This window comes from Cottoperca gobio, chromosome 24 (genome assembly GCF_900634415.1).
Source record: "Cottoperca gobio chromosome 24, fCotGob3.1, whole genome shotgun sequence".
In the NCBI taxonomy this organism is placed as follows: Eukaryota; Metazoa; Chordata; class Actinopteri; order Perciformes; family Bovichtidae; genus Cottoperca; species Cottoperca gobio.
The window spans coordinates 6293247-6363715 of NC_041378.1; the positions used below are offsets into that span (position 1 = coordinate 6293247).

Genomic DNA, 70469 nt, shown 5'->3' on the forward strand with positions numbered 1-70469 from the left:
ACCCTTTAAAGAGTCACAAGATGAATCTGGGGGGGTCGTGAGATGTTTAATTTTTTTTTTTTAAGTTATGCAATGCAAATTTGTCTTCATATTTTGGAATTTTCTCAACTATTTCATATCTATAGTTTTGAGTTTTACACTTATGCCAGTGTCAGAAATAATTGTGAGGCAAAGGTCAAACTTCCTGACCAAATCAGGGTATTTGCCCCATAAAACACAATCAAGGGGGCGGAAGACATCAAGTGATTGTGTTTAAATGCCTCTATGGTTTAATTTTTAGCATTGCATTGTATTTAATGAGCTTATCGTGTGATTTAAAGAAAAACAAATTAAATCTCAATTTGAACCAGTAACCACAGCTCACATAAACTAGTGGTGTAAAACATTTAGTTAAGTATAAAAGTACCTCAAAACTGTACTTAAAGTAAATAGTAAATTACTTTCCAGCATTCATGGCTTTATACTTCTACATTGCTACTTCACTGAAGTAAAATATATTTCTTCCATCACTATTAGAAAGTACCAACTGTCTTTCAGAACTTACATGCTGGATTCAGGGTCCTGAACGGTGGTCGGCCATTGACTCTGGTTTGTGCGTAGCTTTGTGCGGCGATCAGTTGCGGATCCCCCGCACTGAGGTGGTATGTTGCCAGAACATCAGACTAGCAGCAGTGAAGCGCAGGACAAGAGGCTCCAGAGGAAAGACTTCATCATTACCTGCACGCAGAGTCCTCCGGTGGTCTGTCCGGTGTCTGCTCTGTGTCAGAGGGTCCTGCTCAACTCAGCGAGGGTCTGACTGACCGCCTCCACAGATGAGGTGGAGTCTGCCCAATCCAAAGGTGGGACACGACCTCCAGCGGTAAAGACAGTATAGAAAAAGACTAACAATATAATCCACACAATTTGGGGGAGATCTATATCAGTCACAGGTATATAGAATAAAAATCAGCTCATAAATTGCCCAACTTGTTTTATATTTGTTGTCACAGGATGCAAACTACTTAAAAAACATTAAACCCCCAAACGCATTAATTATAACTAATGAAGGTCTGAGCTGCATCCCTGTTTGGGATAAAGGGCTTAAAGGTAATCAGCCGTTGTTGGGTGAGCCTATAATATAGTTCTAGTTTTTTTAGTTCATCATTTAGATCATTAGGTAACACACTTTTGAATTTACTTCAGTATAATAGACATAACAAAAGAGTCATGAAGATATAAAATGTTCTGAAACGTTTATTGAAGTCAAATGTATTTCCACTAGGATAAAATCATATTACCAATAAAGTAATGGGGGAAGTTGTTGATAAGCATGCAAATACTAATGTTCACAAGACCAGCCGTTTGCTCCAGATGACAGGTGAGAAGGAAGCAGAGAAAATGATCCATCATCGGTGCCCTCTGCTCTCTCTCTCGCGCTTCGTCTGTCTTTCAGTCTCAGCTGGGAAACTAATCACTAACTTTGCTAACACATCGGGGCAGCAGAGAGTGATGAAAATGTCAGGGGTGGTGGTGAACTGAGCCACAGCGAAGCTAAATAAATACCAGACGAAAAAAGTGCTACAGACTCCATTCAAGACTGAGATGGAATAGTCTAGGTCTTAATAATTAAAAGGGAAAAAGTAACACAATTCAACAATAAGAGCTATAATAAATGGATTGTCATAATATTTTTTTTTTCTTTTTACACTTCATATCAATCTATAGATAGGATGGTGCTGGATTGATGATAGCATTTCAAGCAATTTCATTTTCACACGTATCCCTTTTACTAAGACATAAAAAAGGCCAGGGGGGTGGGAGGGAGGGCTGGTAGCGTCCGTTGCTTTTTCAAACATCACATTCATTCATTCATTTCACACAGATTTCAGTCTTTCCCATCTTTCTCCTCTCACACCTCCTGGATGCTCTATAGACGCTCTGTAGTAATACAGAGGGTAGGGCTGAACAAATCGTTGTCAGTGGCCTTACACATATACAGTAGGTCAGGGGAGGGGGGGGATAAGGGCGTAATGGTGCTCAGAAAGGGTTAGTGAAGGAAGGTAGGAATGCATATGGTGGTATGGTGGTGTGTGTGTGTGTGCATGTGTGCGTGTGTGTTTTGGCAACAGGGGCTGGTGCTTAAGCAGGCATGTAAGGGGGAGGTGGCTCCTTCTCTGGCATCTTCATTGCCATCTCATAAGTGGGCAGGATGTACTGGAGGAGAAAGAACACAAAACATAAAACATAAAAACAAAGGTTCAACATAATACAGTGATGTTTCTGAGCAAAGAAATCTAGATGACCGTCAGAGTGTGTGGCTGCAGATTAGGGCAGCAACTAACAATTATTTTCATTATTGATTAATCTGCCGATTCGTTTCTTGATTAAATTGTTTGGTCTAGGTTATGTCAGGAAATAGTAATTTATCATCTCCCAGGTGTTTTGCCCAACCAGCAGCCCGAAACCCAAATACATTAAATGTATTATCACAGAAGACAAAGAGAATCTGCAAATATTCACATTTAAGGAGCCGGAAACTGTAGGTTTTTAAAACAATAACCCCACAACAACTTAAATGATGAATCATTTATCAAAATACTTTCAGGTCAACTTTCTATCCATCAATAGTATAATAATTTCAGCTGTAGAACAAATTGATCTTCACATTCATTATTGTAAGATGTGATACAAAGCAGGAACTCAGGAAATGTTTTATGCTTGAACCACTTTTTACACCTTTAAAGCAGTAAATGAAGCTAAAACAACAACATAATGTTCAGAAGTTATTGTTAAGTGTTTTAAAGTGATTTTAGCTTCTCAAATGTGAATGTTTGCAGGTTTATTTTTGTTTTTCTATGATAGTACTGAACACGTGTTGGTTTTGGGCTGTTAGCTAGCTAAACAAGGACATTTAAATACTTTGGAAACATTTGCTGGAGATTTAAAATAAGAATTCTAACATTTTATGCACCAAACAATTGATTGACAAAATAATAAGCAGTAAAATCGATAACAGAGATCATTTTTGGTTTCAACCCTAAGTCTTAGTCAAAGAGAGGACTCCGTTTAGTGTTTACTCTTGCATTAGTAAAGTAAATATTAGATACTTAAATATGAGAAACATTTAAACCGCTTTTAAAAAATATATTCTTTTGGTAAAGATCTGAAAATGATGAGCCTTAAATTGTGTATTATATTATAGACAAAATGTGTTGCTTTTCCCCTGACATGGTAAACTCTTGAACAGACACGCTATAACTGTCCTCTATAGACCGTCCTTGTGTGGACGTCATGCCCCCTTCTGGCTTAACGTAAGCATTACATATTGTCAAGTGTGTTTCTGTGTCAGGAGATACTACTCGTAAAATTCAGTCAGTCAGAGAATCTCACACAGCTTGCGTACCTGGGGAGGGGTCTCAAAGGCCGGGTAAACAGCAATCTCTGGCATGTTCCTGTTGTTGATGTACTTGTAGCAGTTCCACACACAGTTGATCAGGTAAGACTGGAAATCAAAAACAAGATTGTACTTTGACTTTTATGGATTAATCAGGCGTGTGACTCAACAGTCAATAAACACTTTCAATCTCTCATTTTTTTTTTTTTAAATGTAAATACACCAGATGAATTTAAATAGGACAGATCCAGCGTTGTTGATAAACAGCGCTGTGCTAGCTCGGCACGTTAACCTTGTTTTATCCCTTTACTGAATTCACAGACATGAAACTAAAATCAATTTTCTCATCTGACCACATTAGAGATACTTTTATATGAGCTTGCTTTAGAAGGATATGAAGTAAATGAACCAACACACAGAATAAAACAGATTTCACTGGGGATAAATAACCAATCATTTCACCTTGAGGATGATGAGGAAGGCGAAGAAGACGAGCACGAAGAGCAGCAGGCAGCTGGAGTCCAGAGAGAGGAGGTTATCCTTGTATGGGAAATCCGGCTGAGGAAGAAAAGAACAGACGGCAGATAATCAATAAGACCTTTTTATACTCAACTAACGTCACCAACAACGCTGCCACGCAATCTGAAGAAAAGACTTTCTTGATCTTGAGGTTATTCTAACAAGGGGGGGGGGGGGGGGAATCAGGTTTCACAAAATACAATGAAAGCAATTCTGTGCAAACAGACAAGTTTGTCCGTTGACAGTTTTCCTAAAGACTTTGAGGGACTCTGACTTGACAGCAGCAGTCAGCAACTCATTTGCTTTACTCCATTTATTCTCCTCAGTTTTCAATCAGCGTGGAATCATATTCTTGACATTCAAATTAAAATACTTTTACTCCTTAACATAAACCTTGGTAATTGTACGTACAATGAGGCGTAGTTAAAGACACTTTATTCTGTTGTGAAATAAACGTGGCAGCGGTGATTGATTCATAATGTCAACAGGATCAGACTGGAGAGACTGTTGGCACTGACCAGCTGGTCCAGGTAGTCCTTGATCCTGGGGAGGTAGGTGAGAGAACTGATGGCCACCAGGCAGCTCAGAGCAAAGTCAAACAGCTGGTAGCAGAAGAACGGGATGAGCCAGCCGTCACGATGCTGAGGAACACGATTACAGGTGGAGTCAAAGTCATGTTATGGACAAACTCATCAGTTCAGATCCTGTTTGAGGTCATTGTGTACAAAGACCATGTTGCATTTTTTTTCAACCTCATCTCCACACATTCTGACTTATCTGTATCCAGTAAGTAGGCTCTATTGCCCTCTACAAATGCAACAGACGAGGATGCATTCACAGCCTGCGCAGCAAACCAGAAACACTACAGTTCATAATGTTTTAAAGTGTGTTCTATTCTGAACTTGGTTTTTTCTTGGCTTAAATGTTTGATTAGTTTTCCTGGATTGGAAAAAAAGTTTTTTCCTTCGGCTGAGGCTGTGGCTGCATCATCAGATGTGGTTTGGGGTAAATGAAAAGAGCCTGCCTACAGAGACAGGGAGCGCTAACGCTGTAACTTTGTATATTAGTACGTCTTACTGTAACAAATACATAGAGATGGTTGAAAATCAGCAAAGCAGTCCTTTAACTGGGTCAATTTACAAGAATCTACAGGCATTCTGGGAGTTTTTTTCTATGAAAGCACAGTATACTCCTACTTCACTCTCCGTTCCTACATTATGTAGCAAAGTACTGATCTGACTTCATGATAATTAAACATTTAGGGCATTTAATTGGGATACTACAGCAACTGCGGATCTGCACCGCCACACTGTATTGGGAAAAGTGTTTCTACTGTTGTCTGGGAAATGTACTTGCACAGCTAAAGCATGGCTCTTGCACAGACTGTCGGCATGCACAGAGTGCCCAGCCTGCAGATGCGTGTCACCCTTTAACTGTGCAGTCATCCCAATTAGCAGTTTATTGCAGGGCCACGTCAAAAGGCTATCAAACCTGTCAGTCTTGATGCCAATCAGGCAGGCCTGTGAGGTAAAGATGACAGGCAGTGAGATCAAAGCATTGTGCTCTCAACTCCCAATGTGTCTTTTGAACATCCAGCTGAAATGTACTGGAGTTAAAAAAACAAACAGGGGAGGGTGCTCTGGTATTTCATGTAATGTCTTGCTTACCTCTCAAGTCTGGTGCTATTATTATACAACTTGAAAGAAATGTTTAGTTTTATGCATGCACATTCTGGAAGTATATATGTTAGCATAAGAAACCACAACAGCGCTTAAAATTAAGTACATTATGTTAAAAGAGAATTAAAAACAGCACAATATCCACTGTGTAGACTTACAGTAATGGCTCCATACACCATCATGGCGCTGATGGTGAGCATCAGCAGAGAGATGGCAAATCCAACACAGGCATTCTCTGTACAAGAAAAAGTGAGAATAAAAGACATTGAACAAATGCAGGGAGGGATTTACTACAATTTTAGTTTACCGTTCACCTTAATCATTAATGTACATCAGTGGGTGAATGTATATTGGCCTGCTTTCTTTGAAGTGATTTGCATACAGTGTAAGTGAACAGTCTCCAGGGCCTCTCTCTTTTCAGCTAACTCCGTTTTAAAGGCCAGCTCTGGGGAGCATTAAGCCGCTCCCTCTCAGCTGCGTAGTGTCGGTAACTACACAATGAAACTCAGCCTGGGATAATTAAAAGGCCTGCCTTTCATATCCTCTTTTCTTTCCATCACTCAGTCGCTCGCTTCCTCAAAATGTTCTGCCTGTTGCACTGGAGAGACGATGCTGGTGAGAAGCTACTGCAGCAATGCGGCCCGGAGACTTTTCTTTGTTATTCAGTAGCTCAAGCAGAACAACTACAACTTACATCAATGTATGAAACTGTCAGGGGACTATCTGGAGTTAAAATAAGGTTTTGGAAAACTTTTTTAAATATAAAATGTAAGAATATTTAGCCGTGCTAAAATATAGTCTTCATACAAACTCCTCTTCTTTTTCTTCTCAACCAATCTGCTGATTCATTTATTGATTAAGCAAAGTCTGGTCTATCAAAAGTAAGAAGATTGTGAAAGTTGTACCTTTTTACAATTAGTTTTCTTAAGCCACACATGAAATCTTCAAATTGTCAGTTTTGTCCAAATCAACAGTCCAAAACCAAAGATGTTCTGTTCATTTTCACATAAGATAAAAAAAAGAGAGCACAAAATTGGAGATTTGGAGAAGCTGCAACCAGAGAATATTTTTGCCTTTTGTAGTTAGCTATAATAAACTTAACGACAAATACTCTGCTTAATCCAAACTAAAAGCCAGAGAGCATTTTCACATGTTATATCTTATAACTTTTAAACATGGTCTGGAATAAAAATGAGTGCAGTCTGATGAATCTGCACTAATATGCCAACATTGCCTCTGCGGGCTGTGGACAACCTCCACTGCTCCGTGTGCCTGCTGTGGGAAGGTCAACCCACCACGGTTGTTTCCCCTCCTCTCCTGCTGAGTCAACGTTTCAGAAAAATAAAGAAGCCTTCCCCAAGCCAAATCAACAAAACAACCGCCAGCTAGAAAGAAAAGGCACTCTGGAAGTCATGCCAGCCCTGCCACATATAAATACAAACACCTCAGACAAACATAAATCCTTGTGGAAACACAAAGGAACGACACCAGCGACAACGCACCAATAACAACATTTTCAGACAACATGTACACAGCACAGCAGTGTTCTGTTGTCCTTATGAGTTGTTTTGATTTGCAGTCGGTGGGGAGTTATGCTCCCTGTGGAAGATGAAACACATGTTCAACCTCACACAATGGCAGCTCATCTGTTAGTAACTATACGCCTCTAAATCCAGTGCAGAGAATATTTATTCTGTGATGTTTCAGTGGGCAAAACATCTTCACCTGAACACAATGAAATTCAAAGTCCTACAGAATGTGTTTGATGTGGCAACGCTTCATAAACTCGAAACAATTTCCACATGTGTTTCTAAAGCAGTTTGTTAGCCGGTACAGTCATTCTTATGTAGATTTCACTGCTTACCAGACATCCTGTCGGAGGCAAAGTAATGGTCGATGACCTCATACTGCAAGTCAATAGTGGGCACGTTCTCTGGGTGGGTCACAGCTACAGTCAGCAGGATGCCCATCAACAGATTGACAACCTGATGAGAGAAAAGAGGAAAGAGAAAGTTTTAAAAGAACTCCAGCAGTACTTTTGCATGTCTTACGAGATTTCTAACAAATTCTGTATCCTTTACATAATTAACAACATTTAGTAATAACAGTTTGGAATATGCTTTGGATAGACATGGATAAGATAAGCAACATAACAGAATCATTTATCACCCTTTTTTGTCAAGGTTACTTTATCATCATGTGGGAATGCAGTCATGAGGAGGAACCATTTAAGGACTCAAGGACGCTCCAGCATTCAAGCACGCTGTAGAATTTGTTTTTCACAAGACAAACAAGCAATTGTAAATGCTGTGAAAAAGACATTACACATGCTGACATGACCTGAAACTACTGGTTATCTGGAAGAAAGAAAATTAAAGTTCATAAATGCTATGAAAGATAGTTGGCATTTCAATTTCAATTCAATGTGATACACTAAAAATGTGTTTCAACTTCTTTCAATTTAGACACAAGCTTTTTAGAGGTGGAACTTGAAAGCAACAAGCTTTGACAAGAACGTCCGCAACAAATCATTATTGTTTTACACCAACATCAACATCTTATCTACAACTTCAGCAAAGAATGTCTCTCGATGAAGGACGGATTTAACTGCAGAAAAGTGTAGTGCGCAGGCTGCTTGTGTCCAACTGTTTGTGTTCTCTCCGCCGTTCCTGCTTATCTTCAGCTGTACTGTCATTAAAAAGACAAAAAACCCTAAGAAAAAAAACACCTATCATCTTTACAACTCTAAACTAGTACGGACCGACTTGGTTTATAGAGAAATAACCTGACCATCAGATACAATAATTCAAACTGTAATGTTATCTTTCAGCAGTGGTCGCAATTTAAAAAGTCTTAGTGGCAAATGCATTGGATCAAAAGCTTTTGACTCTCTTAACATATATTAACTTTGCGTTATGAACATCTGAGTAGCAAAACGTTATTAATAAAGTGAGTACAAGTGATTAACAGTGTGAATGATTTTGTTTGCTTCCCAGCAATTGTGTTTGTTTTTTGCTTTTTATATTAAATATTGTAACACCTACACAATAACACTTAGAAGCTTAATGTTATAGTGTCTTTAGAGCAACAGACATTTCCCCCTGTATGTTCCATTAAGTTGCTTAAAACCAAAGTAACAAACATGAATGAAAAGAAAAAATATTCAAAAGAATTGCCAATTATTATGTGAAGATATACATTTTAGTTGTTATTCTATTGATCCACTTTACGTCCTTTTACAAAGCAAACCAGAGTACATACTTGGGATTATTTACCTGTTACAATAGCTGGCAAGATGCACCACATTATCAGCTTCTTCGAAAGACACTATCAAGTCTTTACGTTCCCTTAACTGTCACGCTATTTCTAGTTTGATTCAGACTTTCGTTTTCCTTTTGTTGCATCATGTTTGAGAGTGTTAAATATGCGTCAAGTATTGTCCAGCTGGCGAAAAACTCGAAATGCAACCAAAATCATGAACATCTGTTATGTGACGTGGTAAAACGAGAGAGGATTAGTGCAGATGTGAGTTGGATGAGAAATGTGCAGAGGGCAGCAATAGCTGACCTTAGCAAACAGTTTTAGCTACTTCAGCGTGCCAATGAACCACAGTATAACTACAAATATAACCTTAATGACCTTAGACAACATAAATAAGAATTGAAACCTGAGTTCCTTTTAGCAAATTACTGTGGATTCCTTCAGTCAGGCTTGTTATGATTTGACAACCATTACGTTGGCAAGTCAGCGGAATGTCGGCTAGCTTGAGCTAACGAGATTCATAACATTAAGTCAAAAAAACACATATTTCAAACCTTAAGAACACTGACAGGTGATGGCAACTAGCAGGGATATGCTTCTTGTTGTCTTTGTATCAGTTTACTAACCGCATTTTCAAGGTTGGGTGAGTTTTATCGACAGAAACAGTCAAAGCTAGTCAAAGCTGAAATGATAGCAGGCTAACGCTAGCCGTAACATTAAGCGTTAGCTCGACATGTAACGGCTGTTGTAAAATGGTCTATAGTAGCACCTAGCTGATATTGAAGTTGCTGACAACAGTCATAATAACTATATTAACAGTCTTGTCGACATTCACTATGTAACTTTTATCTAACTTAACACAGTTGATAGGCAGTGCTAGTTAGCATTCGCTTGCTAATCCCCATCAACCATTTTACGTACCATATACCATGTTCCCAGGATGATGGTCCCCGTCCGGACATGGCAACATCCACAACACCTGGTGGTGTACAGTCTGTCTCGACTAGGCTTAAAGTGATGCATGTCCTCCACAAGAGTAGGAAGAAACATCAGGAGAGCTCGTCGTGGAGGATTAAAATCTTCTCAGCATCAACAGTCAGCGAACGAACTCAGAGGAACGCCCACCCACCACACTGACGACCTGCGCGACACCGCGGATAAAAACAAACGCTCTGACGGGCAGGAAGAGGCGGTGGCCATAGGGGTAACTTTGACTGACAGGAATTTGAACCAATGGGCGTGAAGAGATTTCAAGCACAACCAATAGGCTCCAGGTCATGTTTGAGCTAGGTTGTTGAACATTGTCTTGTACTCTTGTCCTTTTCTGTGCAATGAAATAATACTCTTTCTCAAGTCTCCTGACAATTCCCATATGGTACCATTGTTGTCAGCATTAAGTTTGAGAGGGATTCAATTGGTTAAGTACTTATTTAATTGACAACCTAGTACATTTATTAAGTGTTAGTTTGTAACTTTCAAGAGGGTGTACACATCGTTGCAAATTGACCTTTTACCATATGACAAATCATATTTTCCTGTTGAGTTTTGACATATATCATAGGTCACTGACAAAGGGCAGTTGCAGCGACATTACATCATATAGGAATCCTAAATATGTCTTATTTGTTAAGAGATTTTACTGAATTTGATAGTTTTAAGAGACAGTGTGCTTCTTTATGCTGTATACTGTACATGTTATAAACAATGCACATAGAGTGGGAGAAACGGGTGCTGGGTCAATAGGGGTCCACAGCTCATTTTTGCCCTAAGACTATTTCCACTCATTAACAGTAAATTAGCTCTATCATGTCAGAGCAATTCCTGAAAAGACACTGCAATACTTAATCATCTTACTGGAGGCTACTATATATTATAGTGTAACACACACACTGTGAAATAACATGTACATAATGTGCTTTCATTGGTATACGTACATTTAAACAAACTGCATATATACTCTCAATATATGCTCATAAAACATAAAAAAAGGGATTGAGGTATAACATTGGTATAAAGCTAATTTAATAACAATCATTAAATACAAAAATAGTTAATGTCCTTTCATGGCTGTAGACAAGATAACATGTTACATTGTAGCAGCTGTTGATTACTTCAATTACATTTAATATACACCTTCAAATATGTTTCCCCTAGATTCTTCATTCATATTTTATATCACATGGATTATTTAGATAACTGTAATAGGAGATAACACTGAGGTTTCCCTATTTAACACAGTGGATCAAGTACTCTGGTTCTACTGGGGCTGCAGCTTTAAAAAAGGGCCTGTTGCACCTGAGGTTCACAGCAGACATGTTGACTTTTCATAGTAGGAAAAGGACAGGTGTTCCTAATAACAAAAACAATTATCCTGTTTTACTTAAGTGTCCCAGTAAACCGTGACAGTGTGCTAATATGCACACTCCCAGGACCCTCAAACCTAAGCAGCTAGATGGAATTCAGCCATTGTTCATTTTATTATTTACATCTTTTCTTACTGTGACATGTCAAAATGTCTTCCATGAAAAGGGGCTATCAAGCATTTTTATTCTTATTTATCTTAAATGTATATGCTACAAAACTATGTGCATGGAAGCAATGCAAGCTGCCACTTTAAAACAATTACATAGCAAAGTGTATTATACATGGTTGATAATTGATTATTACACATATTGCACATATGATCGTCTTCATTCAACCATGCACACACAACAATTCAAATAAGAACATATAAACCTGCTGACTACACCTGATTTCTACAAAAGTTGAAAGTAAAATGTTACCAACTATGGCCCTGTGTACAACGAAGCAAGCTCAAATCTTTGTTAAAGATAGTAAATAAAAAGTAATTCTTCATAAATATAAATAAATTATTAATGAACAACTGCACTGCATTTGCATTAAGTGCGAGAATAACTGTCATTAACCAAGCACCCCCACCCTCCCCCCCAAAAAAAATATAAGAAAATAATAAATGTACAGTCGCTCCCTAGGGTACAGCCTTTGGCCTGGCAGCAGCACCGTAGAACAGAAACCTCAGTGTTAACGTTTTAGGTTAAACAACAAGTTCTTCCCTGTTGGATCTGTACATCTGTGTCTGAAGAACTCTGCTGGCCCAGAATGTATCCTCCATTAACTTTCTTCTGCGATGAATAGATTAATATTGCTGCCAGTACAGCTGCAATTGCCACTCCTGTTACTCCTCCTGCAATAATAGCTGTAAACATAAATTACTGAGTTAGAATACAAACACACAGTGTATCACTACTGTATCATACTGTATCATACTGCAAATTACCGGCAACAATTTCTTTGTTCTCCGTGAAGCTCTTGCTGTTTGCCACAATAAGAAATCCTGAATCAAAGTCTTGGATCGGCCCCGAAGAACCCTGAAGAAAAAAGTAGGAACAGTTGCAAAACTCCTGCTCTGCCATCTACATTATAAGGTGAAGAAATAGTGAGACTGAAAGAATGAAAACAACCGTACAGAGAAAGTATTCTTGGTTCCACCTTCTGCGTTTGCCGGAGAAATGCTGACATCTTTGCTGTTGGGCTGAACCTTGATGATCATTATTTCATCTGGTGAGACAGAGAGCATGACATATATTACTATATAATGACATGATTAACAGATTAACCTATAGTCATTGTGCGTGATTCTCAGCTTTACCTTTTTCTGACCAATCCCCTGAACCGGAGCCAGAACCTTCCAGGTCATATCCTGATCCCTCCAAGTCCGCACGAAGGCCAGGAAACTAAATTCATGGAGAAAAAGGGATGAGGATATTTAAAGATCACCACAATACTGTTTCCTGTTGTTCCTATTATCTGACATACGAAAAGAGACAAGAGGTGAAAGAAGCCAATGAAGGTACTTTCCTTAAGAGGTCAATACATAAATTAATCATATCTCGGGTACAAAGTCCCACTGATACAATCTCTAAACACACTGTGCCTGACGAACCCACAATGATGCAATTGTTATCACCAATAAAGCGTAATGAGTGTAGAATTTAGCTTGAATTCAATTGTAAAGGCACTCCACCCATTTGGCAAAGCAGTAAAGATCAAATAACAGATGATAGTTTTGTTTGGACTCGACACATACACTGTCGACTCGACAGTGTATGTCGCAGCTCAACATGAAGTTAAAAAGCTCTTCAAAACATGTCACTTAAAGTACATGATTCGTTGAAATAGGGTTAGAATAAAAATGTTTGTTTGGGAAAGTACTGCTGATTACTCAAACCTAAAGGCTTTGTGCGTAGAGAATAATCTGAACAATCATACAATACAAACCCTGCACTAAAGTAAAAAATTAAATGAACTTTGGGTACTTCCTGGATCAGGGCACATTAATTATGTTGCATGCTGACCACTAATAATGTTTACAGCTGGGAACATCTCAAGCAGCACTAATGCTTAAAGGGATGCAGTGGACCTTGTTGTTTGACTTGAACATTATCCATGGGTTTCCTCTCAAAGTCTACAGACATGAATGCAAGATTAACTTTTCCCAAGGCGTGGACGTTTGCTGTCCATGTGTGTGTTAGCCCCGTTAGTGATAGACTGGCCTGTCTGTGTATTGCATGCTGAGTGGGTAGAGAACGAATGTAGAACTGAGACAACTAAACAGTTTTTCCACTTCCAGCAGTGTCAATGGGGCTATGATAGTACAATCATTATACGGCATGAGCCCACAGAACAGAAACTCTTTCAACGGACTCATACATTTGTCATTTATAATTTATCAAAAGTTCTAAGAAATCCAAGTGGTGGAAATCATTAAAAAAATACTGAAATATGTTAAACTGTTGAAAAATGGATTCATGCATGTCTTCCACCCTGATGTCCACGCAAGCAGAATTTGTGTTTTACATGAGACATGAAGTCTCACTGCATAGACTTACTATGAAAGGGTAGCCACAGTTTTTACCTGCAGGATGCAGATAAAGTCTATCACCAAGTGTGCAGCAATTTCTGTACCAAGAAGAGAATGCCAACAGACCACCAGACCAGCGAAACTGGTGCTAAACAAAACCAAACTAGGTCGACCATAAGACTCAAAGCCTTCAACTTCTTTGAATATAATGACCATGAACGGATTTGCATTGCGTTGTATAGTGATGTAGCTTTACAATGGTATTTTAGGAAGCAAAAAGGTGGTACCATGTGTAAAAGAAACACCTTTGAAAAATACTTTCCAACATTTAAGTCTCTTAAGTCTTTGTATATGTTATAGAGGAGACTTTTTTGATTAATAAATATTTGTCAGATTTTCTTTTGCAATTTCTGCCAGGTTCACCTCATTTTTCTCACAAAATGCCTGTAGGCTACTATAAAGATATTGTGTACCAATAAACACCTGTAAAATAGATTATTTTTCTGCCCTATTAATATAAATAATTCATGATCAAAGCCACAAGAGGTGTACAATTCACAAAATGGGAAGTGTGATGTCCTCTGCTAAAACATACTTGGACTTGATTATTAATATATTCCGGTTTACAATAGTTTGTCTGAAATTGAGTTTAAAGGACGGAAAGTAATCTCTGTGACACCAAAGCTCCTCGTGAGTGTTAAAAAGCCATTCTTTAATTAATGTAAAATCAACATGAATAAGAAAATGAGCATGTACAAATTCGACTTTTGTAAATTAAATATTGGCCACTGTAAATTAAAATTAGCAAACAATAAGATAGTAAACAACACAAACACACCTTCGTACAGTAATATAACCAGAGTAACTTCAGGAAGTGAGAAAGGTGCGGATAAGATTGACGTAACGTCTACCAGTTAAACATGTGTCTACAAGACTGAACATGACTTACCGACATATAGATAGGATGTATTAATCCCAAAGCGAAAAACCAAGAAGCTGTCAAAGAAATCCTCATGTTTGAGTTGAGTTGGCGTTCAGTTTATTTTGTCCTCTTCCTCCTCACATGTCCTCCTCGAGACTTTACCTGGCAGCCCAAAACCCCGCCCACTAATAAAACTGTGACGGTAGATGTTTACAAAGGGCACCTGGGGAAAACAAAACAATATTTAAACCACTTAACATTTACAGAAGGCCTATATCACCAGTGGTGGAAACACAAACTACTCAGATGTACAGAAAAAAAAAAGCTAGATGAAGTCAAATGTCTGAATTCCAATATTCAGGACAAAAGTAAATATATTTGTTATACAAAATGGCTTCTTTCCAGAGTGTTATATTGAATTATTATTGTGTTAGCAGTATTCTAACGCTGTAACAGGTCAAGGTACAGATAAATAATGTAAAATCCTGGGGAAAGTGTCGTATATAACAATGAATTATATTTTTAAGATGGTTTGGGTTTAGTGCACTAATAGTTTTACAACACATTTGGATGCAGCTGTATTTCTACTACAATCAATTGTAACCCCTTGACTACACACATCTCAATTTAATTAATGTGAATTCCAGAACAAATTGATTGAAATGTAGTGGTTCAAAAGGTATAAGGTTGCATAAAATGCCTAATAAATAAATAAGTGAAGTTATGTTATAAGTAAGTCAAAAGTTAGTACAATATTTGTGAAAGCCGTTTTCTCGATATAGAAAATGAAATCTGTTTAGTGAAAGTGATGTGCAACTATTAAGGGGACTAACCCTTTACACAAGTTCAAAGATGTAGTGACCCTTTCCTCATCTTGGATGATTATTATTATTATCTCATGCTTCTGAAAAAATTAAATAAGCTAAAAACAGCTTCAAAAACAGGAAACATGAGAAGAACCACAACAATTCTGGTCAAATGTTAGAAGAACAGTTTAATCATTACATAGTCACAATTCTGCTTCCAAAAATGAGTTTGTTTTCTTCATCTAACATCTGGAAATGTACATAAGGCCACCTGAAAATGTACATGACTTTGACAGTGTGACAAAACTCATATGTTCATATTTATATAATTGACAATATTTTACATTGCTTTTGCTTACAAGGTAGAAGCTGTTCCAAAATACAGCACTCTTCTGTACAAAAATAATTCTTGTCATATCCTGTGAAGTTTCCATGGTAGCAGAGAGGACTAAATGCAGCCTCAGTTTTAGTACAGAGTGTTTTTTTTCTTCTTTTTAAACTGTCTCACTTTAGAAAGACTAACAGTGGATGTTACAGCTCCAGTACAAATAGAGGCTGGCCTTTCCCATAACAGATTAAAAACAAAAACCATGCCAGATTTTGAAGCCATAAAGTTTTTTTTTCCTTTAAAATAACACTTGATCAAATAAAACTGTATACATTATATTCAAGGGGAAAGGAGTGATGAATATACACACACATCAAAATGCACATTTTTGCCTTTTTCTCCCCAAAAAAGTGTAAAAGACATCCCATTTACAGCATAAACGTTTACAAATGTACAACTGTACAGACGAAATAAAAGCATCACTACAAATTTAGAGCAAGGCCTGTCAAACACCACGACTAGACATTTTTCTCAATTAACTAATAATCTTACACTTATTAACTGCACATATACTACATGTATTCTACAATTATTCATTTGAAGCAAAGAAGCCATCACTACGAGCATTACAGGTAAGTTGTATAGCTTTTGATGGCCCCACCTGCCTCCACCAATGCACTTGCATACCCAACCAAATGAAAAAAAAGAAGTTTTAAAAATCAAAAACAGAACCATTAAAAAAAAAAGGTTCTTTCGGCATCCCTTTCTTCAACCCCTCTCACTACTTCTAGTTCATTTCACCTCAGATGTACAAAGCTGCGATAAGCTCCACTTCACAACATTTTTTTTTGTACTACTCCGACTTTCAGGCGGTGGGGGTCCCATCATCGCTGCAAGCCCCCTACTCAAAAGCAACAATTTACTCATACATAAAGATGCTATACATCACTAAACTACTTCTACGCAAGAGATGATTATTCAGTACATAAAGATACCGTTTCTAGGGCAGTGTTCATCTCAAAGTACAAGACAGATAAGATGTTACACAAAACATGATAAAGAAAAAAATCATTCCAAGGATTAAAACCTGTCACAGCATGCCAACACGTACCCCACTCCCACCCCACTATCCCCACAAAAAGCCCCCCACTACGGTCATTTCATGTTAAGATTATACCAGGTTACACGCTCGCTGTACAACTAATCCTCATGCTCTGCTTCTATAAGTTAAATGGTAGCTTTTTATTTTGCATAAACCCCGAGTGATCACCTGGATGAGGCTCAGTGGATGCAGCAGCTCAGGTTGGTCAGTCTAATATTTAGTACCGAAACTGTTCAGATAATTACATCAGGCAGACTACAAGCCGCTGGGGTAAACACACGCCTCCCCCATTAGCCTGGAAAAGGGAGGCAAGAATAAGCCACCACTGGAAAACACTGCCCTACACTAAAGCACCAATCCCCAAAGCCAAGCTCGTGAACCGGCCTTGAAGACTTCTGGGTGACTGTGGCACAGGACACATAGTATTCACCTGTGGACGGAGGGTTTATATCCATCCATACTATGGGGTGCTATTTGAAAACAAATCCATCAGCTGCTTTGGCATGGGAAAACACTTTTACTGTGCATGGGATAATATACAAATATAATATTCAATTGCCTAGAATTCATTAGAACAGCTGACATAATAAGTCTGGTTACAAAAACAAGTAGAATTGTTTTTTAGTTGTTTTTTTTAAAAGGATCACTCAGTTTAGCCTTATAAAATCACTTGCTGGTGTTAATTGTAGGAATTGGAAATTTCAGCAAATGTGTATAAGTTTTTTTTTCTACAGAGAATTTACAAGGTAAAAAACTAAATGTACAAGATAATATGAAAACCAGTCAAATACATCAATTACATCATTAACAATGGGTTTGTGCTTTACCCAGGAAAGAAAAATCGGCCTGCTGACTGTGTCCCCTGGGGGCCACGGTGTGGGCCGGCACCAGGGGTGGCAGAGTGGCAGGGGTCAGTTGTCACAGCGTTCTTAGGTGAAGTTGACTTGTCTGTTTTCTTTTCTTTTTTGGTAATTCCCCCAAAAAATGGGATAACAGAGGGTGTCAAAGGCTAACCCCTATGGCTAAGGAGCATCTCTCACAGATCAGGGGGGTTTGGGGCTCGAACTCCTCTATATCTTCAGGGGGCCCAGGGCGTCGACGTGACTACATGAGGCCGTTCGTGGGGCCACCGATGGGACCCAGTTCAGATCCGCTCTTCATGTAGTATTTTTCCAGCTTGGCCAGAATGTGCTTCCCGTAGGTGTACTTACGTAAGGTGGCAATGTGAGGCCGGATCTGAGAAGGGAGACAGCAAAAAAAAAAAGTCAGCCGATTCAAAGCAGAGCTGAAATGATTAGTCAATTAATAAATTAGTTGATCAAAACTTATTTAAAATTATCCATTCTAAAAAGGAATTTCTAAAAAAGGAAAAATGTCAAAGATTTTCTGGTTGCAGCTTCTAACATGTTAATGCTTTGTGGTAGTACATTAAATATTTTTATGGTTTGGACTATTGGTCAGATAAAACGGGACATCTGAGCTCCAGGCATTTCTCAGATTTCTTACAATCAAGAACATTGGCAGAATAATAAATTCTGAAATTGTTAGTTGACCTAGCTCAAAGTCAATGAGGTTTAATCTTAAAAAAGGTAAATAACTAATGCACATAACAGTATGGATGAAACGCAAAATATAAAATACTTTCCATGTTCTATTCTCAATTTTTGGAGGAAAGGTATAAAAAATAAATATTGTGTCCACAACTGGCTCAGACACTCACAAAGTTAGAGTCCAAGTCATTAATGTTTTCTGATGTTAGAAGTTAAAGATTTTGTTTTTAAAATCACTAGTACACCGTATTGATGGAGAAACAAGTGATTTGCTCAGACTTTTTGCACTTAGTCCAAATAGTAGGAACTCTTACTAGCTGTGCACACTGCATATAGTCCCCACCTTTACACGTCTGCATGATCACACACATTTAGTAGTTTACCAACCTTGTGCATGATGATTTTGCGCTGAGCAGGTTCGGCCATGTCGATCATTCTTTGGACAACATAGTTGGCGTACTGGTCCTTCATCATGGTGTACAGGGCGCTGTGAGGCCCGTCTTTCTGGCAGCACACTTCATCTATCAGCAGAGCTCTCTCTGCACGCGAAGAGTGGATCACACACTTCTCCACAACATTACTGAAGGAAAAAGAGAAAAAAAAAAGCTTCCATTACCACAACTGTGCTGAAGGAGTTACACACACACACACACACACACACACACACACACACACACACACACACACACACACACACACACACACACACACACACACACACACCACCAGCCAGTCATGGTGGATGCTTTTTATTTTATTTTTCCTTGGGTAGGCTGAATCAGTTTATTTGGAGGCCCAATACAAAGTACGGCCTTGCAGACAGTGCTTTGGATCCGCTTTAGCATGACTGTGCTATTCACTGGGTGTACCCCTCAAACTAAACATCCATCAAGCAATGAGATCTATGGTCATTGAATGTTAGCATTTACTGAAGCACTGGTGAACGAATTCTCAGTTTTATATCATGATATTTTAGCATAGCATTCATTTCAAAATACTTAGCTGAAATGGTTGATTGAAAAATATTGGTGAAAAACTATGACTGGTTTATGAAATATTTGAGGCCGGACGGTGAAAAGTTGAATGCTTTGTCACCGTCAGGTAGAGCTCAGTAAAGTCTTCCTCTCAGTCACTAAATAAAAAAAAACCATATACAAATTACCTTGCAAATTTGTGTTGGCTGAGGACCAGAACCTTTCCGCGAACCTCTGCGACGATCTTGCTCTTATCTTCTGGTCTGCCGTGCTCCAAAACATGCTGAATGACGTAGTTACCATACTGATCCTGCAGGGGGCAGTGAAGGTTTGAGCTCAAGGTAAAAAGCCATTTCAATATGGATTAATCAGAAAGGGATTCATGCAACACCCTTTATTGTGATTGATGCTCATGCACTACTTTTCCCCATTGGTCTTAATTAGCGCGAGATAATCATGCATCTCTACAGTGATAGGTAGACGAATGAGTGACACCCCCATTTGTAGCCTTACAAATACCATCAAGTCATCATAAGGTCAGACAAAACAGATGCTGCTGGTTTGGCGTGTTGCTGAACAGGCAACACATCCAACAGCATCGTTGCCCCTTCAGAAATGGTTGATAGACAGTTATGGATGTAATATTAATGTGACCAGATGGAGACAAGAACTCACCTGACCAAGCAACAAATAACACCACTCTGAATTTATCTTGTTAAAGTAATAATTTATTGGGTAGGTAATGTGACCTCCACCTTTAATTTGGTAGTATTTGACTTCAAACCCATTTCCTGTCAATCTGTTTTAACAAGAACCTGCATTAAATTGCTCTGGACTTGACTTCAAGCCAAGTGCTCTAGGTGAAGTGATTTAATCATTACTTTTTAGTAGTCCAAAGAGGCAACAACTCTCTGGAAGTTTCTATCAAACAGTTACAGTGAAATCAAGAAGATGAAAAACAGATTGATCAGGAGATGCTTCAGGCAGAAGAGAGGGATCATCAGACAGCACAGAAGCATGTGCCTTGTGAATCCTCTGTGGCATAAAGCAAGAAAGGGGAAAAAGGCAAGAAAAGGCGGCTCAGTGGGTTAGAAGAAGGCCTGAAGTTGGGAAACTATCTAAAATGTTAAATTAAATTCTTTACACAAGAAAAGATAAAAGGGAAAGAAGAAGGGAGCATAGGGATATCCGCGAGAGGGAGGCAAATTGCTCTGACCTTGAACAGTGCATCGCGGGACACTGTATAATATGTTTTGGGTGTCATCTCCAATGATACGCCTTGATATTTCTAGATGGAATAAGTGAGGGGGCAGGGTGGGTGTTTAAACAATCACATACGTCAGATGTAATGACAGCTAACAGTACAAATACATTTATCTTTACATTTAGCAGACCACAACTACACAGGAACAATGACAAGCTGAAAATATGAAATGCTCAAAACAGGAAGGAGACATGCGAATACACATGACAAGCACACTTCTCAACAAGGATCTGTCACATCTAACAAACAAACATCTGCAATCAATGTGGGCTTAGAAATGAGACAGATGTGCTCACCTGGCCCAGCTGTTCAGAGTGCTGATGCAGCTCTTCCAGGATGGGCAGAGTCTGCTCCTGGGTGCAGTGCTCCAAAATCCTTTGGATAACTCTGCAGCCATAAGGGTGTGTGGAGAGCACAAACACCTGAGAAAAGAAGACAAAATAAGAGCTGATCAGTATACAGGCAAATTCACAAAAATGAAACTACGGTATAAAAGCTGCACTAAACGGGATTTAAGGTTACAGCCGACACCTTATCCAATATTCAACGATTATTGCAGTTTATATAGAAATGAAAGAAGAATGACATTAGTGAAATTCATCTTTAACTTTGCTTTTTGGCAAATTAATTGAACTCAAAATATGAGTGTAGAGAGTTGGAGAAAAGAAACATTTAAGGATTATTTACACGAATCGTATACCTTTACTTTACTCATTATAAATATAGTCAATTCTGGGATACCGCTAAAAAAGGTATTGCCTTATTAGTCAGATGTTTTACTAAGGCCGATTCTTTTATCTATTGAGCTATGGAATCATTTTCTAATTAAAAATGACAACTCTTCATACAAACAACGATTGTAAATTCGCCAGACAATTTTTAAAACAAATTTGACCAGTTTAATGTTCATGTTATGGATGCATAATGGGAATGTTTCTCATGCCCCAGTCTCTAGGCTCTCTCTGTAGTAGCATGTTTGAAGCGTTTGTTTCTTCTTTATATTACTTTCTTGCATAAAACAATGCTATTGATTAAAGCAAATATTAGACATTTGGATTTATGCAAAGCCTTTTCAATTTTTTTTACATTTCCATGTCCACCAATGCAAAATGTGGATTATAAAAAAAGGGGAACAACTGGCAGCTGAGCCACTGCTTGAGATAAACCCACCTGTCCTTGGAAGGCATCAATTATGAACTGTAGGGCCTGAGGCTGGACGCACTCGATACACTTCTGCACCACATGGTTGCCATTCTGGTCCTTGACACACTTCAACACGTGGCCATCCAGCTCGCGGACAATATCGCTCTGAAGTGAAGAAATTAGGCAACAGGGGCATAATTATAACAGATGTCACTGTGTTGACGTACGTTGATTAAAAGAAAACGAGACGGTTATCAAAAACGTTGTTAAAAATAAGTATAATCTCACTTACAATTACCTGCTGGTCTGAGGAAATGGACTCCAGGGCTTTCTGAATGACCCTGCAACCGTACATCTGCAAAGCCAGGGGAAGGACGTGTCCACGGATACGTGTTGCCAAAGCCAGCTTCTGGTCTGCACTTCCAAACTGCACCACACAAAACACAAACTCGATTGCATACATGCTACAGAAAGCTCTGTAGTCTCTGTTCTAGTTAACGTGTGTAGTTACTAAAATGACACCAAGATCAACTTTAAAAACTATCCCAACCTCAAAGAACTTCTGGATGACATAGTTCCCAAATACATCAGTCATCAGTTGGTATGCTGCTTGCAGAATCTCTCCAAACACCATCTGCCTCTCTGCTGGAGTGGCCCTCTCTAGTTTCTGCTGGATGAATCTGGACAGATAAGATTGGGAAAAAAATAGTAGAGACAAAAAGACATTTATCAGATTTTGGTACACCAACACAATACACTCCACAGGGTTGAGAATTAAAATGCCAGAATGAAGCAGCATTTTTAAGCCAGAAAGCGTATTTTAGGCACCTGGATCCATGCTGGTCTTGAGAGAACTCCACCATGTGTCCCGGCAGATCACGGAGTTGAAGGTTTGGGAAGCGATTGTTCCTGAAGTCTTCCAGTAGGCGGCTGCGTCCGGACGGCATGACATCAGAGCGACTGTAGCGGGGCCGAGACGGCGGGAAAAGCTGGCTGCTGGAATTGAAGAGACTGGACGTCCCTCCGGCACTCCGGTACTTGGCCTCAGCTCCAGGCGCTGCAGAAATGTAACGGCCGCTGCCATTCGTCAGGCCACCTAGGATTACAGAATGACCGGATACTGTTGTAGTGATGCCGGCAGTGGGCCATGATTGTTATGCATGTTATAAACAGTATATTCATAGGACGCAAGACACATTTCTAAAAATAATATTCAGATAAAAGTAAAATATAAAACAAATTTTTTGTTTGACTGTAAAGTGACACTGATGAGGTTTATACATATACAAATAAACAACACTACTGGGTGTATAAAAAACTGTCAAAGTAAATCACTCACTATTCCCATGAATATAAGGCGTACCTAGGTGAAGGCTGGAAGAGGATCCATGAGAGGAGGGCAGAGAGGGTGGGGGAGTGAGGGGAGAGTGACCTGGTGTGAGGCCAATGGGGCTTGGTGAAGAGGAGTAACCCAGGCTGTTGTAAAAGGGCTGGCCAATGGGAGTTAAACTGCTGCCGCCGCGTTTGTATAGGTCAGAACTTGCCAGCAGGGAGTCTCTGCGAGATACACTGCTACTGCCAGAGCTGGATACTGCAAGAAAAAAAACATTTATATGTAAAAACAGTGAGAGAAAAACAGTCTTACAAGTAAGGTTTTGTCAACCCTCATGTAGCTTGTGGCCAAGTCACTGACCAGAAGAGCCAAAGCCTCCAAGAGCAGAGCCCAGGCCAACGCCAAGGGAGCCGCCGGTGCTGCTGAAGCCCAGGGAGGAGCTTTGTGGTGGCGGCGCAGCAGAGGTGTGTGAGAAAAGGGAGCTGCTCTGAGAAGTGTTAGGGACTGATCCAGAGCCATAGAATGAGCTGGAGGGCAGGCCGCCGCTGGGTGGGGGAGCCTGCTGCTGCTGCTGCTGCTGCTGCTGGGGTTGAGGCATTGAGCGGTACAGCCCATTGCCTGGAGGACCAGACATGTTGTTACCAGAGCCAGATGCTGATACCGCAGCTGCTGGTGGAGGGAGAGAGGAGAAGTGTGAGGGGTAAAAGGAGAGCTGAGGTCAGAATGACCCCGAATGGTACTAATTTAGTAAGAACATGGAGGAGTGGATTGACATATTGAAAATTATAATGACAGGAGGACTAGTACTCACCAGCTTGTGCTGCTGCAGGGTTGATGAGGAGAGGAGTCTGGACTAGACGTACTGGCCCACCTAGACCAGCTCGGGCACCAGGACCCATTACAAGGGCCCCATTCTGGTCATAATAGGCTGCAGGGGCCAACACCTGATAACCTAAGATGATGAACATAAAAAAAGCAGTCAGCAATTATAGATTACTACATAAACAATTTTAAAAAGTCACTAAATAAAGCTTCCTGTTAAAGCAGTTCTTAGAGTTAATCAATGACTAAAAACTATGTATGCATGTATAAATAAATCATTTAAGCAGCGAAGATAAATGTGTTTGGCTACATGGTAGTTGTATGAAGTAGTGTACCAACCAGACATTCCTGCGTACGCCAATGCAGGGTTTGCAGCAGCTGCTGCAGCTAGAGATTCCTGCTGACTCTGTTGGTTTTGCCCAGGTGTAAGAGGTCGCTGGTTGTTTCCTGCACGCATCACCTGAAAGAAGACGGTAAGGATACTGTCACACCCACAGGCTGCCAAGAACTGTACTGACAGCTTTCAAATAGGTTCTGATTTTAAAGAGCCTGAACACTTAAACAGTTAAAGTTCAGCTAATTTGCTGCTAATTGGTTTGATACGATTTCATTGACAGTTGCCTAGCAACACAAAAACAAGCAACTCCAAAACTGTCATCGCATTAATGCAAATGTTGCTCAATTCTGTTTGTGACATCGCCTTGTTCAAACTGAGCCCCACCCACTTAAACACCAGGACAAGAAGACAAAATTCACCATTTGAAGAAGAAAATATAATTAAGTTGTGTTTATGTGGGACCTAATTGTTTAGAGCAAAAGGCTGAATGGAGATTGAATGGAGAGTTTAACAAAATCAGCGAGTGACAGCCAGACAAAATATATAAACCAGAGGGGTGTTCCATAAGACAAGTTTACCAGTTAACCCACATAGTTAAGTAAAATAAGAATTATTTCAGATAATGTTACTTCTTAAAAGCAGGTTTAAATATGTCTGACTTAAGTTACCATTTAAACTTGTCCCTCCTGACAAGCCTGGTCCTGGTCCAGTTAAACTTTACATCAGGTTTGAACAGTGATACAATCACTCTGATGGACTTTAACTGTGTTTTTTCCATTGTTCATCTTTACTGTTTCACTGTGAATATTGTGTTGAAATGTGATGGCAAAGTCATGACATAAACCACACTTGCATGGGTCGGCGCACATTGGCTTTGAGTTGTTTAGAAAATAGTTTACTCCTAGTATAAGTTGTCACTCAAACAAGGTTTTTCACAATGAGTCCTGCTTATGGAGCCATCTTGACAAACCACTCCTCAGATCAAAAGCAAAGCACTTCTTACCTGTTGTTGGCCTGGCCCTGGTCCCTGATTGGATGCTTGCTGGTTAGCTGAGTGATTGGCATTTGATGCAGCCTGTTGCTGGAAAAGGTTGGCCGGGTACACGCCCCAGGGCATACCATAGTACTGTGGTGGAACCACTGTGGGGCCTGAAGAAAACAAATTTAATTGTACATAAAATACAAATGTATCTGATCTTGGCACAACAGCATTGTGCATCAAAATATATCTAAATGAAAGCTTTAACTGACAAGACAAAAGAATGAAAATTTGCTGTATGATCACCTGCAAGCGAGGCTGCTGCTGCCAGCCCGGCGGCAGTGTAGGGATCGGTTCCAGGGGGGCCAGCATTAATGATGTAAGGGTTTGGCACAAACGCAGGAGCAAGGCCAGCTGGGTAATATGAGGAACAGTAATGTTATTCATATTTCCACATCAAATCTCATTGAAATGGCTATCTATGATCTATTTTTACAGTTGCAGAGATAACAAAGTAGTTGAACTATATTACATGGCACACTGTACTACACAATGAGTAAGACAAACAGCCCTACTTACCGAGATGCTGCTGCTGGGCTGCAGCCAGGGCATATTGTTGTTGCTGAGCTGCAGTGAGCTGTTGGACTGTCAGGGTATTAGATCTCTGGAACAACTGGAACAAAAAGGATCACCAATATACTAAGCAAACTTGGTTACATATTTTGAAAGATGTGTTGTTTTTAACAAACCTGCTGCTGTGAGCTGTAGTCAAACAATCCTACTGGAGTCCCTGAGGAGTCCACCTGAATCTGGTTCCCAGCATAGTCAAACTGGAGGGACTCCACACCGGCTTGCTGCTCCATACCTCCCATGTTCTGAGCTTCCTGGTTCTGGAAGTCCTCAGGTCCCTTGTTCTGGATGGGGTTGTGTTGTTGGAGGATATGTGGGTGGTGCTGTCCCATCATCTCCAAACCTGTCTGACTGGGACCCATTCTCTCCACAGCCTCAGTGGGGGAAGCTTGGCGACTTCCAGGGGTTGGACTAGGAAAGTAAAGAATCACAAATTCCATATTAGTACGAAACTTGGACTCAGACAGGAAGCCCTAGCATCGTTAATGAGACCCATTAGCCTTTACCGTTATATTCACTCGCTCATTTGAATATGTTTAGGCTTTATTGAATGCTCAAATTTGCCAAAAACATTAGAAGATCCTCAATACCCACTGTTAAAAAAGCTTCTGGTATTCGGAAATGGGAGGATTATCTAAACCAAGGGCTGGTAAACTAAGTTCCAGCTCGGTCTCATTTTAAAGCATCAAACAATGGGTGGCCATTTACCTTATGTTACTGTAAAATGGAAACATACTTGAAATCTTTGCAGTCTATGCCGTTTAGTAGACCTCTTCCGTTGGCTTTAGCAGGATCATTCTCATCTCCCACCTTCTTCTCTGGGCTCTTGTCCTCTTCAAAGGGGGACACTTTCTCTTGGACATCAATCTTTTCTCTCCCATCTTGGTCAACATCTGCTCCACCCTGTATTCATAAAAAATAAAAAAAGATTAGATAAGACTTTGTGCCAACCTTGAGAATAAGTTTTTAATGAGCATGTCTCCTTTTGAGATGAAGGATCAACTTACATAGCCACCGTTCCTGTAGCGACCATCCATCTTGTCACCAGGAGAAGAGCTCAGGACGTACTCCACCATGCTCACCCCCAAGCCTCCACCTTCTGAGCGAGGTGAAAGCACAGAATTGGCATCACCATTCCCGTGGAAACTCTGGCCAGGTCGCCGCTGCACCATGATTGGCTGCGACACTGAATGATCTGAATGAAAAGCCGTGATCAAATACCGAAATAGTTGTGTACACAAACGATAGCCGGGTAAACACCCAGTCAGATGAATGAAACACTGAACATCATAGTCAACGGATGAGGCATGGTACAATTACCAATTATGTAGTTTAATGCAAATACAATTCACAAAGATATAAGAGCCACTCACGAGATGATCCCCATGCATTGTCCCTCCACTCTTCTCCAAGAAGCATCCCTTTCCTTCCATCCTTGGCCATCTCATCCGAATCCCAAAGCTTTTTTGCTGGCAGAAGCTAAAAATAAAATTGTACACATTTTCTAAATATCTGTAAGCGGTCCAAGTGTATAAATATGGCAACAACAGCGTATTTAAAATCTGATTTTTAATAGTTAGGTTACAATTTCGAAATATCAGCCTTTACTGTAGTCTTGGTCAGTTAAACATTTTCTCACTTAGTCAATCAAAAATCTTTTTTTGAATATGAACACTTATCCCTGTAGACATGGGGGCTGTAGAGATTGTAGTTTGCTCGTTCATGGAGAACACGCCATTAACCTTAATGATTGCAACTACTGCAGTGCAGAGTTATAGAGCATTTTAATAATCAAATATAGTAACTCACCCCTGCACTATAATTAATTTCACCATTGCCAATGTGTATGCTCAGATGCTATATGCATTACTTTTGTTTCAATACTGAACATACAACCCTGTCAAATGACAAACGAGTTGGTTTCCTTCCGTTAGAGCGCGGCTCTATACTTTGATTTATAGCTGTACAGTAAATAGAGAAAAAGAAAGATGTTAGGACTAAAAAAACCTCTTACCTCTCCCATGCCCCTTGACTCCAAAGCTAGAGCTTGGAAGTCATAGTTCATTTCATCCACAGGACGGACCTGAAACAAAGGAAGAAAAACTGGACCGTAAACAGAAGGCATAAAGCACTAAAGTAAGGCCACAAAATCAACATTTAGAAGATATTACAGTCATTCCGCTCACTGCAGAGCAGTACAAACGTTTCTTTTATTGGTTCAATTTTACGATGAAAACATTTTGGTACAAAAGATAGTCTTACACAATATTTCAAGAGGCCCCTCGGCCAAAAAAAGTTTGTTCAATACTAAGAAATTCAACAAGAAGTAGTATCTGAATAATCGACCCAAAGCCACAAAAAACACAACCATTTTGTTGAAAAAAATAAAAGTAAGAAACACGAGGGTCAACATTAGTTTTGCTTTGAAATGTGTAATTCTAATTGTATAGCTAATTAGCCATCTAATCACCAAAGTACAACTCTTTCAAGAAGGATTTACATAAAAAGGATTGAGTCATTGTTCATTTTCCAAACTGAGGCAGATGGTGTTTAAGAACAAATTTGAATGTTAAACGGTTACAAACACATGAAAGATTAGAATCATACCACTGTAATGTTACACTAAAGGACTAAACCAAAAACAGTGGTGCTGCACCCAATTTCTTTTCACTCTGGACCATCCTGATTGTGTGTGCATATGAAAAGTATCGAATACAAAAATTCACTCTGGCATGCCCAGGGGCCTTTTGACATCTCAAATGGAGATCAGTCATAAAACACACAGAAAAAAAGAAAGAAAACCGTAGTAATGCAACATTAACCTGGATAGTATCTGCTGTAAAAAACACAAACTGTTGTTATTGAAAAAGGTGGTAATACCAAAACAGCTTTCTTTTCATCCGGCTTTGAGAACCTCATGCCCAATCCACTGTATGCATAAATGTTGAACAAAGGTTTCATCACACATGCATAAGAAAATGGGGACCCAATATACAAACTGCTGATCATTGCACAGTTTAGGGATTGAGGCAGATTAAGAGGACATGCGTCTCAATAATTTGTAAGTTTTTCACAAATCAAATGAAGATTTGTAAAGAGCACAAAGAGACCAGTCTGGTAGATGCTCGATCCCGATGGACAAACTCCTTCACTGGAAATATATTATTGACTGGATACTGCATCTTATCTATGATACAAGTTGAAATTAATTACTGAATAAAACACCAACTCAGCTGCAGCAAATATCTTACATTTTTTTAGTTTTGTTTTACAATACATCTGGTGAAACCTATTCTATAGATTAATTTAAGACTTTAATTATTTTAGCGGTTAGGAGCAGCAATGTTCGTTCAGCAACAGCCACTTTTTTTGCCTGTAGGTGCAATTTATGTTCAGTTACAGTAGAAAAACCACTGGGCATCAGGGAGACAAAAATATAGCTGCGATAAGGACAATCTATTTTTCACTATTGAGTTTCCTCAATGTAGTTAAATTATTTCTACACATTGTACTCTCATCTTTTATAATAGAGTTAGGGGAGTTAGAATAGTATAGAATAATTTATCATTGTATATGCAGAGATTTTCATTAAAATTATTGTATTGCTGCATCCCACAGCATTAAGCTCTACCAACAAAAGCCATTGACATTTTCATGTGCTCCAACTTCAATAAACAAATGCTTAGAAGAAATAGTTATTGATGAATGGTGGGCACTTAGTGTAAATCATCACAGATTAACTGAACATGCGGAATATGTGACCTAGTGTCCCTGGTGACTAACAGGGTCGCATTGTTTGGGCTACACATTATATTATGCGTCAAAACACAAACTCTGACACAGCAAGATGCTACAGAGCCCACTGAAAAGCTAACCAGTGGCATTAATAATATATTGTTGTCTGTCTATCTAACCTGCACTAAATTAAATATAACAATGACTGAAGACGCTTTACCTGATCAACATGATTGGCATCACCAGTTGGCCAGCGATGCTTGCTGGGTGTGCAACCTCCAAGCTGCTCTCCGGGCTGCCTCTGAAAGAAGTATCCAACTGTGGCATCATCCTGAGATCGTCCACTCAGTGGAGGCTGCGGGGTACCTGGGGTAGGGGGGTTAACAATCCTCTCCATGCCTTGTAAATGTGGGACTCCAGGAGCCTGTCCAGCTACCCCAACTGGGGCTAGGGGCCCTCCAACATGAACTCTGACACCTCCAGTCTCAGGAGCGCCATTTGCATGCAGCATCCCACCTCTTGTCTCCTGCCAGGCCACGTCATTCATACCTAGGATGCTGCATGGAACGCTCATTCCACGGGAAAGCCTATACAAAACAAAATATACAAAAACACAAGCATTAAGTTGACATGAATATGCAGTCTTGTTACATCACCATTTTGTGCTGTTCTGCATTATAGCAAATAATTGACTTCTAGTCTGACACAATTAAGTCAGATATATGGTTTGAATAACTTTTTATATCCGTATAAGTCAATGTAGCACCAATTTTAACGTGACAGTTAGTTAGGTTGTTGTATTCTGGTACGCTTTTGCGTAATGAAAGCTGTAAGTTACAACATGTGGCCTACATCGGCCGATTTGTATGAGAATTTTGAGACAAACCAACTTTTTAAAAATACTTAAGGGAAAGGATGCACCCAAAATAATACTACATTGATACAACTTAATTTTCTTCGCCGGGACATGACTAATTCCCGACTTGCTAGCTTCATGCAATAACTATGCGCTTGACGATTGAAGCGTTAATTATACCCTAAATATCCACATTTAGTTAGATGGCTTGCTCAACAACGAGGCATTAAAGTCAAAGGGCAAGTCTTATTTCGGCGGTTTTCTAATTTACGAATGGGGAAGGCAAGAACAAAACAGGTGAATGACAAGCATGTCGGTGGCTTACAAGAATGCTAGCTAACGGTGTCGTTAGCCTAGTGTTAGCCGGTGGTAAACGCAACGCTGCCGTAAATGTAACGTTATTAATTATTACAAATGTACTCAATGCCATCATACAACCCTGCAGGTAGTATTGTTATTATGAGAGGCGACGCTGGTTTTATTTATTTTTAAGAAGCTACAACGAAACATCCGACATTTACTGGTCGTTGTGGCAATTCGATGCGCAAGCCTTTCAGGAAGCTAACGTAGCTAACATAGCCAGCAAGCCCGCTGCTAACAAGCAAGCTAACCTAGCGGCTTTGACTGCTCATTAACGTACATTATGGTTTTGAATAGTTAATGGATAGCATATTGTATCTGTGTTGCATAGCATTGCTGTTTTGTTAAAGTCCAATTCTTTATCGGCGCAAGTGGATATTGAACATGTTTATTGTTATCAAATGTTACTTCACTAGAGTTAGCATTAGCAACCAGCTAATAAGCTAACGCTAGCTGCAGCGGGCCTACTCTGTTTATTATTGGTTGGCGATGCTAGACAAAGTTAAATTCGTGAATTTACCACGGTTTTACAGTAAGCTAATGGGCTTCCATGTTATATGAAAAACAGGGAATTTTATTGGCTCAAAATACCACATTGGTTGAATGCAAACAAGCCAAATAAACCCAAATGGCTCGTGTAAGAGCTAGCAAACGCTAATTGCAAAGTTGGTGTTGTGTGAGCTAAAACATCAACCAAACACTGAGTGGCTAAACAACATGGCCCCCCTTCAAGTTCCAAACAGAGGGGCCTTAACCGCTAAACAAAAGAGGAAATACTCACACAACGGCAGTCGCGTTTAAATCAGTCGCTTTACATAACTTTTGCTTTCGACGTGAACAAATAAAGAGGAGATACTCACGCGTTGTCGAGTCGAGAGAGGGTCTATGCTTGTTGCACGCCGTCAACCCAATTCTATATTGTTTTGTTTCCTTGGCGAGAGCGGTGATTTAGCAAGGCTTGATAGTCAAAGCTAGGAGTTTGCCTACGCTAGTGCCCCCTCCCTGTAAATAGCGTGAACTACGTAGACATGCGTATAACAATGTCAATGTAAATTTGCTTTCCCAACGTACCTTTTGTACACCATGTGAAGTTGAAATAGATATAAAGGAGTATTTTATGTGCTTAGTAACCTGCCATCCAAGATTTTATAAATTAGCACTTCCACTAAAGCCTCTCATTTTGCTGCTGGATAAATAGTTTAGTTTGAATTAAAGCCTATTGGATACTAGTTAATTTAATTGTATGGACAAAGGTTGACTCCGTAACAAAGTATCAAAGGCTCAAACAATATTCGTATATTTTAATGACGAGCGGCCGATAATAGACGTCGCGTTAGAGGGGAATTACAAAAAAATCCCGTATTATACATCATCATGCAGTTAGATTTGGTTGATTTTGACTGATTCTGGGTCGGGCTGGTCCTCGTGGTCCATGACCCTCCTCTACATAAGGAAACCCGATGAGATCCAATCACCTCTTCCTTTGCAAACTGTGATCTCACCTCCCTATTTCCGATTGGATTGCTATATTTAGGAAACCACCCTATGCTTTATAAAGAGATCGCAGTGGTTTCTGGTAAAGGTTCTGGAGATAGGAGACGGGCGCGCCTTAGCCTACGGGATGAGTCTCATTTAGAGTATTAAAGCAGAAGGACTTCTGTTCGGCATCTTTGTTGTTGATGCTACGTTTCAGCGAGCGGTAGTGAAAAGGCAGGAATGGCAGACATACGGAAGAAACTTGTCGTGGTGGGGGATGGCGCATGTGGGAAAACATGTCTACTGATTGTATTCAGCAAAGACGAGTTTCCTGAAGTGTATGTTCCGACTGTGTTTGAGACATATGTGGCGGACATAGAAGTGGAAAACAAGCAAGTCCAGCTAGCTTTGTGGGACACAGCTGGGCAGGAGGACTACGACCGGCTGCGCCCCCTCTCCTATCCGGACACCGATGTCATTCTGATGTGCTTCTCCGTGGACAGCCCGGACTCGTTGGAAAACATCCCTGAAAAGTGGGTCCCTGAAATCAAACACTTTTGTCCGAATGTACCCATTATATTAGTGGCCAACAAGAAAGATATGCGCAACGACGAGAACGTAAAGAACGAGCTGTCCCGGTTGAAACTGGAGCCAGTGAAAGCAGAGGATGGCCGGGCCATGGCCATGCGCATTGGCGCATATGACTATTTGGAGTGCTCTGCCAAAACCAAGGAGGGGATCTGGGAGGTATTCGAAACTGCAACACGGGCAGCCTTACAAAAACGGAAAATACCATCAGGAAGTTGTCTGAAATGCTGTGTTTTGATGTGAATCGACGCTGTCTGGAAAACCGTGACGCGCAGACTAGACTCTTCCCACGCTGGCATCTGGGTCTTAACATGTACGGGCAGTGACAATGGTTTGGATACTCCCTTGTAATCAGACGACCTTGGTTGAACCAAAATCAATGACTTCAAACAGGTTGTTTTGAACACACTCGATGATCATCTGATATCGGGGTGTGTGTGTGTGTGTGTGAAATACACTGGTTACAGCACGTTGTATGTGGGTCACGTGATCCCAGTCTGGCAGGTTGAGGGTTAAAAAGGACAAACTACATATCCTTATTTATCCCCTTCTAATGAAGACGTGTCCTTTCCAAAGGCCTGCTTTCAAGCCAATGTTTAAATTGCTTACTTTTTGTGTTTCAAAGTGTTTGCATAGGCCACTGCCTTACTGCCAAGGTTATACTTTGTAATAAGCAAAGCAGTAAAAAAAAAAAATTGCACTCAATATTAATGTCCACTTTGTATTGTACAAATTACTGTATTTAGTTTGTGAAATTGCACAGCATCTGTACACTACAGTGATTCACAGAAAGTTTTATAAGAAGTTCAAGTCAGCGCAAGGATGCCTATGGTGGTCTGTATACTTTCTTCTGATGTGTTACGCCATTTTGAATAAAGACATAACTTAAGTTTACAGTTAAAGAAATCAGTTGTCTCAGGTGTGTTGGTTGGAACCACATCGTAAAAGTATGTTTTCGACTTCACCGTCGAAAATTCCTAGTAAAGTGTTTTTTAAGCAACAGGCCAAATAACATTGAAGGTCTAAGAGACTGCACATTGGCCTGCCTTGAAAAGGGCTTCACCATATTGTCCAGCGTAGTTAGTTTCAGGTAGATATTTTGTTAAAATTAAATGTAAAAACTCTTAAGAAATATACTTTTTAAGATTGCTTAGCATAATTCTACCCTACATTACAGCTTACCTGAACCAAAATCATCTGAAGCACATAGTATCTCACCGTGTTTCTGAACTATCCACGTCTAGCTGTTTCACAGGCTGGCATATCTCAGCTGTCTCAAATACTTGGAAGACCTGGTTGACACTTTCTACTTAGCTACAGCTTCCTTTACAGTTATGGTGTTGATATTTACAAGAGAAGATTGAGCATGTGTGATGATGGTTTAGCATGTGAGTGCTTTGCTCAGTGAAACACATTTTCTTAGAAAATGTCATGAAAAGAAGAACAGACAATGTCAGAGCTCTATGAGCACACGGTCATATGGGATTATGGGAAAGTGTGGCAATTTACATTTTTTTTGGAACTGTGTCATATGTTATTAAAACCACAATCTTATAATAATTACACAAAAGGATATCCCTTTGACTAAAACAGTAGTGTTTTTGATGAAGGTGTTAAATGTGTTTACAGTAGTAAAGCTGAATTATTATTGATTGAGAAACACAAAAAATACAAACTTTCCATGTTAATGTCTTCCATTATGACTGAATGTACCTCAAATTTATTTGGTCAAAAATATTGTTAGTGCTTTGAAATTAGCAACAGAAATTTAAACTACATTTAACATACTTGTATAATGAATTAAACTCATGTTTGATCTGTGTCTTCACAAAAGTGTTGTGTTGCTGTCCTCTTATACGATAGTGGGAGTGGATAGTGGGAGTGCTTGTTCGAATGACAGCTATGAACATCAATTACAGAGGGTGCTGTAACACTGGGAATCCAGGGTAAAAACCTTGGTGGATTTACTAAACTAATCTAAGTTATTCTTTTAGTGACTAAATTTAGCTTTAATGTAATTTTCCGGTGGTTCATTAAACAACCATAATGAAGATAAATCAGAGTGTAAAAAGAGTGTCTTATAAATCAAACCAGAGTTACAATGGTGTAAAAGTCACATTCCTCCCTGTCTTCTGTTGCTGGGCTTTTTGCTGACTTACAGGACAGGAATGCATTGTGCTGGACTGGTTAATTTTCCCACACTGGCCCCCCTCATGTGCCTCTGATTTCCAATGTTGTTAGGTTATTATTCAGTGATCACACAGTTCAGAGCATATTTTTCTTTACTTTCATTCTTTTGAAAAACTATGGAACCATGAAGAAGAAAAATTATGAAAATGTGCTAAACATGTTTGTTTGTAAGAGTTTATCAAATTAAGACCACATTAATGTAATGAAATAATGTCTAGGTTTGAATGGGACAAACAGACATTTTTGTGAGAAAAACAATACGATATGTAAGGGAACAATTGGTACTGTTTTGGGAACGTCAATAAAAAAATGAATGTGTCACCACCTTTGCTTTTACTTTTTTTTTTGCCTTATTTTCATTTTCACATTAAGGACAAACCTACTTGAAAGTAAAATAATACATTTATTAACAATTATATGAACTTAATTGTTATTTTTGTGATTTTTAGTAGGATACATTTACCCATAACTCTAATATAATATAAATATATTTACTTAAGTACATTTTTAAGGTACTTGTACTTGAGTAACCATTGTATGTTACTTTATACTTAATATTATACTTTTTACCTTACTAAATGTAGGCCTATCTAACAGCAATAGTTAGTAGACAATTTGCTGATTATTATTTTATATACAAAAATATGAGCTTATAAAATAAATATTACATAACAAAACAAACATTAAAAATTCTGCTTTATTTGGCTGCATTATGAATTATTTTGCATTTGATACTTTACATATATTTAGCTGCTAATACTTTCACACTTTTGCATAAGTAAGATTCAAAAAGCAGTTGAAATTTAGTATCTTTATAATGTTGTATTGCTACCACTGCTTATGATTACACATAGCCAATAGCAATCATTGGAAAAAATTATTCATGTATTTGAAAGGGTGACAATAACTGTCAAACTGTTCTCATTGTTTTATGATAAGAGAGCTTGTGTGTCACAGAAGCTATTTGTGTCTGCTAAATTTAGACCCAAGGATACAAACAACTAATGGGCATAAGACAGCAGTGTATAGAGAGCTTTTAAAAAATATACCATATTGTGACTGTGTTCAGTAGGCTATGTCATTTTTTTAATGAGTAACTATATATAGTATTGGTGAGCGAAGCAACTTTGACTCAGACTGAAGCGCTTCATGTCAGGAAAATGGCAATTTATACTTTAGGAGGAATAATATAACTGAAGAAAGTTTTACCACGGTGTAAAAAATCATATCATAGTACCTTTGCTTGTGCTCTTACTTTTAGTTTTTTTTTAGGTTTTTAGACTTTTATGTTAAATTATATACAAGAAATGCAAAGAGATGTACAGTATGCAGTACAAATTGTCTTTATTGAAGGTCACATATTATTTTTAAATAGTACAAGACACAAAGGGGACACGAAAGGACCAGAACAACTGAAATAACAAACAAAATTAATCATTTGAAAAACAGTGTAGAGAGACACACATGGTTACACAACAGATAGATTAGCCACGGTCAATTAGTTGAATGTAGCAACAAATGGTAAAGGAATGTCAACCTCTATTTGTCTGTCGCCTACTCTTACAAATTGTTCAATATTTTTGCTTTTCTTCTTAAGTGTCTCAATGACATTGTTTTGGAAAGCATTCACACGTTTTACCAATAAGTCGATCCAGGACTGGATGTCAGCTTGAAGCTGTTCAAAAGACATGTCAGCCAAAATATTCTGGAGCTTAGCTTTCACAGCTTTTAGATATTCTACAACAATTTTGCGGGCCTCTTCAACCTGCTCGGTAACATCAGCCAGGACACGAGAGTTGATGGCATCATCGTATACTTCGGTCACAAAGGTGGAGAGCTTCTCTACGTTCTGAGATTTAAGGGTTTGGAGAAACTTCTCACTTTGTTCAGTGGCAAACTGCACAAATGCAGATAATTTATTAATGACATCTTCCAGCTGGATTTCTCCCAGTTTCCTAACAGTCAGAATCACTTGGTCTTGAATTTTCCTCAATGCTACAAACAGGTCATCAAGAATTTCTCTACCGCTGACGACGTAGTTAGAGCCAGGAAGGGTGAATTCAATTGCTTGGTAATAATCAAGGACTTCTGTTAACATGGAGGCAAAGTACTCAGGAACCTTTTGAACAGCCTCTTCAGACACATCAGCAATAAAAGCACTCGATTTCTGGTAAACCTCAAGCCCAGACAGCCTCTGTTCATACCCAGGGATCTGGAACTTGGTCTCTCTCAGGAATTTAACGACAGCATCAAGAACAATTTCAACTTTCTTTTGGTATTCTCTGAGGATCAAAATGGTCTTATCTGTGACAGTTGTCATAATATTAGAAGGATATACTGCTGCAAGGTTGTCAACAGCCCTCTTGAACATTACTCTTCCCTGCTCTGTAACCTGCTCAAAAGAACCCTTAAGGCTTCTAGCTTGTCTGTGGATTGTGTTGTATGTCCTGACAGCAGGATCAGACACCATTTTCATGACTGCGGGCACCTGTTTCTTCGCTCCCAGCATTATCTCATGTGGAATCTCCATGTTCCAGGTTGTCTGAAGGTTCAGCTTCTCAGAGTTCATCACAGACATCTTCAGACCCAAGATATCAATGTCGGTTGTTGGCTCGGACTGCAGGGAAAAAGAAAATATAGATATATTACTCAAAAATAAATACACCATTTTGAAACGAAGATTGTGAAAATCACAATCAAAGGTAATTAGTGAGCAAAATGTATCTTACCGGGTAGCGGCCATAGACTCTTGCTTTCACTTGTGCTGGGCGCTTAGTCTGCATTTGAAGTGCAATGAGTCCTGCAGATGGAGTGGACAGAGAGACAACAAGGCCGTCCTCTGGACTTCCAGTAATCACCTGATAGATTTCCATAGTAAGGACAGGTAGATTGACCTTTGCTGAATTGGTGATGGAGGTATCCACATTTTCATAGCTTAAGGTGATGGTGCTGTCATGGTTCCCCTCAAACACTAAATGTTTCGCAGACAGAACAGAGGCCATTTTAAATCCGCCGGCTGTGTTCACATTGGTATTGCCCTCAATTCTTCCAGTCAGAACTTCAAACTCAGAGGTTGAGGAAGCATCAAGTTTGATGAGAATGCTGTCCTGGTTAAGGATGCTGGCATCAGTTTTGAGCGTGATCATTGCGGTTTTCATGGAGAACTCATAGGTCAGATCACCCAGTACTGGGATCTTGATGTTCTGAATTTTAGGGAGGGTGATTTTTGGAAGAGTCAGCTTGCTGAGGGCAGATGGAACATGCAGAGCAGGCATTGTGATGAGACTGACGTCGGGCAGGGGAATGGTGAATGTGGACACCTCGACATTTATCACTGGAACTTTGTATGCAGGGACTGTAAAGGTTTTTGGCAACTCAATGCTATAATTTTCATACTCTGCCTTTGCTTGGTCATAAGATGTAGCTAGGATGGCTGCAGCCTTATCTTTGCTGATGAGCACTTTCTTGTGAAGAGTCTTGACATTGTTATTAATGAAATTGATGACTGGATTTACATTAATGTCAATGGTGATCATATCAGGGTTCTTCGTGTACTTCATCTTGGAGTTCATGTCAAATGTCTGCTGAGTTGTGATCAGGAGGTTGCTCAGGCCAGTGTCTTCCCAGAGAGAGTAGTCTACCACACTTGGTGTCTTCATACCGACAAATGGCACATTTATTTCAGGAATGGTGATAAGCTCCTTTAGCATGTCCAGATTTGCCTCTCCATTAATCTGGGAAAATATGTTAATTTCTTTGTCACCATTATCCATGGTTAAGTAATGTGAGTATTTGTACTGGTTAAATCTAGCCAGACCTGTCCAGCTAGCCTGCTGCACTTCAGAGTTCAGGGTCAAAGAGATGTCATTCTGGAGATCCGTCTTTCCAGACAGCTTGAATGGAAGAGAAACCTTGACATTTCCCTTGTTTTTGGTGTCTAACATAAACTCACTAGGTGTGACCAAAGCAAGCACAGAGTTTGAGAGAGTTCCATCAATCTTTCCAGCTAGCTCAGCAGAGTGAGTGGCAGTGAAATCAATTTTCATGTCTCCAGCATTAGCCTGGAACTTGACATCTGCAACACTGCCCTTCATGAAAGGTGTTTCTGTCTCAAACTTGGCATCAATAATAATGTGGCGGAAAATGCAGATTTCGGCAACCATATTTTGACTCAGTTTGAAGTGGCTGCTACCTGTTGCTCCAGTGAAAGTCACTTTGGCTGTGTGGAGATCCATGACCACCTCCATGTCACTTTTGTGGGTTACTTCATCTGAGATGTCCTGAACTGCACATTTTGCATTGGCAAGATTGTTAATGGTCAGATGCGCAGTGCCAGCCTCAATCTGGATGACATTCTTTTGATTCATTGAGGTTTCACTAAAAATGTTGAGGGATGGCATGTTGATTTTATGGCTGTAGCCAGTCTCCACAGTGGCAGAAACTCCATTTTCCATGGCAAAGATTGCATTGTTTTCAAGCTTGGCAACATAGAGCGCAGTGTCGACATTTGCAGTAGTTTCAGCAGAAGCTTGAGCTGACAGGCCATAGAGATTAATTGTTCCCTTGTGGTCAAGTGTGAAACTTAACTGATCAACTTTGATGTTCTCAGAGATGGACAGGCGACTCATCTTGGGCACAGCAAAATGAGTACTGGCATCGACTGTGAATTCAAGGATTGTCCAAGTAGATGTAGCCTGTGAGTTAAGATTGATTTTGAACTCTGGTGTGACTGATGTTGCTGTTGTGTTCTCAAGGTCAGCAGTGGTCCTAAGTTTGTAATCAGGCGAGGTGACTCTGAACTCTCCGTAGAGTTTTCCAAAACAGGGAATCTTGCTCATATCTGCCACTTTCTCTTTCAACTCCATAGTGAATGTGTCATAATCAAAAGATTTGAGTTTCTGGACCATCCTCAAGAAATAGTCACTCATGTCATCAATCAGCTGTTTGAAGTTAAAGGAATACAGTTCATTCACAAGGTCCTGAACAGGTGCCATAACTCCTTTGAGCAAAGGCTGGATGTCAATTGACTTGAGAGCAGCAATTGTAGACTGCACCTTTTCCCTCACCTGATACTGCTTCATGATTTTAACAACCTCATCCATAATGGCCCCAATCATCTTCTCAATCTCATAGCTAGAGAGGATCTCCTCTACTTTGGTATACATTACATTGAAGTTGTTAACAATGTTATGCTTCTTGATCCAAGCCATGATAGCATTTTTCATTGATTTCAGCACATTCATGACTTTGTCAGTTGGGAATTTGTCTGTCAGGTTGGTCATGAAGTTTTCCATTGAGTTGATAAACTTTCTCAGGTCTTGGACAAAGAGGTTGTAGTCAAAGTTGTCAATGACCTCTTTCAGTTCTGACACTTTGTTCTGCAATGTGGCACTGATCTCATACTTGGTGTTGAAGTCTTTCAGCATCTCAATGCTGTTGTCCATCATTCTCATCATTGTGGTCTTCACATTTTCAATAACTGCAGGCAGATGCTCAATGAATGGGATCTGGACAAAGTGGCTGTCACTATTCTTGTCGTATTTCACAAATCCAGAGATGGCGTAATCTTCATCAGCCGCACTGAAAGAAACAACTCCTGACATCTCAATACCCATTCTCTCTGCATTGTTATAGGCACTCATTTCTTGGTTTAAAGTGTGCTCATCCACCGAGGATGCCATCTTCAGTGTGACACTCTGCTCTTGGAGGCTCAGCATGCTGTTGAATTTGTTGTCCATTTTGGTGTTGATATCGGGTCTGCCGTCCAGTTGATGGGTGGTTGAGGCTCTGTACTCAAATGATTGTGTGAACAACAGGGGTTCTGCCTTCAGGAGGAATTTGCTGTATATTTCGCCGCTCTGCTCACCAAAACAATACACTGCACCATTTGAGTTGAAAATGGCATCAATGTTCAGAGTGAAGGGTGCAGCAACAGTTTTGACTATACTGTCCATACGAAGAACTGGTGAGTTGAAGTTAGCCACATTGTTGAATTTCATTGTCAGACCAGCAATCTCCATATCAGTGGTCTGTGTCATTTGAGCACTCAGGAGTTTACCATTGGTGTTGCACTTTGCAGAGAGGGCCATGTCAACAAACTTGACTTCATAAGTGTGCTTGAGTTCTTCCTTTGTGAATACACCCATCATTGTTCCAGTTAGCTCCACGTTGTAGGGCTCTGCCTTGAAATGGGCATCATTCACAAAGTTAATCTCCATGATCTTCAGGTCATTTTTCACATTAACAGCTGCAGTAAAACGCTCCATGTTAACTGTGATGTCATGCATGTAGGAGTTCTTCTCGTCAAGGAAGTTGTCGGTCTTGGAGCGGAGGGTGAAAGATCTCAGTGTAAGAGACAGTGAGTTGGTATTTTCAGTCCTCATCTCGTTGAGAGATCCAATAATGTTGTTGGAGAGGATCAAGCCATCTTCATTCAGTCTGAGGTTCACTCTGTTTATGGTGTTGATGTCAAAGAGGTCACTCTTAAGGATAGAGTTGAGATACACGTCTTTGCTTGCAAGCTTTCCCTCAACATTGAGTTCCGCCTTGTTCTCTTTAATGGCTCCCTTAGTGGTGAGAGACACGGTTGCACCAGAGGTGTCAGCTCCACCGTGGAAAACATTCTCGAAGGTCATTGGGCTGTGCTGAGCAGTTGTTGTACAGCTGGTGGTCAGGCCATTTGTGTTCAGGGCCAAGGTTGCCTTGTGAGAAGCAATGCTTGAGAAGATGTTCAGGGAGGCATCAGCATTGATCTCCAAGCCAGAGGGGTTCAGCGACCCAGTGAGCAAAGAGTAGGCACGGTTTACTGTGTCATCAGCTTGATTCTCTATCCTCAGGCTGGCCTGTCCATCAGAGGCAGAAAACTCCATCTGGCTACGAAGCATTCGCTCATTAGCTTTGGTCACAGAGTTAGACTGGATGTTAAGCTTGACATCTTTGTAGCTAAGGCTCATTTTGGTGGTGTGCTTGATGGGGTCAGTGTTCATGTTGGTGTTGGACTCAATCAGAAGTTCCTCGTTTGCATATGATGCCTTTATCTTGTTGGAAACCTTCAGGATTTCAGAGTTCACACTCAGTGTACTCTCCAGTTTAGCTTCTTTCTTTGCTGGCTCAACAGAGAAGGTGTGGAGATAAGTGGTGCTAGCAGTCATGGGTCCAACAGACACACTTCCGTCTGTGTTGATATCTCCAGAGAGCATGTTTGAATCTAGTGTGACCTGGGTGGTAATAGTCAGAGAAGTGTCCAGACCCACAGGGGAGACGGCATAGATGTTATACCTTCCTGTCAACATGACATTGTCTGTGACAGCAATGGTTTCAAGCACATTAAAACCTGTGTTCATGAGCATGTGGTTTAGGGAACCATCAGTGGTGAATTTTATATTCTCTCCTCCATCAGTGATTGTTGTAGCTCCTTAAAAAAACAGACAAAACAGTAAAATATAAATTAGCATAAACCTTTACATTGTTTCTCTAGAGTTTAATATAAAATGTATAATTCTTCTAATTAAATATAAGAATAAAGATTCAATTACCCTCAGTTGAGAAGGAGAGCATTTTGATTGGACTATCAGCCATGACGCTGAACTTGACCAAGTAGCTAGGAGACTCTGCAGTGTTGTTACCAGCAGACACAGTTGCCTCCAGGTTATAATAGTTGCTGTTCACCTTGGCAGATACTTCCACCATTCCCATCAGAGGCAGGGTGAGATCATATTCAGAAGGGATGGTAAAAGTGGGGACTTGGATCTCCTGTGAGGCAAACTCAATGTCCATCTGAGGCATGGAGATGTGTGGGGAGTTGACCATTGAAGGTATCCTTAGCTCCTCAGATGATTTGCCTCCAAGAGGTAGAGGGACAGTGATGGTCAAACGTTCCTGGTTGAACTGGTATCTGAATGTGCTATCCCTGGTGAAAGGATTAAAGCAAAAACATGTGTTATTATGTCATTTAAAACAGACATTCAACTGGTGAGTAAATGTTGTGAAAACTAATATTAATAGATGTGGTGTTTACTTACAGGTTCATGAATAGATTTTCAGGCATGGAGGGCATTTCTACACTTCCAATGTTGTTCCTCAGAGTCTCAACATAGGGAACATCAGCTGAGATCTTGTCCATCCAGATATCACTGGCCTGATGAAAACATGACCACATTTTTTTATGTTTTAGTCTGGAAGAGCTAGAACTAAGTCAAGGTCTGCTAAAAATAAGTAATTATTATATTCTTTTCACCTCAACTGCCTTGTTAAAGACATGACTCAGTTTCATGTCGGTCTTGACAACTTGCTGGTCCATGACATCCTCCACAAGCTGCGCAAGCCAGGCCTGGATGGCTTTAGTGTAAGGCACCAGGATCTTAGTATCAGCATTCATGTTGGACATCAGCTGAACCTCAGCCTGGTTTTCACCTGAGATACAAATAATTTAACATTTTACTTTTACATTTGAGACAGTGTTTTGTTAACAAATGCCTGAAATTATGTCCATTAGTAGTACTTTCTTAAACAGACATACCATATTTGAATGTGATGGCCTGAATGGAGGAGGTCTCTGGGAGCTTGACTTCACTTTTGATCTCCATGGTGAGTACATCAGCTTTGCTCATGGTGGCAGTGATGGCGGCGTCAGTCTTCAGTGAGGGGACTAACAGCTGAACTTGCAGCATGCCATCAGTCATGGCCTGAACCCTGTGATTATTAAAAAAAAACATGATCAAGATAATGCCTGTATATACAAAAATGCTGTTGCATAAATGTGGAAATGGGCCTGTTACAGTACATAGCTGTAAGTCAGATAAATTATTTATTGACAGGGTGTTACACAAAGATTTTGGCTGGGTTGACTCACTTGGCACGGCCAATCAGTGAGAGCTGGGGCACGTTCTTGTTGGAGATTTCAAGGATAATGGATTTGCCTTTGGCACTGCTGTCAGTCATGCCAACCTTAACGCCAGCCTCAACATCAAAGTCCGGTACATGGATTTGGGTCGTGAAGACATTCCTGTTCCTGTTGTACTTCATGGTGGCTGTAGCCTCAGATGGCTCAGTACCTAAAGTTAGCAAAGGTATAACTTGATTACTAATGTATGTGACCCTATAAAATGAAAAAGGTAGTTATAATGCCACATAATGAAACCTTTTATCATTATAATTTTTTTTCCAAATAAGATGTTCATACCCTCAGCTCTCAGAGCCAATTCCAAAGAATCAACCTTCTGACGGCCGTCCTTTCCTTCGCTCAGGAGTTTGTAGGCAATGGTGGCTGTGTACTCAGAAACCTCTGCTAAAGGCATGAAGTCCAAAGCAAACCTAGCGTAATAAAAACAAAGTTTAAGTCTCTCTCAGATAAATCTTCTATTATATTTGAGAAAAAAAACGTATTCACAAGTATTTGTGTATTAAGATTAGACTATTTCTACTAAACAGTAGTTATGTCCTTACTGATTGGCATTACAGAGGTCATTAAATTAATGTTTTTACTTTTCTACTTACTTTTACGTTGCAATCAGTGATATTAAAATTGACAAAGTAATAATAGATTCTTCAAATAACAACTTACTCAGTCTCTCCATTCAGGGGGAAGGTGGTGGCCCCGAGTATTTTGGTGCAATATCTGAGTCCAGAGAAGAGAGATCTGCAGCTTGTGTCACCCTTTGTATGTGGGATCACTGCAGCCTGGCCAGCGCCGACAATCAACACTTTGTTGCTATTTCAAAGAAAAAACAGCTAAATCAGTTTCCATCTTCTAATAACGTTGCTGAACATGATGTAATAAATACTGCCATCTACTACTAAAGCACTTACGCCACTATTTTATGTTATTTGTTACCTGATGGTCAAGAGCCTTGTGGTGCCCTGTGGGGCGGGGATGGAAAGCTTGATCTGGTCTTGCTCCATGGTGATCTTGGCATTGAGGGTGCTCTCGTGGTAGATGTTGGTGTGCATCTCAACAGCGGACACAACAAATTCAGGGACATGTACTCCCATCTTTGTCACAAACTCAACTCCAATAGAGGGTGTGAAGAGCAGCTCCTTCTGTAAACAAAACAAAGTAAATAAGTTGCAGTCATGAAATAATATAAAATGAAACTGCTACTATAATACAACAACTACTACTACGACAATATATTGTTCTACTAGTATTTATCTTGAATATTATTATATGTAATATATACATATAACTATGTATTTGATATTTGAGGAAGTACATCAATAAGACAGCAACAGCATATGTATACAACCATAATTGACTTTTTTGACATAGCACTAAGGGTATGTTTAGGACAAAAGATGGAACATTTACCATGTTTGGAGCCATGCGAATGCCTCCCTTTGCTCCAGGAGTGAAGGTGCCAGACAGAGCAAATGTCAGAGGCATACCAGATGATGTTGGCAAGATGAATTTGTTGTCCATAAAGATGTAATGGGCAAAGATCTCATTGTCAGTGCTGGACATCAGTTTAGAGATAACCTGATAAAAAGAAACAATGGTCAATGTTCATTCTCTCTCTCTCTCTCTCTCTCTCTCTCTCTCTCTCTCTCTCTCTCTCTCTCTCTCTCTCTCTCTCTCTCTCTCTCTCTCTCTCTCTCTCTCGCTGTGGTACAGAAGAAGAGGCATTATATTAAATTGATAACAACAGTACAGAACAGTACCTGGGTAGGTATGATCTTCATTAAAATCTCTGCATACATCTGTGCGTTTTCAGCAATAAACTTCAGTTCGTTGCCCTTGATGAAGCCAAGCTCAGCTCCCATGATCTTCAGGTAGGCCGTGGCCTCTGGGGACTCTTGATTTTGCAGATCCTTTACCAGTTTGTTGAAGTTGCGAACAATTTCTCTCACAAGATTTTCAGGAACCTTAGGAAAAAGTTGTATAAGTTGTGGTGATATTAGTAGAAATTATAACATAACTCAGACTAAGAGTCTTTGGCAGAAATAAAAAACACACAAGGTATACCTTTCGTCCTTCAGTGTCCATGGGAGAAACCCATTTATCCATTTCCTCTTTCATCTTTGGTGGAATCTTCTCTAAAGTCCAGTACATAGCCTTGCCCAATGTGTCAGGGAAGAAACCGTTCTTTCCAAATAAAGCATCAATGGTTGGCTCGAAGCCTTTTCCTTCCATGCCAATCTATTGTAAAAATAAAACAATGAGATTCAAAAACAGTGTTGGTGTAGTATGTTTAAGTCTGAATCTGGGCCAAATAATTATTTTACAAAATGCTATTTAGCTTTAAATAATTGAAAAAAGTCCAACAGATCAAATAATAATAAGGCACCTATGAATGTAGTTTTCTGCTGTTAGTGTTTCCAGTAAGTGTAAAACTACAATTTGAAACAGCAATAAATTGCTGATTATTATGACTACAGTTTTACATACCTCCCAAAGATCCATGTTGAAACCAAAAGCTTTCAGGGTAGTTTCCAGCAACATCTCCCTTGGCAACTGGCTACTGGCATCAAAGATCATGTTGCCTTGAATGGCGGCCTGTATGCTCTCATGTGCCATGCCCAGCTTGTAGTTGCGAGACTTTGTGATGTAGTCGCTGTGTGTGGCGACGTCAGTGTCCTGCAGGGCTTCCATTATCTTCTGACCGAGCCTGGGGTAACAATACATTTTCTTTTAATCAGCTGAATATAAGAAGTTGGGATGTTAAATCAGCACAGTATTTCCATTAAATAAAGCATAAATTGGGCTGTCAGTTTGAAGGTGCTTCATTCTTACTTCTGGGTCTCTGAATCAGTGGAGGTAATGATATTGTAGATGTGGGAGGTCACAAAGGACTTGATCTGCATGTTCTGCTCCTGATTAAGCAGCTTTTTCACCATCTCGATGTCACTGTCCTGGGGATTCCTCATCAGGATCAGGTAAGCTGCCAGGCGCTTCTGCACAGCCCCCTTGGGGTACTGGCTGACCCTCTGGAGGTTAGAGCGAACCTGGATAGAAAAACAACAGTGTTAGTCATTGTGGAGACTCCACACTATAAAATTGAGAATCTAGTGGAGGGGATGCTAGTTACCTCATCAGTTGGAGACATAAGTCTGAAAGCCTGGATGGCAGCCAGCTGCACAGACAGTGTGGTTGCAGGCTGTCTCATGCACTTCAGCAGGGTGGTCTTTATAGCAGGGTCAGCAGCCTCCATTGCATCTCCCATATTACCAATAACCTGGATGGAATAGTATATATTTAGAAAAAAACATGTAACTGGAAGGTGCCATAATAGGTTATATGTTTTTAGGTGGCCTGTGTTCACAGATGGTTACCTACCCTCAAGGTCAGGAAGGTCTGATCTTTCTCCCCAGAGCAGTCTGCCCCCAGGAGGGAGGCCATGAACTCAGAGGCAGCAGAGATCTCGGGGGTGACGCCCTCAATCCTGTACAGTCTAGTGACAAAGTTAGATATTAGTGATTAATTTACAACAGAAACCAGCTCTCACTGCTACAGTATAGGATGTTGTAAGTTTACGTACTTCCTGACAGCATTGCTCAGAGCATACATGATGGGTTTGCTCTGCTTGTACTCAGCCATTGCCAGCATGTCCTTAACCATGAGACGAGAGGGGTTATGTAGCAGTCCCAAGGCGTAGACACCAGCATCAACCTCAAGGGCATTCTCATTAAAGGTCCTGAGAATCTTCAGCATGGCGCTGGTGCACTCTGGGCTGCCGCACTGAGCCAAAGCTTGCCATGTCAGAGATTGGGACATGTCCATCATCTCAACAGTAGCAGATGCAAGGACGTCAACCTTCAGGCCACGCAGCTCAGACACCAGCTTCTGGAAGAGGCTGGCACGGTCTTCGCCGTGAGTAGTCTGTGACAGGGTGTTCAGCTGCTGCATGGTGGCAATGGCACCCTCCGTGGTCTGAACAGGGGACTTCTCGTCAGCAACATCCATGGCCAAGTCCACAAGGTTTTGCTCAACTGCACAGAATTATAACAAAACAGAAAGAAAATGTAGACATACGCAGACAACGCATTTGACATAGAGCATATTATGATATCTTCCAAGCTATTTGTAAAAAAAACGAAACACTCACTGTGGTCAAAGACTCTGTCATTGATCTTGGTCGTCTCTCTCAGAGTCACAGTCTGCTTCACCAGAGTAGAAATTCCATATTCATTCCTGTTTGCAGAAGATGAGACAGTTTGAACAATATACTATACTCCCTCTAGAACTAGGTCGCTTTTGAAGTCTAAAATATTAGGTGAATAAGATACTCTATTATTTAGGGGATTCTTTATTGTTTTAACTTACTGGTGGGAAAGGGGCAGGAAGATGTGTTTCTCTGTGCAGATTCCACTGGTCATGTGCTTCTTCTGGTTGTCAAATTTGTAGTTGCAAGTCTGGGTGCTGCTAATCATCTTGGACAGAGGGTAGTTCTGATGGTAGAGAGACAACATCAATGTTTTGTTAGATTATGAAGAGCAGACTGCTGGATAACGGTGAAGAAAATAGCATGCGGAAGATATATTTGACATTTTTGTTTTCAGTTTCACATGGGCTGCTTTTAGTGTTTTTTTCTAGCTTTGTAAGGTGGATTTAATACATGTGAAAATGTTGATTTTTTAATTGATATTATGCTCTGCTTTAGTTGGTGATGGTTAATGGTTAATTTGTCTCTTACCATGCCAGTGATCAGGGCCAGGGGACTGGTGACCTGCCTGCGGGCAAAGTAAAAGTCACATTTGGAGAGATCCCTGTTGACAGTCACATCGGTGGCAATGTCCTCTCTGGTGTTGACACTGAAGTCGGTGGGGCACACTCCATGCACTGTGGCCTGAAAATTAGGACATTATTAATACTGAGGATGTTGGAAAAACAATTTAAAAAACAAAGTTACAAAACATGCAATCTCCCTGAATCTGATTATCAATTGATCTGGAAGATTACCCCCCATTATGAGAGCAGGTGATGACATTAGCAAGATAAACGTATCTAGGACTTTGACCTGCAGCTGAAGATTGTCATTGTGAGAACATGACGTGACAGGAGCATTTATCACCTCTGACTGGGGCAGCTTATCTCCTCGTTGTGCAACTGGTTTATCTTTGCATGAGTGTACAGCATGATCAGGATCAAGCTCTACTCTGTGGCTCCTGCGTGAATTGATTGGTAACTGCCGTAAATACTGAGAAAACAAGACTAAGGCAATAAAACAGTGAGGGGAGCTACCATGTTTTTGTTCTTCTCCTCTTCCATTACTGGCACGATGAGAGCAGAGACGATTCCCCTCTTGATGTTCAGGATGTTGACAGGCTCGTCATCCTCGGGGTAGAGTCTGACACCGATGTGTCCTTCGACTGTGATCTTCAAAGGGTTCCTGTTGACGTGGACAGATAATCATTTGCAACCTGGCATTTAGCCCATTTTCTTTCTTTTATTTCCTAAATTCAAGCCACTTTTCTGATCATCATACATTACATTACATTAGATCGTTGCTGGAAATATAACAACTTACTTGGCCATGGCAGATGTGAAAGCCTGAGCTTTCTCTGCAGGACGATACACTGTGTTCCCTTCTGCGTCCACACCAGAGATCTCGCTCAGAGAGCACTCTGTTGTGCGGAGGATGAAGCTACAGGTCTGGGGCACTTCAACCTCAACCTGTGAAGATACATTTAATTTTTAGTACTACTGTTTTCTCACAAGACTATTATGATTGCAGCAATGATTGTTGTCGGCTGTGAGACATACTTTGCAGGAGACTTTGGGGCCGTTCTTATTGTCGGTAGCTTCGTTCACGCCGTTAAAGGTTTCAGCTTCATAGTCATAGACAAACCGGCGGAAGTTCTTGAATCGTTTGGCCACTAAAACGCATTTAAAACATCAGTTAGAGCTCTCTAATGCTAATGTTGAATACTGTACATCTTTTTTTTTACACTTATATGAGAAATTCACAGACTTTATTTGCCTTTAAAATACTTGAATACTAAGAAAAAAGGTGGAAAGGTGGAAATGACTTTTCTTGTTGTGCATTTATCAAGTTAAATCACATTTTATAATAATTTATAAAACTATGTTAAGATTGAAAAAGCAACTCACAGGAGCAAACTGGAGATTGTTCCTCAACATTTCCCACATCTTGCTCTGTAAAGGATGAAAAACAAATAGTTTGTTCGACATATTAAAAAGCAGCTAAAAAGGTTAAACTGAGAACATTTATGAATGATGTAAAATGTATAAATATAAATCAAATCATTATTAAGCGTTTACTCTTTATTTTGTGCTGTTTTTATTTATTTAGCTAGTCAGTCATTTAAAAAGGGTTTGAATAGCATCACAACTAACAGAACTAGTATTACAAATTTAATGCTGAATACCAAACACGCTATGAAACATTTTCAAACTTACATCTTAAAAACACATTTTAATTAATTAATTAAACTAACTTTTTTTCTCTCAAATAGATTTACATTGAAAATATAAAACATATCCTTAAATTCTATTAGCTTCAAAATAAATACACAATACTTACGGGCCAGTGTGTATGTGCCCAGCAGCAGTAAAAGGCAGAACTTGATACCCCCCATGATGGGCTTAGTAAAGCTCCTGTAAGCCTTAAGGTAAAAAAGAGCCCTCCTCTTTCTGTGAAGACTAATTCTTGTGCTGTGATCCCTTGTCTTTTATAGTTCTGCAATCTTACCGATGTGATTACCAGGACTTGCAAATGTGTTGCCCTGGTTCCAAAGTTTGAGCAGTCCTTGTGGCAGGCCAAAGGTTAAAACATTTCACAAACTAGAACTTGTCTGTCAGCATGGGTGGGGGTGTTCTGTGTGATTATGTTACATTACCTCTTCTGCTTTTCTACTATTGTTGGGGGTTGTTTTCTTGAGACATTAGGCTGAATGTCATTTTTAATGGAGAAATTAATATATTAATGTTTATCACATATCTCTATATCTCAAAAAACATGTGTAATCAGAGCAATGTCATATAATAGCTCATGTAACCTGAATCACTGACTTTGATTGCTTGTTTGTAGTGCTCAAAGGGCAACTAATTTAGGAGTATCAGCAAAATAAGAGGATAACCTTTTTGTATTTTATTCTAAATGTTTCAAAACTATTGTCTTCAAGTCAAGTAATAGCTTTGACTATTTCAGAGTTATGATGTCATGTTGAAAGACCCCAGGAAGTTAAATACTCTGCAGGTTTTTTTTATTTTTAGCACAAAGGTTACAGTGTCCTTTTCTGAACATTTACAAATACACGAAGGCCTCTTTCAGAAAGATAGCCTTTGCCCTATGACTGCTGAACAATATGATTCACATTCACGCAGAATTGAAACCTGAGTCACCTGCTGCTTTTGTTACGCTTGGAGAGTTTTATCACCACATATTAGAGTGTCTTAAAGCTGTAGCATTATCTCTATGATGATATTTATTTAGGCCGTTTCATGTCATGCTGACCATTAGATTTGAGATATTGTGCAAACACACTATTATATTTACAGCAAACACCACAAGTTGGACTTGAACTTGGCTGCTGTGGGCAAGGACTAAGCCTTTGTATATGGGACGCCTGTGCTACTGGTTGAGCTATCGGGATGCCCCTCGTTTTACTTTTTGCTCCACTGAATTTATCTGACAACTGTAGTTACTTGTTTATTTTTTCTCTTAAATTAAGATTAGTATATATTCTAAAATGTGAATATATATATATTTTCATTGTCTATCATATATATATATATATATATATATATATATATATATATATATATATATATATATATATATATATGTATATATATATATATATATATATATTATAATATATATATATAATCATATATATATATATTATAATATAATATATAATTAAAGACAACAAAAACTACAAATATTCACATTTTAGAGTTGTCTAAATGTACAGCATGTCTCAAGAATTCCATACTCCATTGCGCAGAAACAATTTATTTATCACACACCCTAAGGCTAATAGTGACATGGTTTTCTTTATGTTGCTCTACATATTGTATCTCGGTCCCTTCATATTAAATAAGAGTTCAGCCTTTGCAGCTTGGAATATGAGTGAAAACACATCAGTAATGGTGAGATAGTTAAAGCTTATTTCAGACTAAATGATGTGTACGACTTGTCCAGTATTCCTCATAGCTAAAATCAAATTATTATTTGGCTGAACTACATGAATGTCTTTGTCGGGTTTAGGCTTTGTTATATATTTGATCTATTCAAAGGTAGGCTTCCAGTATGTTTGGTTTAATAACAAACTGTGACTGAGACATTGTTGAATAATGTCAGATTTTTTCATATGGCAAAGGTACAGTAATCCAATGCCCTCCAACACAGTGGATTTGATGTTACAGTCAAACACTACATTTAGATGTTAAACTTTGATGATCAAAAAGACTGGTGTCTTAACAATCTTCCTTTCACCTACTAAGAGACGTCTGTGCCAGCTGTTCAGGTTTACAACAGAGATGAACTCAAGATAAGTTAATCAGGTAGAAGAAGAGTCTGAGTTACAGCACTGAGTACAGTGATTACTTTGAGCAAATGGCCGTAATTAAAAGTTATATAATTGCAAAGAAAATGTTAAAAAAGCAATTAGAAATCTGTGCTGAAATTATATTTTTCTGGGGTTGTTGTGAATGTTTCTTTTTAAAATGGTAAATTAATCCGAGAGAGAATTGATAAAGAGGTGGTCACACAAAATGAAATATCAATAGATCATACAGATATCTTGTAAAATGTATTTCTTGAATAATAACATATCAGATTTCAATGACAGTAGATTACCTAGTCTGGTAAATATATTACAATAACATCATATTTGAGTTAATCTGGAAAAAATGGATCCTCTAAGAAAAATCTAAATTGAAGTTCATTCTGTGAAGATGATCATCTGCTGTACTTCAAGCACTGCGGTCGCTCAATTATGTCAATTGGTGTCAAATGGTGTCAACTAAAATCAGATCAATATGGTTCAATATGTTACACGTGGTGTCATTGTATAGCTACAGACCAAACCAATGAGGATGTATAATATCGAAATCCACAAAGCAGTAGATCAGTAAAGTAAAGCAAAAACATGGAGGTACAAATAACATTCAAAACATTTAAAAAAGGGAGCAAAGTCAGCAGAAAAGTAGGATTGAGGTCGTATTAAATAAAAAAGCTTTTACATAAATGATGATGAAGTAGGTGTAATAACAACCGGACTTGGTACCAACTACAATTATGATTCTTGTTACTGAAACACAAAGAAATGTCAAGGAGAAGAGATAAAAACCACAACTTATATTATAACTATAAGTTAACTATAGCACATACAACAAACTGTTGTCATCACATTAAAAATACTTTCAATATCCATTGAACAGCTTGTTCAAAAAGTACATTTGTTATCAACATCTGAAAATTTTTAATATACATATTTGTTGGATATATTTTCTATACTTATTATTATAATTTTTTTATATGGTATGGAATGCCATTTCATTCAATATAAATTCAATATGCCTATGAAATGACTTAATATGGCTTTGAAATAAATCTTGAAAAACATTTATAAACATTTATATACTTCAGGGGACTTTTATTTTAAAATGTCAAATTTATTTACTTCAGAGGAATTTTATTTCATAATGGCAGATTATTTATTTCAGTGGACTTTTATTTGTATATTTCCACATTTATTTCCCATCTTCCCAGCAGTCATGAGTTGTCTCACAATGATACAACCAGTCACATACTTGTATCATAGAGACTACTGTCTACATAGAGACTACCTATTATCATTGTAACATTGTTCTAATAATCTATTGTCCAACAGTTGACGTATCAAAAATATAATAGCTGTAAGGTGTGCCTCCCCAAAGCATTTTAGCCTGTGCATATCCAGTATTGCATTGTTGTGATTCACCAGTCTCTAGCTCAACAGTACACTTTTTGACGTAGCAGGAATAGCTCTGCTGTAATTAATAACAAACTGTCACTTTGTTTTTCCATCAGAAAACTCCCAATCACAAACACTTTCAAAGTAAAAATAAAAGATAATTAACAAGAGACAGTACAGGATGTTAAGTATCTTGGAATTGTTGGACCACTAACATCCCTTTACAACCAAGGTTTCAAAGTTCTGGACAAGAAACCACTAAGATTTCATGCAATATCCTAAAGAAGTATAATCTTTAGTTTTGACACATTCAGTAATTACTGCAACCTCTCACTTACATTTAAATGTCTCCAACATCTAGCTCCACCCATTTTCATCAAACTAGATTTCACTATACTTCCACTTCCACCCAAAGTACTGTATATCAGAAGTACTGTAGAATTAAACACTTTAAGACTTCCTTTGCACAAACTGTATTCTTAATTAAAAGCGCAATCGTCTGGAATTCCCTACGGTGCCAGCTCAAACTGTCAAGCACTGGCCAGAACTGTGCTCACGACACCAACTAGCCTAGTCATTCTTTGTGTACTTGAGCCAAAGCTGTAAATGTTTTGTGTTCTGTTTTATTAGTTTCATTTGTCTGTTTGAATATTTTTGATTGGGTTGTCATGGATGCCATGTGCACAGATTTTAAGATTTTGAACTGTAACGTGTATTTTAATGATTACTTGAACAAGAAATACTCATCAAGGAAATAGTTTTGTAAATTATCTTTAGCTATATAGGCTACACATGTACGGTACATCGGACACTGCTTCTGCAACTGTCACAGTTTCTCTGTACTTGACCCTTACAAATAAATAAATGTCTCCTTTCCGTTCCTTCCATTTAGGCGTCAAGGCCTGGATGTTCATCAGATTCCCTGGGACAGGTAAATGAAATTCAACCATTATTATTTGTTATGACTGTACTACTTAAGCCTGTGCTTTTCCTTCTATGATATTCTATGTCTTCATTATGAGGGCCTATGAGCCATTGCACAACCATCAGGGCAGTGCTTAACAACACAAGATATATCTAAAGCTGCGTCCCGTGTGCCTCTCACCTGCACATTATCACAACCTTGTACTGCAAGACCTGTGTTGGGCAGACTGTTGTGACAGTGTTTACATTGGGCGTGCTCCAGTGGTTTTTCAAGTTGTTATGGGTGTGAGTGAGTTCCTCTAAAAAGCGTGACCTAACTATTAAAGAAATGTGTATCTGAGCAATCTCTCATCCAAAATATATTTGTCAAGTGTGATGAATGGCCCTTGATTTAGTGTTGAAAAGCTAACACTTTTACACATGCTGTTAGTAATAAAGCTGTTGAAACCATGGGGAAAAAAATATTATTCTATTAGTGAGACCTATAGACTTCAGTTTGTTTGGCGTGAGAAATAGGAAGACTTTTAGCTTGAACTTTATCCAGTTGAGCAGCAGATAATCAGACATGTTTGCCGCTTCCTTGCTTTGAAGAATGTGGTGGTACTCAGGGCGGTTCCTCCAACATCACGTCAGGGTGTGCAACAGGCGGGCAAAGTAGAGCCTGGTAAACATGTTGTTGAGTGATCTTATTTTGTTGCTCCCTTCAGTTAATAAATAATTCAAACATCTGCCATATTTGTGTCTGTCTGTTGGCAAACAGCAGACTTTAGAAATTGTATAATTGATTATTAAACCAATATTTGGCCAAGCTTTCAGTGTTGAGCTTCCAGAAGCCATCATACATGTTGGGGCTGGCTTAGGTTTTAATTTATTGAATGACATTACATAAGAGCTGGCATGCTGTAGGCGTGTATCCTAAGCAATATCACAATGTTTGTATGTTCACAAGTATTTCTGTGCTTAGAAAGTCTATGAATTGCTTGCAACCTTATTCTAAGTGAACGTTTGATTACACTCGCAGAGGACAGTAGGACAATTGTCCTACATCTGAGTGACTGGTATCTGTTGTATCTTCATAAACTAGTTGATAACATGTTCCAGTACTGTTAAGGAGAGACAATCATGGATCAAAGGTTTCAGTTTCTAAAACGGTTCCTAAAGAGCTCTATCAGGGGTTCAGCTGAACTTGCCAAGACTTGTTTTGACTTATTTAATCTAAAAATATTTAATATATTTAGACTATATTAAATTGTATTTTATACCAGGTGGAACCCAAACACTAGCTCAGTAAACAGTAAACTATCAAACCTTTTTCAATACACTTAATGGATTTGCAGTTCAGCTCAAATCAACAAGGCCATTAGCTGTGCGTACTGGAGGTCCAATTTAATTCAAAGTCATTTGTACACTTGCCTCAGATTGATTTGGAATGCATTTTTTTTATCACAGTTGGTTGGAAAGCAGCTGAGAGATAAGTTATAGTCATAATAACCCAATCTGCTGATAATAAATGCATACATGCATGTATTTCTGCTCTTCAGGGTTTTTACCAAACTAAAGGACTATAAGACAGGAAGCCACATTGATCACTGTGGCATAGTTATTAACCCCGACCCCAACAAGCACAAAAGCTCCAGTCTATGTGGACTCTCACAGTCATATAATAGTAGCATTATATTTTATTAAGAACATGTTCCAGTGACCCCCTCTGGTTGCTAATCGACATTACATTTATGCCTCTGCTGGTTTGTTCATGAATCTGATATCAAATGTACAGAGAGCAAATGTGCCATCTTCCGAATTGAATTTTCATGCTTGGCTTTTTCCTGTTCATTTCGGTCCATGTAATTTTACAATGAAAGTCATTAAAAAAAACAAAAAAACATTGACATAAGTCAGAAAGAGTAACTCAGGGTAATGAAAATATACATGTTTACGTATTTTTTAGCTTGTATGTCACCTGGCAGTTATTGAAATTTGACCTTTCAGATAGAAACCCTCAATCATGAGGTGGCAGTATCTGATACACTAACTGGACGCTGGGCTTTTGTTTGCTCATCAAAACAACTGTCAGAGGGAGATGCTGCCACAGATGTATTTTAACGATAAACCTTGTTTTTACATTTGAGAAATATCAATTGATAGCTATATTTGACTCAATAAATAGTGAGCCCATATCCTGCATCCTAAGATGTCAATTGTAGTTTTGCACCCAATTAAATTGTATTGTCATTTTACTTGCATAGAATGAAGTATAGTCTAGTCATTCCAAGATAATGTAACCAGACAAAATGTTTTAACTTGTATTAATTGTTCATGCATGCATTGTTCTTTAACGACATAATACATCTATAACTAGTTGTTTATGTCAGTGCAGAGGTGATTAAGGTAGTGTCCTTAAACGTTGGGGGAAATTAAGAATTGCTGTGCACAACATTATTTAGTTAACACACTTTATTTCACACCAATATCAAACACAAAGATAAAAAAATTAGACTTGGAACACATGGTATACAGGTTGTTATATGCACCATTGTTACATATAATATCATTAATATTTGCTCATCCACTGTTTTTCCATCTAAAACTGAAAATGATAGTTGATTTTCTTCATTTATTTTTGTGTTTTTATGTTTTAAACACTTAAGAACATTTATCTTTAGATAATACTGGAGCAATTAAAGGAGTGGCATTTCAATATTATATCTTATTGGTAAAGATTAATCTCAAGCTTTCTACCCTTAACTTTTACATAAGACCTGTATTGTGCAGGGGCCTGCTGCAGATAGTCAGTAACGGTATAGTAAAATTGATTCACTACAGATTTGAAAACATCCAGAATGTAATTAATGGTATCATTTATAGACCCAATGTCCAGAGCTGTGTTTGCATACTTGGTAATTGTTTTCATGAAGTTTACGTGCTTTTCATAGAAAGCATTAATGTAGACAGCAATGGCATCAAGGGCATCAGACTTTAGGGTGTTGTCAACAAAGTCCTGAGCTTTGTCAACAAAGAATTTTAAGGTGTCACCCAATTTCTCCAGAAACATGTCTAGACTCTCCAGGTGCTTCAGATGATCTACAATAGGGTTGGGCATAGTCTTTACCCAGTCCTTAATCTTATCGATTATTTTGGCTCCAGCCATGACATCACCAATGGGCATTGTGACCTGAATCTTTCTGATTATGCCGAACATGGCACTGAAAACATACTCTACATTATCAGCCACAATGTGCATTGTCTTCTCTAGCATAGTAGTAATGCTGGTGGTCAGCTTATTGAGCACCTCAATGAGAGGAGTCATCTCCTCAGAGCCAGGAAGTTTGACCTGAGTCTCCCTCAGGACCTTGATAATATCATCCAGGAAGACCTGAACAGTCTTCTGGTACTGAGCAACAGTGTTCCTAAAGAGGATGGACACCTGGCTCAGATCTGGGGCATGGTTATTGGCAATGTTGTGGGCCTCATCAGTATAATAAATAATATTATTCTTCAGCTGAGCAGCATATTTGAACAGTTGATATTTTTCAGCAAAGCCAGACAAACAGGAGGTGATGGCAGGAACTCTTTCCTTTAGTCCGCTGATCATGATATCAGGGACCTCCATGTTGATGACCATCTTCAGATTCATTTTATCAGCATCCTTGGCAGAAGCTCTGATGGTGATTACATCAACATCCTTCTCAGGATCAGACTGTTTAATAGAATAAAACATAAAATGAGATGTTAAACTCTTGATCATTGTAATTGTGCAAATAAAATATCAGTATGAGCTCCTTACAGCATAACGGCCATAAAGCCTGGCATTCATCTGAGATGGGGTCCTGCCATGGAGCTGAAGACCCAGAAAGCCAGTAGATGGGATAGAAATTGTGGCACTGATTCCATCTTTGCGGACTGCATAGCGCAAGTTAATGTCAGCGAAGGCAGGGCTGTTTATGTCCACATTCAGAGTGAGACGGGAGTCACTGTAGAGACAGGCAGGAACGTATCACTTTTCCGTAGAAAAGAAGGCAACTTTACCTAAGAAACAAAACTATATAACAGGAATAACTTGGGATATGAATACAAATGTGTGTGATTTGGAGTGTAAGTCAAATTACAACTGCAAATTCCAAAACATAGTGCACACAATGCTGATTAGAACTGTTACCTCAGAGTATGCAAAATAATGTGTTGAATGTCCATGGTCAGATCAGTATGGCTGAAAACTGCCTTCCCAGTCAGGCTTACGCCAGCATCTTCAAAGTTTGAGGTTATGGAAGCTGTTGAAGCACAATGACGTTTGTTAAAAAAAGTTAATCAATAATGATGCTTTTTGTAAAGTTATATGCTACGAAAAAAACAACAACTTACAGTCAAGTTCATAGTCCAAGAAGTCAATGGCAGAGGTGGCAGAAGAACTAAAGTACACTTTGAAGACAGGAGCTTTGCCCTCTACTTCAACTACCACGTTTGTGGTGTACAATGGGCTGACAAACTTGACATTGATAGAGATCTCCTGCTTGGCGGCTGTCAGTTCAGCAACAGTCTTCTTAAAGATAATGAGGTCAACCAGGCTGCTTGGCTGATATATATCGATCTCCATATTAGCAGTCAAGGAAGAGGTTGGAGCAAAGTCAATGTTTGCCTGGGCAATATGCTTCCCCGTGGTGTTGAAATTGAACAAGTTTGCCTCATTGTTGCCAGTATACTTCAGCACTGCATACACACGGCTCATGGAGGCTTCAACAGCAAGATTCTCATTTACATCCATGCCAAAGACTTTGGTGGTGCCATAGTCAAGTTTGGCATCAGCAATAACCTTGGAGGTGGAGCGTAGGCCATCATTATTCAGATACAGATTGAAGTCATTATCCAGGAGTCCCAAAAGTAAACAGTCTTCTAGCACTGTACCATCCATGTTGGCCTTAGTAGATGACTCCATGGAAACATACTTAAAGCTTCCCTCCAGCTTCAGACTGTGGTCTGCTTCTGCCTTTCCAATAGCCTTGATCACAGGAATATCGAAATCACCCTTCATCCTCAAGGTGAAGACAGCATTTGCTTTGGTTTTTGTATCTGCAACCAAATTTTGGTTTGCCTCCAGGTTGAGTATAGGCAGGGCAATATTTGCAACAGTAGCCACAGAGACAGCTGTTTCAAAAGTCTCAGTACTGATGCTGATGGTGCTGTGATGATTGCCTTCAATGTGAGGACTTTCAAGGGACAGGGAATTGGCCAACTTGATTCCTCTCTTGGTTGTCAGACTGGTGGTGCCATCAAGTTTGGCTTTTAGACCCTCAAACACAGAGGCTGTGGTAGCTCCCAGACGGAACACAAGATCATCCTCAGCATAGAGTCCAGCATTGACATCCAAATTAATGATTGCAGACTTGAATGACAGCTCTGTGATTAGGTTACCCATATAGGGAATATGGATCAGACCCATTATATCAAGGGGGGCTGCCTGGCTTTTCTGGTAAATAATCTTAGCGTCCACATTAACAGTCTGCTCAGTAGTAGTCAAAATGTGTTTCAGTCCGGTTTGGTCATACAAGTCAAGATCACTAATAGCCGGGGTATGTAAGTCAACAAATGGAATATAAATCTCAGGAATGCTGATAGGCCTAGTCAGGAAATCAAGGTTTGCTTCACCTTTTACAGCAGCAAGGACAGCAGCCTCCCTTTCATTGTTGTCTACAGTGAAGTTCAAGAATAGTTTGTACTGATTAAGTTGGGCCCGAGCTACAGTGTTCATATGTTGTGTGTCAGGCCTGAAAGTTATGGAGTAATCATTCTGCAGATCAATTTTGGCAGTAAGAGCATCATTGAAATTGACCTTGGTGTTTCCCTTATTCTGAAAGCTGAACACAACCTCTCTGGGACAGAAAGCAATATCGATCACATTGTATAAGGCTCCATGGACAATACCAATTAAATCTGTGCTATGGGTTGCCTTCAGCTCAAGCTTCATGTCATGCAGATTGGCATTTACGGATCCCATTAAAAGGTTGTTTTTGATTGTGGGGCCTTCTGCTTCAGAGCGAATATCAAACTTGAAATAGCTGAAGATGTTGAGGTCAGCATTCAGGGTCTGTCTCATCTTCAAAAGGAATGTATCTGTGTCACTAATGAAGGTCAACATGACTGTACTTGGATTGATAATGACTTGCAGATCACTCTTGTGGGTATTGTCATGAGAATTGAAGCTGGTAGTACCCTGATTTCCAACAGTTAATGTAATAGAGGTACCTTCTTGTTGGGTCACAGCTTTTTGAGTTACAGATGTCTCACCAGTGAGGCCCATGAAGGGGAGGTTGAGCATGTGTTTATAGGAAGTATCAATAGTGGCAGATAAACCACCCTTGGTAGCTAAGAAAGCTTCATTTAAAAGCTCAGCGTTATAAGGTGCTGTGGTGGCCTTCACTATGGTCTTAGCTGAGGCCTGGGCTGAGAAGTCATTAAATGTCACAGATGCATGGTGGTCCAAGACAAGAAAAATGTGAGTGAATTCAAGGGTCTCAGCAGCAATAACACTATTTTCCTTGGAAACAGCAATACGAGCAGTGGAATCCAGGTTAAAGTTGAGGATTTCAAAGCTGAGAGATGTCCCTTGGGAAGTCAGTGAAGCTGTCAGCTGAGGAGTCTCATCTACACCAAGAGAGCTCTGGACTTGAGCAGCATTCCTAATAGTGTAGATGGGGGAGTTGACTTTTATCTCATAACTCAGTTTGCCAAATCCTGGAATCATGATCTCACTAGGAATGACTGGCAGTTTAAATGTTGGGAGTTGGAGAGTCTGAACAAGTTTCTCTGCTGTAACATGGGGAATAGTGGGAAAGGAGAGCTCATGAAGTGTAATCTCAGGAAGTGAAAATGTAGGCAGGGCAGGAAGGTAGTCCATAGTCAGGTCTCCAAACGAAGCACCCATATCAAACATCTTCATCTCGAAATTGAGAACGAAATCAATGAAGTCAATGATTCTCTGTTGAATGTCATTAATGGAGATAATGGTGGCTTGCACAGTGTGTAAACCCATGATAGTGAACTCCGGTATGTCCAGTTGTTGTGGAATTTCAAACTGTTGAAGTTTATCTATGCTGAACTTCATGGAAGGCACAACAAGATCAGTGAGAGGAATGACGAAGGATGGAATTTTCAGATCGGCTTTCCTCAGTCCAGTAATCAGCCCCTCAATGATCTGCAATATCTCACTGACAATTTTTTGCTGAGGTGTCACCTTCTCAATAATCTCTACCATACTGGTACACAAATCGGTGGCAATGATTATGAACTCGGTAAAGCACTTCTTTGTCAACTGCAGATAAGAGGTAATTTCAGCGTTGATATCCAGTTTTGCAATTTCCTGCTTCATCATTTCAGCCAATCCCTTCAGATTATTTAACACAACCTGGTCGAATAAATCCATGACATTATTCACAAATTCGGCAATTTTAATTTGTCTTACTTGTTCCACAGAATCCCTAACAGAGATTATGACAACATTGGCAAAATGTCTTGTTGCCTCAAGTTTCTGGGAGATTTCAAGAGACCTGATCAGGTCATTCACATGAGCAGTGTACTCAGCTATCATTTGATTGACATAATCCACAAATTCATTATAGTCAAATGAATTACATTTCTGCTCAATAATGCCTATGTATAAATTCAACTGTGAAATGATATCCTTAATCTCAGTTGTTTTCAAGTAGTCAATAGCACCCTGGAAGACCTGCATGAATTTGGTAGGGATGTCTGCATCCTTCACCATCTTGGTTACAGCCCTGATAGTTTCCTCAATTCTGAACTGCTTGATGACCACAGCAGTCTTTTCCAAAACAGCCTGAATGTTTTTGTCAGCCTCAAATTTTAAAATCCACTCTCTCATCTTGGCATATAATGTGTTGATTTTACCTATGATGTCAAGGTCCTGAATCGCTTTCCTAAAATAATCTGTTATATTGCTGAAAATCTCTGAGGGAATCTGAGTCAGTAGTTCCTCAATTTGATCTTTAAAGTCGATGGATGAAATGTACTCCTTCAGCTCAACAAAAGATTTCTGCATGTCGAAGGTTTCAATCATTTCTTTCATATCGCTCATAATTGTCTGCAGTTTAGCCTTGACTTCATACTTGGAATCAATATCTTGCAGGAATGCAATGCTGCTGTCTGTGAGTTTTTCCAAGTCAATCTGCTGGATCAGCTCGCTCATAGTATCAATCACATACACAACCATTGCCTGGATGTCATACTCCTCATTGATGGCATTCATCCTTTGAATGAATGTTTCAGGGAGGGTGCCACTATCAATACACTCTTTCATCATACCAGCAACGTGTTGGACGTAAACTGACAGATCAGCCAGAAGTTTCTCAACAGTAACCTTTAGGTTTGTCAAAGAGGCTTCCACATCCTCCATTGAAATGACATAGTTTTGGGTAAAATCATTTAGGTTCTGTTTCAGCAAAATGAAGTTGCTTTCTGTATTCAGTTGAGCAAAAAAGTGACTTAGATATTGTGAAACAGCCTCAAGTTTAGTCTGGATGTCCTCATTGTTAACATAGTTTTGCAGTGTCTCTGCAACATGTACAACAAGCATCTTGATGCTTTCCAAGACAGCAGAAATACTTTCAATAATAGGAAACTGAATTATGTGAGTTTCTGTACTCTTATCATACTTGAGGAAGCTAGAGATGGAAAATTCTTGGTTCTCTGTGGATTCTGTGTTGAGGATGTTTGTGAGGATGGTGCCAGAAACCTCGATTCCAGTTCTCTCAGCAGTGTTGTAAACATTCAGGTCCTGATTTAAAATGTGGTGATTCATTTTAGTCTTAATTCTAAAACTAGTCTTCTGCTCTTGGAGTGACAGAACAGTATCCATGTTATTTTCAGTAATTGTCTCAAGGGTAAAACCATTATCTAGCTGCTGGTTTACTGATGCTCTGCATTCATGTGAACTGGCAAAAGCCAGGGGTTGTGCTTTAAAGAGGAACTTGCCATAGAGTTGGGCACTATGCTTTCCATACACGGCCATGTCTCCATCAGCATTGAAGATTGCATCAAGGTTGAAATCAAAAGGAATAATGCTGCAACGGATGGTATGATCAAAGCGCATTGGCTGTGAGTTGAAGCGAGCATCATTGGTGATCCTGGCAGCAAGACCGACAACCTCAAGCTCAGTGTTGTGGCTCATGTGAGTTCCAAAGAGTTTTCCAGATGTGCTGGATTTTGCATTAGCTGTCATATCAGCGTAATTTACCTGATAGGTGTGCTTGATCTCTTCCTCACCATAGATGGCTTTCAGGTTTCCAGTCAGGTCCATCTTGTAAAGCTCTGCCTTCATCTGAGCCTCATTAATGAAGTCAGCCGCCAGAATTTTCAGGTTGTTATTAACATTTGCAGAGACGGTGTAGGGTTTCAGGTCGATGGTGATATCATGAGTGTAAGATGCATACTCACTGGCGGTGGCTTCAGCCTTTGAGTTGAAGTCAAGGCTAGAGAGAGTAATGGCCAAAGTGTTTGCATTATCAACCTTGATGTCACGTAGTGCAGCCTTGTTGGTAATGGATAGAGTAGCCGTTGAAGCATCAAGCCCAGCATTGAAGGTGTTTTCAACGGACAGGGGGCTCTGGAGGGTGGTTGTTCCACTTGTAGTCAAACCATCCTTGTTCATTTTCAGAGTAGCCTTGTGAGTAGCCTCATTCTCAAGGAGCTTCATGGTGGCATCGCTGTTTACAGCCAGACCATTGACATCAAGAGAGGCAGTCAGCAGAGAATATACACGGTTTTCAGAGTGGTCTGCATTTGTCTCCATTCTCATAACGACTTCACCAGCACCAGCAGAGGCTTCAGCCAGGTTGCGGATCTTCATGCCAAGAGCAACAGCATTAGCATCACATTTCAGTGACAGCTTGCTGTCTTTGAAGGAGAGCTCAGCAACATGGGTCAATATGTCATTAAAGGCATTGGTGTTAGACACAACGGAGAATTCACCGTTGGCAAGGTTTGCTGCAATTGTATTCTGGGCCTTAACAATGGTAGAGTCAACCTCAACAGTAGAATCGATCTTTGCTTCTGGCCTGAATGGGAAAATGGCAAATGACTGCGTCGAAATGGTCTTTCCATACATGGGTCCAGCCGTGAATGTTCCCTCAAAGTTGCTTTCAGCAGAGATTTCTTCAGTGTTGATTCCAGTCATGCCAGTGTGTTGTAGGGCAATATTGAGACCAAATGGGCTTGTGGCTTCAATCTTACTGCTTGACTTCAAGTTGATTTTGTCTGTGACGAAGGCCTCCTCAACAATACTAATACTGGCTTCAACGAATTTATGAGCCAAAGAGCTTTTCAAATTGGCCTTGATGGAATCAGTGGTGGCCAACATTCCAGATCCTAGATAAAACACAAAAGATGAAAAGATGATTTATAGCTTGATAACAGATAATTTCACCAGGTACCACTGAAACATTGTAACTGAAATGAAGTCAAATTTTTTCACATCAATGGAAGTTGAAGACTAACTGAAAACTGTGAACCAAGAGTGAACAACACATAATTTTAACTATGAGTTAATGATAACAATGTAAAAAATGATAAATTCCTGAATGATATTTACTATGAAATACCTTCAATGTGTATAGAGAGGATGTCAAGTGGGGATGTTCCTTTCACATCAAACTTAGCAGAGTAGCTTGGTGTCTCCACAACATCTTTCCCGGCAGCCATTGAGGCCTCCATGTTATATAGGTTGCTCTTTAACAGCGTGGAAACCTCAGCTTTGCCAAAAAGAGGAATAGACAGAGTAAGGCTCTCAGGAACAAAAAGTTCTGGAATTGGAATTTCCAAGGAGACGATCTCCAGTCCAAACTGGGGTAGAGACACGCTAGGTGTGGTCAAGGCGGGTGGGAAGTTAAGCTCTTCTGTTGACTTTCCGCCAAGAGGTAAAGGGATAGCAACGGTGAAGCACTCATTGTTAAAGTGGTAGACAGCCTTTGCCTCACTGTTATAAACAAGAAAGATACAAATCAATAAACTTTCAACAATAACATTTTCTGAAAGGTAAGATATTGTTTAGTGAGTTTTTTCACACTTACGTATTCAGGAATAGTGTCTCTGGCAGTGAAATTTCAGGAATATCAGGCATTCTGAAGTTCGGAATGTAAGGGATATCAGCACCGTAGTTTTCCATGTGGTTGTTTGTTGCCTAAATAATAAGTAATCTGTGTGTTATACTTTCTCCAATCAATGAAGAATCAATGATCCTGCAGTTAAAATACTTTACATTAAATTACTTTAAATACAGATTCGTACCTCCACAAATGCCTTGAAGATTTGATGGACTGTCATGTCAGTCTCCCCTACCCGCATTTCAAGAACATCATTACCATACTTTTTAATCTCATCAGTATATGGAAGAATGTCCATGATCTTAGAGTTGACATCCGACTTTAATTCAACTACAATCTTGCTGGCATCTGTAAACATAAAGTTGAAAAGAATCCCAAAACATTAGAAAGGTAAAGATGAGTTTCACCTCGTGGCACCTTAAGATAACTTATCTGGACCAACCAATTATGACCCAGGTTAAAGTAAAAATATGCCTGAATCTTAAGATTCATCAAAGATGTAGTAACTGGAAACTTCTTACCGTATTTCACTGTGATTTTCTGCTGAGAGGTGGCGTCCATGACCTTGATTTCACTCTTTACCTCCAATTCCAATTCTTCATCACGTTTCAAGTTCGCTGTGATGGTGGCATCAGCATTGATTGAGGGGACAAGAAGTTGGACCTGCAGCATACCTTCCTCCATGGCTTTCAGACTGAAAAATATACCAGGAAATAATAATAATCTCAATGAGGGTGGCATTAGCTGCACCTAAATATAATTTCTAACAATAATTTTTTTGATTAGTCGATTAATCTAACTATGATTGATCAATTAATCTAAAGATCATTTTTTATTAATCAATAAAATAACAATTAATTTACCTAAACACCTGATCAGAAAAATACTGGACCTCAAATTCAAAAGGATTAGTGTGACATAGATTAATTTAATCACTGCATAATCAGTATTATTACTTAAGTACTTGTCTGAAAACTTAAAATGTTTATGCTATGGATTTATATCATCACTGGAGTAATATGCAGTTAAGGTAATCACTAGCTACAGATATACAGATATACAGATTGAACAGTCTGCAACGTTAGTTTAAGCCATTTTCGTAAAATAAACAGAAATCATAAAATGGCCAAATAACAATGTTGGCTCATGCATGGTGTAACATTATGTTACCATCACAGCAGCAGTACAGAAATCACTTTTAACATGGGGACAATGAAATTTTTTTTAGAAAATCTATTTTAAGTAACTACTACTAACAGAAACAAGATCCACATGTTAATAATCCTAATGTATATTGTGCTCGGGTGGGGACAAAAAGTAAACAGGAGTATGGTGCTTTTTTCTAGTTGTAACTTGTTCTCTGGTGGAATCCATGCTTTGACCGGGCGCAGCCAATCATGGGATCTTTCAACTTTTTTGTCCTAGGTTGATTTATGGTTGATTACTTACTTGGCACGGCCAACCAGAGAGAGCTGAGGGATGTTCTTGTTTATGAGGTCAAGAGAGATGGAGTGAGTTCCTTTGCCCTTAGTGTTTCCATCGACAACACCCAGCCTGAGTCCAGCCTCAACATCGTAGTCAGGGACTTGGATGTCAGCTGTGATGACATTCTTTCTTCTGTTATACTTCATGATTGCTCTGGCCTCAGTTGGCTCTGCACCTGTTGTTGTCAATCCAAAAAGTTAATACTAGTTATCTCCACTAAACATCAGGACTTTTCTAAATTGAGCTAGTGATGAGCCAGAAAGATTTTTTATTATTATCCATTACCTTCAGCCCTCAGAAGAAACTTCACAGAGTCAACCTTCTGCCGGCCCTCTTCTCCCTCCCTGAGGAGCTCGTAGGCAACAGTGGCTGTGTACTCAGTGACTTCACCAGTAGGATGGAGCTCCACTGCAAATCTATTTAGATAATTCAGTTAATTAGCCAATATTGGTAGGTAACTTATTTAAAAAAGACAATTATGTGCTGGTGATTTAGAGAGTCTTGCTCACTTGCTGTCTCCGGTGATGGGGAAGTAAGGGGCTGTCTCCTGAGAGAAAGCATCAATGTACTGCAGAGCAGTGCAGTATTTCATTCCAGCGAAGAAGGGAGTGCACTCACTTACATCAACCTTGTCCATCACCATAGGAGGGATGGTCTTCACCTCTGATCCAGTCACAGCCACCAGTTTGTTTCTAAATTTTAAATGTAGAAAAGTTAGAATTTAACTTTGGCTGTTTTAATCTAAATGTAGAAAAGTTGAACATTTTAATCAACGACGTAAGATCCCCTTAATTATTTGTAAATAGCCATGATTACACAAAGGAACAAAAGTTGTATTTAAGATACAAACACAGCTATCTTCAACCTACATACAGTTATACATACATTGCATTCCAACCAGAGGTGCAAAGCACTTTCTGCCTGTTGCTTTCTCCATACATTGTACTTCGACTTACGTCATTTGGATGAGCTTTGTAGGACGCGTTGGAGCAGGGATGGTCAGCTTGACATTGTCACGCTCCATGGAAACTTTTGCACTGAGCCCACTTTCGTGGAAAATGTTGGTGTGCATCTCTAATCCAGAGTTAATATATTCAGGGATGTGGGAGCCAATCTGCGATACAAACTCAATGCCAGCGGAGGGCATGAAGGTAATTTCGCTCTGTGTGGACACATAGGAGAAAGGTAAAGAGTTGTGTTGATTCTGTTTATCCTAAAAAATATATATATTGGTGTCATTTAAATGGATAATTTACCATGTCCCGAGCAATTTGAAGTCCACCCTTGATGCCAGGAGTGAAAGTACCAGACATTGTAATCCTCAGGGGCACACCAGTGACAGTAGGCAGGAAGAATTCATTGTCCATGAAGATGTAGTGGGCAAAGATTGTGTTGTCAGCCTTGGTCATCAGGGCCTTCATGATCTGTTGCAAAATTTAAAAAAACACATAGGACATTTAAAGAATTAACAAGGAACTTATAAATGAATGCATTGTTTCATTATCAACTCTTCTCTTTAAAAAACATCCTTACATCAGTAGGGAACATCTTGAACATGCTGTCAATCATCATGGCAGCAGAGTAGGCCATCTCCTCCATTTCGTTGGTCTTCAGATATCCTAGCTCATTTCCCAAAAGTCTCAGATAAACCATTGCCTCAGGAGATTGTGCCGTCTTCATTTCCCTCACGAGTTTGTTGAGGTTGCGTCCGATCTCCCTCATCAGGTTCTGGGAGGCCTAATGCAAATGTACATAAATTCATTGCAGTTGGTATAAATCCAGCATCACACTCACTACTAATACAATTGATATAAACAGAACTTTATTTTTCTGAATACCTGTCTCTTCATTCTGTCCTTTTTCAGAGCAGGAAGCATGTTCTGGAGGATCTCATTGACTCTGAGTGGCATGTTGTCAGAGACAAAGTACATTGTCTTCAGGGCAGTGTCGGGGAAGAAGCCATTCTTTCCAAACAGGGCATCAATGGTTGGCTCAAATCCTTTTCCCTCCATACCAACCTGTAAAGATGACATATTTGTTACACTAAGTACAAACAGAACTCTGCACATGGTCTTTCTCAATTTGGATTAACACAGCTCAAAATGTTTACCTCCATCATGTCGATGTCATAGCCAAAGGCCTTCAAAGTCATTTCAAGCATGACCTCCTTGGGCAGGTAACTGCTATCCTCAAAGATCATGTTGCCCTCCACAGATCCGATCTTGTAGTTGCGAGAGAACTTGGTGGGGTCCATTGTGGGTCCGACCTCATTACCCTGCAGTGCATCACGAATCTTCTGTCTCAATCTATAGAAAAGAAAACAAATATTATGATTAAATATCTGGTGGTGATCAAATCAGGACACTTACTCACCATGTAGTAAAACAACAAATGCTGCTTTAACTTACTCTTGGGTGTCTGGCTCAGTTGAGGACAAAATGTTGGTAATGTGGGAGATCACAAAGCTCTTGACTTGTTTGTCCTGCTCCTCGGACAAGGCAGCAGCCAGCTGGGCCAGTTCAGTGGGCTGGGGGTCCTTCATAAGTACCAGATATGCAGCAATACGCTTTTGCATTGGGCTTGCACTGTCCAAAAGCACCTTCATGAGAATCTCTCTACCCTGTGACCAATAGACATCAATACAATGAGTATACAGTAGAAATAGTTATTCCAATAATCTGTCTAACCTTTAAAATAATTTGATTTACCTCCTCGGGGATGGGAGTCAGCCTGAAGACTTGGATGGCAGCCTCCTGCACAGCCAGGGAAGCAGCTGGTTTATTCACACACTGGATCACAGCAGATCTGAGTGCGGGACCAGCAGATGCCAGAGCTGGAGCCATGTTTCCAATAACCTGGAATCAAAGAATCCATTAGCATTGTGGTAATTGGTGTTGGCAGTCATAAATTTTGATCCTGGGGAATGTTACCCACTCTCAATGTCAGGAAAGTGCTCTCCTTGTCACCAGTACAGTCACCTAA

General features: G+C 39.5%; 6 protein-coding genes across 15 annotated transcripts in view; 1 reads left to right on the plus strand and 5 right to left on the minus strand.

Annotated features, from left to right (window-relative positions):
- The window catches only part of LOC115003718 (matrilin-3), a 6328-nt gene extending 5617 nt beyond the window's left edge, over positions 1-711 (minus strand). The window contains 2 exon segments of the mRNA XM_075074107.1: positions 545-659; positions 661-711. Coding sequence (XP_074930208.1) covers positions 545-659; positions 661-711 — 166 coding nt within the window.
- A 504-nt stretch (positions 712-1215) lies between these two features.
- On the minus strand, positions 1216-9985 carry laptm4a (lysosomal protein transmembrane 4 alpha). The gene is made up of 7 exons (XM_029425738.1): positions 9754-9985; positions 7436-7556; positions 5730-5806; positions 4411-4533; positions 3836-3931; positions 3383-3481; positions 1216-2193 (listed from the first exon to the last, which is right to left on the minus strand). The coding sequence occupies exons 1-7, from the start codon at positions 9880-9882 to the stop codon at positions 2119-2121; spliced, it is 720 nt and encodes a 239-aa protein (XP_029281598.1). The 5' UTR covers positions 9883-9985; the 3' UTR covers positions 1216-2118.
- Positions 9986-15610: 5625 nt separating this feature from the next.
- pum2 (pumilio RNA-binding family member 2) lies at positions 15611-32258 on the minus strand. 10 transcript variants are annotated; one of them, XM_029425400.1, is made up of 23 exons: positions 31716-32257; positions 29860-30226; positions 27919-27987; positions 27278-27383; positions 26912-27099; positions 26641-26807; positions 26024-26315; positions 25854-25947; positions 25581-25688; positions 25299-25444; positions 24298-24418; positions 23948-24088; positions 23497-23805; positions 23167-23394; positions 22632-22923; positions 22354-22483; positions 22102-22230; positions 21831-21968; positions 20957-21082; positions 20613-20684; positions 19585-19706; positions 18810-19002; positions 15611-18108 (listed from the first exon to the last, which is right to left on the minus strand). In XM_029425400.1, exons 2-23 carry the CDS (start codon positions 30211-30213, stop codon positions 17977-17979), a joined length of 3657 nt encoding a protein of 1218 aa, XP_029281260.1. In that variant the 5' UTR covers positions 30214-30226; positions 31716-32257; the 3' UTR covers positions 15611-17976. The 10 variants fall into 10 exon arrangements, with proteins under 10 accessions (XP_029281260.1, XP_029281257.1, XP_029281258.1 ...); XM_029425397.1 differs by having other exon boundaries at positions 22096-22230; XM_029425398.1 differs by having other exon boundaries at positions 22096-22230; positions 22632-22899; positions 23143-23394.
- Positions 32259-32399: 141 nt separating this feature from the next.
- LOC115003556 (rho-related GTP-binding protein RhoB-like) lies at positions 32400-35435 on the plus strand. The gene has a single exon (XM_029425408.1). It carries the CDS (start codon positions 32572-32574, stop codon positions 33160-33162), a length of 591 nt encoding a protein of 196 aa, XP_029281268.1. The 5' UTR covers positions 32400-32571; the 3' UTR covers positions 33163-35435.
- Positions 35436-36607: 1172 nt separating this feature from the next.
- Positions 36608-50643, minus strand: LOC115003554 (apolipoprotein B-100-like). The gene is made up of 26 exons (XM_029425396.1): positions 50589-50643; positions 50156-50200; positions 49808-49920; positions 49572-49717; positions 49286-49433; positions 48738-48890; positions 48368-48492; positions 48150-48235; positions 47583-48033; positions 47381-47495; positions 47133-47279; positions 46838-47049; positions 46493-46712; positions 46070-46243; positions 45766-45969; positions 45416-45583; positions 44942-45147; positions 44672-44818; positions 44291-44421; positions 43961-44162; positions 43628-43800; positions 43346-43521; positions 43131-43246; positions 42645-43018; positions 37839-42523; positions 36608-37726 (listed from the first exon to the last, which is right to left on the minus strand). The coding sequence occupies exons 1-26, from the start codon at positions 50641-50643 to the stop codon at positions 36608-36610; spliced, it is 9891 nt and encodes a 3296-aa protein (XP_029281256.1).
- Positions 50644-57601: 6958 nt separating this feature from the next.
- The window catches only part of LOC115003900 (apolipoprotein B-100-like), a 15551-nt gene continuing 2683 nt past the window's right edge, over positions 57602-70469 (minus strand). Inside the window, exons 10-28 of the mRNA XM_029425840.1 lie at positions 70422-70469; positions 70196-70342; positions 69896-70107; positions 69598-69793; positions 69326-69505; positions 69021-69224; positions 68744-68911; positions 68444-68649; positions 67997-68179; positions 67773-67903; positions 67452-67662; positions 66524-66696; positions 66187-66350; positions 65970-66079; positions 65502-65875; positions 59254-65268; positions 59051-59162; positions 58679-58865; positions 57602-58591 (exon numbers count right to left, since the gene is read on the minus strand). The exon at positions 70422-70469 is cut by the window's right edge and continues 67 nt beyond it. Coding sequence (XP_029281700.1) covers positions 57602-58591; positions 58679-58865; positions 59051-59162; positions 59254-65268; positions 65502-65875; positions 65970-66079; positions 66187-66350; positions 66524-66696; positions 67452-67662; positions 67773-67903; positions 67997-68179; positions 68444-68649; positions 68744-68911; positions 69021-69224; positions 69326-69505; positions 69598-69793; positions 69896-70107; positions 70196-70342; positions 70422-70469 — 10011 coding nt within the window. The remainder of the gene's footprint in view (positions 58592-58678; positions 58866-59050; positions 59163-59253; positions 65269-65501; positions 65876-65969; positions 66080-66186; positions 66351-66523; positions 66697-67451; positions 67663-67772; positions 67904-67996; positions 68180-68443; positions 68650-68743; positions 68912-69020; positions 69225-69325; positions 69506-69597; positions 69794-69895; positions 70108-70195; positions 70343-70421) is intronic.

What these genes read in the sequence shown, in the direction of transcription:
- pum2 (XM_029425397.1), bottom strand. Translation starts at nt 30,213, where the DNA reads ATGAGCGTTCCATGCAGCATCCTAGGTATGAATGACGTGGCCTGGCAG. An exon ending in CCTCAGACCAGCAGGTAATT is followed by an intron (nt 21,969 to 22,095) that starts GTAAGTGAGATT and finishes TCTTCACTTCAG; the next exon opens with AGCGATATTGTCCGCGAGCT. An exon ending in GCAAAATCATCATGCACAAG is followed by an intron (nt 18,109 to 18,809) that starts GTTGGTAAACTA and finishes CTCCCTTCTCAG; the next exon opens with ATCCGGCCTCACATTGCCAC.
- LOC115003554 (XM_029425396.1), bottom strand. Translation starts at nt 50,643, where the DNA reads ATGGGGGGTATCAAGTTCTGCCTTTTACTGCTGCTGGGCACATACACA. An exon ending in GGGCACATACACACTGGCCC is followed by an intron (nt 50,201 to 50,588) that starts GTAAGTATTGTG and finishes CATCCTTTACAG; the next exon opens with AGCAAGATGTGGGAAATGTT. An exon ending in AGACCTTCCTGACCTTGAGG is followed by an intron (nt 47,280 to 47,380) that starts GTAGGTAACCAT and finishes TATTCCATCCAG; the next exon opens with GTTATTGGTAATATGGGAGA.
- LOC115003556 (XM_029425408.1), top strand. Translation starts at nt 32,572, where the DNA reads ATGGCAGACATACGGAAGAAACTTGTCGTGGTGGGGGATGGCGCATGT.
- laptm4a (XM_029425738.1), bottom strand. Translation starts at nt 9,882, where the DNA reads ATGTTTCTTCCTACTCTTGTGGAGGACATGCATCACTTTAAGCCTAGT. An exon ending in TCCTGGGAACATGGTATATG is followed by an intron (nt 7,557 to 9,753) that starts GTACGTAAAATG and finishes TTCTCTCATCAG; the next exon opens with GTTGTCAATCTGTTGATGGG. An exon ending in TGCCTCCGACAGGATGTCTG is followed by an intron (nt 5,807 to 7,435) that starts GTAAGCAGTGAA and finishes TTTCTTGTACAG; the next exon opens with AGAATGCCTGTGTTGGATTT.